Source organism: Hyaena hyaena, unplaced genomic scaffold, assembly GCF_003009895.1.
Source record: "Hyaena hyaena isolate Hyena2069 unplaced genomic scaffold, ASM300989v1 scaffold_155, whole genome shotgun sequence".
Classification (NCBI taxonomy): Eukaryota; Metazoa; Chordata; class Mammalia; order Carnivora; family Hyaenidae; genus Hyaena; species Hyaena hyaena.
In genome coordinates, this window is record NW_024080787.1 from 1,934,594 (window position 1) to 2,004,664 (window position 70,071).

Sequence of the window (70,071 nt, forward strand, 5' to 3'; positions counted from 1 at the left end):
GCCGACGTTTTACAATCACTGGAGTCTGCACGAAACGTCTCACTTGTGGCTTATCTTGGAAATCTGTAACACCTGCCCGGGTACCCTCGAGGCCACAATGGGCTGAAACTGACCATCACGGGGGGCGGACACAGCCAGGCTGCCTGTCGTCGGCCAACCCGCTCCACTGGCCATAGATGTGTGTGCCCAGTTCATATCTCCGAATCAGTTGGGAATCTGGAGGGGATCTTGTTTTTCACCAGGAAAAACTTCAGAAGTAAAAGCCCTGCTCCGGGAGGAGGGGGGGTGGGGGGCACCTGGTTAGATGAATGGAGACTGTAAAATGCTTTCTGTGGGCAGGCAGGCCTCTTCCTTCAGACAGCTTTAAAAAGGGGCCTGTTCTTCAAGATTCTCTCAGATGAAGGGGACGCTCCCAGGGCCACTAAGGGTCCCCAGGGTCTTCCGGGGTTCTCTGAGAACACATTGTGGCCGGCCGCAGAAAAGCATGCTGTCCCCAAGGCCAGCCCCCAATCCAGCTGCCAAGGCCCTGTAAGTGTCTGAGGGGCTTTATGACAGGACTCCACTCAGGACAGATGAGTGCTTTGAGGCTGGCTACTTCCAGTCAGTTCTGGGGAGGCTGCCTGGGCCGGACAAAAGGAGATCTTTTGAGGCGAGGCTATTTCCAATTCCTGCATTTGGAAGGGTCTCTGGTTGCTTAGCCACAGCTTACGTTTGGGCAAATGTGTTTCATATGAGCCTTAGAAGAACTCCAGACCCACTTTCAGGGTGGCTGAGGGCTTCTCAGCGGCACAACACGCGGTGCTGAGAACCCAATGGCCGCCATCCGCTCTGCTTTCCAGGGCCATTTCTCCTCTTCTGGGGGGTAAGAGCTGCACGGGTTGGTGGGGTCGTTTTCCCGTGGAATCCATGAGCAAGAAGAGGAGGGGGACTGAGAAAAGAAGCCTCTCTCTGGCGGCTGTGTGTTGGTTTGGTGGTTCTCTGACTACAGCCTCCAGAACCACAGCGAGTCCGGGGTCGAGCTGGGGGGCGGGCATGCGCTGGTTCTAGTGGAGGGGGGTCCCTGCACAGCAGCCGCCCTTCCAGCACCTCACCTCTCCGCGGTCGGCGGCTTGCTTTGGGAACAGGCAGTGTTTTCCAATGCAGGTCATCTGCTGGCAACACACATCGCTGATGTTGGTGGCTTACACCTTAGAGTTACAGTGTTCATTGTCTTTGGAAGGTAGAAATGTCCTGTGACCCTTTTACCTGCAGCGGTGGGCTGTGGGCCATGCTGGGGGTGCAGGGTGGTTGCCAGTCAGCATCTCCATTCCAGCAACACCTCAAAGCAGGACCCTCCGCTTGGCAAAAAGCCTCTCTCCCCACTTCCTGCCCAGCTCATTTTGCAGCCCACACCAGGCCAGCCCACGTGACCGGCACGGTTGGTTACCTTCCTCCCAGTCCAGCCTGGCACAGCCACTGCATCCCAGGCCAGGGACCATGGCCCCCTGGCAGAGGAGGAGGCTGGACGCAGGACCTGCTGAAATTCCCACTCTGCTGACCCCATCCTGGCTCTGTCTGCTCCCAGGCACCTTTCCCTGCTGGCCTGTGGGGCGCGCGGGGGGGGGGGGGCTACCCTCCTGAGCACCTTCCTCCCAGCTCCCTGCTGGCCCCACCCTCTGGGGCAGGAAGAGGGGAGGGGCAAGCATTCTGCCTGCAGCTCCCATCTGGGACCAGACCAAAGGCCGGCTTGGTCCCCCACAACCCCTATGGGGGACAGGGCTGTCGTCTTCTGGCATTGCTCCTGGGGGGGCTGCTGTTGGGCACCCCTACCTTCCAAAACACTGAGGGGCCTGTCAGAATGCAAACGGTCACACGGTGACCTACTGGGGCCTCACTCCTCGGTGCCTGGGCTACAGGAACCAACCCAAGCATGATTCCTTTTGTAAATCTGAGAAATGGCTGGGAAAGCAGCTTCGGGGGGGCCAGCAGGGATGGACAGGAGGGCCTGAGAACTCTCCCTGTGTAGGTGCCCGAGGGTCAGGGCTGCAGAGGACAAGCCTGGCATGGGATGCTCTGCCTGAGCCCGGGCTACACCTCCTTTTCCTGACATGGGAGGTGATGGAAGTTGGGGCCCTTGTACCCATGTGTGGCACCCAAAGAGGACAGCTCCTGGTTGGGCGCTGGGCAGCGAGGCCTCCCTGAGCAAACCTGGGCCGGTCACATCACCACGCCTGCCCCCAGAGCCCCCATCTTCCCTGAGCACAGGGCTAGGGCAAGCTCAGGACACTCTGCCATGTGGAAAATGTGCCGGAGGCAAGAAGCTTTGCTGTTGATTCTCTGCTGGGACTCAGCCAGGGTGGTTCTGGCCAGTTGCTCTGGGAGGCTGACCTTGGGGTGGGGGCCTGAGTAGGGACCAGCAGCTCTGCCCGCCCATGTGGGGCAGACAAGGTCGCTCTCTGCAGAGGGTGCCGGGCCAGTCTTCCTCATCCACAGTGAAAAAAGTGAAAGATTTTATTTTGGGGAGAAGGTGCCAAAGATACTCATCTGTGATATGGGGGTGGGTCCAGGGTCCAGGACTGCACAGCCAGTGCCCCCCAAGGCATCCTGGACAGGTAAGTCATCAGGGTCCGGAAAAGCTTGACCTCATTTAGACACAGTCCTTGAAGAAAGAAAAGAGAACTCAGGGTCTGGGAGTGGTCACAGTGAGGAGCTGGGGACAGGGCCGAGAGACCATTAGGTAGGGGGTAGGCACACAGCATTCCCAGACACTGATGGCCTCCCGGTCCAGGGCTGCTGCCCACCCCCCCACCCCCCAGAGTGGACCCCTGGTGAACTCCCTCCCCCAACTCCCTTACCCACTCAGCCCTCCCAGGGGCCTCCGGTGCATGGTCGGGTGAGGTGGGGGAGTCATGCCTCAAAACCATGCAGGGAGAGATTGTGTAATGTGGTAGATGTGTCAGAAGTATGAAAGGCATAGTGGGCACAACTAGCCAGAGCCACGATGGACAGGGAGAGGCTGAGAAGGGGTGAGGCAAGGAGGATGAGCCAGCCGCGTGCACGGTGCCAGCAGGCAGGTGTGTGTCGTCTGCGGTCCCAGGCTGCCCCATAAATTGCCAGATCGGGACATCATGGCCTCCCGGTGTGCTCTCTGCTCCACCAAGAGTATGGGCAGTCACCCCCCAGAAGGACGTCAAACAGGCGAGCGGGATTCCGGCCCTCCGCGGGAGAGGGCAGCCCGGGGCATTCTAGGGGCCACTGCTCCCAGTTCCTCGAGGACAGGCCAAAACGTAAATATCAACAATCAGGGTTTAAAAATATCCAACCCATAACCATGACGACTGGTGGGAAGAGTCAGCATGAAACACAAAAGGATGCACACAGTAAAATTTGGTTCCCATGAGAAAACTGGTCTCGTCAGAAATAATGGCCCCCAAAGAAAATGTATGTTGGCAGTAGCTGTACTGGGAACTGATTCTGATAGAATCATTTCAGCAAAATAAAAAAGGAAGGTGATTGTTTTTAAAAGCACTTTAGCTGTTGTATTAAAAACTGGTCAAAGAATCACACTGGCTTATTGGAAAATTCAACCTAGAGAGCTGTGTTCTCCACGAAGCACAGGACACACAAACGAAGGATCGTGTTGTGTGTATTTAGATGCATAGAGTTAAGAGGCGTTGGGGGGGGTTCAGTCCATTAAGCATCTGACTCTTGATTTCGGCTCAGGTCATGATCTCGCGGTCATGAGATCAAGCCCCGCGTCAGGTTCTGAGCTGGACGTGGAGCCTGCTTGGGATTCTCTCTCTCTGCCCCTCCTTCTCGCTCACTCTCTGTCTCTCAAACAAATAACCTTAAAAAAAAAAAAACACAACAGCCACTGGGTCAAAATCATCCCTCATGGAGGCCCTACACCCATGTCCAGGCCGCCGTACCCTCCTCAGGCTGGGCTCAGGGCCCAGTCTCTGCCAGCAGGGGGAGAGAAGGGACGAGGGGAGGGGCGCGGGGCTCACGGGCTGGCGGGCTGCGTGGTGGCCCGGGACTCGAGGCGCAGAGGCCGTGTGTGCCGGGCAGGCCCCAGGCCCTGCTGGGGGTCCCTCGGGGATGGCGTCAGCGGCGGCAGCAGAGGCAGGGGCGGCAGCGATGGGGGTCGAGCTGGCATCGTAGGCTGGGAGCCCAAGGCAGCTGAGCGCACACTCGTGCGGGGGTGCAGGGCTGGGAGGGGCGGGAGAGACGATGCTGTGTCCCAGCAGCAACCCCAGGGGAGACTGGCCTGACCAGGTCGTACCCACTAAGGAGACAAGACTGGAAGTGCTCTCCCACAGCTCGCTCCGTCCCAGGCACACTCTAGAGTTTCCCGGAGGTGACTCTGGATAAATGATGCCAGAGACGGATGCTGAAGTGCACACGAACCTGGAGTCTAGGATCAGGGGTGCTGTGCCTCAGCTCCGCACTGTAAGCCGGGGGAGTAGTGCCCACCCACCCACTGGGCCGGGGTCGGCATGAGATGAGAAGGGAGACGGTGCTTCCCAGGCTGTAAAGCATCTGCAGGTGCCTGGGACATGGTGATGGGAACCAGAAGAGTCCCCCCAGCCCAGCCCACGGGGCCCCTGGCAGAGAGGCCCAGGACAGTGAATGGGCTCCTTATCCCGCCCTTGCAACTAGGGGACAGACACCTGGTCTCGGCCCCCTTGGATGGTGCTCGGGCCAGGAAGCCCTGCTGATGGGTAAACCAGGAGCCCAGGACGGCTTGAAGCCATGGCCAGGAAGCTTGGGGAGGGGGGGAGGGGGACACCCAAGGGGACTTCCTGGGCCCTGGCATAGACAGAGCAGGTGAGAGATGGATGAGGCGGTTCAGGAGTGCCCCAGGCTGGGACTGGGGAGCCCCAGAGACCATGCCAGGACCCCAGCTGGGCCAGGGAGTTCGGAGGGCAGGTACTCACAGGGGTAGATGGCACCAAACAAGGCACTTGGGCGTTTACGATCATACAGGTTTCGAGTTGGGGGGTGCGGAACCTTCACAGCTTAGAGGAACAGAAAGGGGAAGATGGAGGAATGGGTGAGGGCTCTTACAGAGTTCCGCCTGAGCCCAGACTCCCCCGAAGTCCTGCAAAGGCCTTTCCACTGTTCCCCAGACCTGCCCACCTCCTCCACACACCTGCCCCTCAGGCTCCCCTTCGTGGAAGATCCCTCCTCCCACCCAGTTTTCAAGGCGTAGACGTTCTCCCTGGGGCCACACCACCGCCATCAGGCCCCCACCCCCACCTTCCCATCCCTCACCTTGTGTGTGTGAATTTTTTTTTTTTGAGATAAAATTCACACAACACAAAATTAAGTAACCTCTATCCCCAATGTGGAGCTCACATTCACAACCCCAAGATCAAGAGTCACATGCTCCACTGCCAGCCAGCCAGGCACCCCACAAAATTAACCATTTGAAGAGAACAATTCAGTGGACATTAACCATTCACAACGGTGTGTCACGACCACCTCTAGCTCATTCCAGAACATTTCATCCCCAGAAGGAAACCCTGTTCTCATGAAATGCTCGCTTCCCTTCCTCCCTCCCCCAACTGCTGGTAGGCACGAATCTGCTTCTTGTCTCTGCGATATTCCTGTTCTGGACGTCTCCCAGACCAGGGATTGGACAACATTTGGCCTCGAGGATCTGGCTCCATCCTTCACTTTTGAACCCAAGGCCTTCCCTTCTCCCTGTCCAGCCAAGAATCCCCATGGCTGGCCAACCAGACCAAAGGCTGCAGGAGAAGAGGAGGGGCCCTGAGGGCGGAGATGCAGGGGAAGGGAGGGAGGGCCCAGACCTGGCACCCAGGGGGAGTTACAGGCATCAAGCTCCTTCCCATGAGGGACACCAGATTGTTCCTTCTGCCTGGACACCTGTGTCCTCCCCTGGGTATCCTGACAATTCCCGCTTAGTTAGCTCACCAGGGACCCCTCCCTGGTCATTCTCTCCCCACTCCCATGTTTCATCTTACTCAGTGACTTTTTATTTATTTATATTCTACAGTCCTTTGTGGGGTTAAAGCTCTAAGGGGGCAGTAACTTTATTTTGACCAAATTGGGTCTCCCCAGTGGCATCTAAAATATACCTGGCACCGAGAAGGGCTCAGGAATGACCAGCTGAATGACCAGGGCCATGTGGCAGCCATGTGCTATGTGGACCTCCCTTTTAAGAAAGAACTCACTTTATAGCAGCGCTTTCAACAACAGCCAATCACGGAAAGAGCCCAAATGTCCATCAACGGACCAACGGATCAAGAAGATGTGGTTTATCTATACGATGGAATACTACATGGCAATGAGAAAGAATGAAATCCTGCCATTTGCAGCAACATGGATGGGACTGGAGGGTATTATGCTGAGTGAAATAAGTCAGTCAGAGAAAGACAGATATCATATGTCTTCACTCATATGTGGAACTTGAGAAGCTTAACAGAAAACCATGGGGGAGGGGAAGGGGAAAAATAGTTTCAAACAGAGAGGGAGGCAAACCTATGAGAGACTCTTAAACACAGAGAACAGACTGAGGGTTGATGCAGGGGGCGGGGGCGGAGGGAGAGGGGAAAATGGGAGATGAGCACTGAGGAGGGCACTTGTTGGGATGAGCACTGGGTGTTGTATGTAAGCAACGAACCATGGGAATCTACTCCCAAAACCAAGAGTACGCTGTACATACTGTATGTTAGCCAACTTGAAAATAAATTATATGAAAGAGAAAAGAAGGAAGGGAGGGAGGGAAAAAGAAAGAACTCACTGTTCAGCTGCAGAAGCACAGGGAGCCAAGAGCCTCTAGCTATTAGCACCTCAGTGGCTGTTAGCACCTCAGATCAAAGACAGGAGCACGGGGGGCCTGGCCCCTGGGGGTCTCTGCTTGCCTCCTCCCTTTCCTCCTTCCTCTTTGTTAACACCCCCCCCCCCCAAACCTCTTGCATTCCTAACTCAGGGTCTGTATCTACTGTTCCTTGAGCCTGAACTAAGAACTAACTCCAGTGTGTTTTGTGGGTTCTGTGTAAAGGCAAATGCCCCAATCGAGGGGCGCTCCCAGGTCCCTGCTCTGATCACCCACCTGGATCCCTCCACAGGTCTCAGGCAGGACCAGCCAACCAGCTGACCAGTGAGACTGTCACACTGCTTCCCTCCCAGGTGAGGGACATGGGCCCAGGGCCCAGGTTAGAAATCGAGACTCAGCGAGGCTTGGAAACCTGGCTCTGACCCAGCACTCTCCCTGAGGTCTTCCTGATGCCCTGAATTCTGTAGGTCAGAATTCAAACTCGCCACCTGACCCCGACACCTGCTCCTGCTGGGCCCTCCTCTGTGGCTTTCCCACCTCTGCAGAAGCCAGAAGCTGAGAAGCTGTGAAGCTCTCAACAGGAGGGGACCCTGAGCTCTGGCAGATGAGACAGTCTCTTCGAGGCAGGCGCACAGCATGGGCAGAGGCGGGGGACAGCTGAGCTCACTGAGAGATGAGCAAACAGTTCTGAGATGCTGAGGGAGGGGCAGATCAGCCAAGGAGCCTGGACTCTGAGGGCAATGCCCCTGAGATGTCCTCGTCCCAATCCCCTAAACCTGTGACTGTGTCACATGACTTGGCAGAGGGGGACTTGGCAGATGTGATGAGTTAAGGATCTCGAGACAGAGAGGATTCTGAATTATCCAGGTGATCCAATGGAATCGCAAGGTTCTGAAGAGGAAGGCTGGAGGGTCAGAGTCAGAGAAGGGGAGGTGAGGACGGAAGTGAGGTCGAAGAGACACACCTCGTGCTGGAGGAAGGGGCCACACACAAGGAATGGGGTGGAAATGGTCTCCCCTAGAGCCTCAGAAGGAACTGGCCCTGCTGACCCCTGGATGTTAGCCCTGTGATACTCAGTTCAGATTACTGACCTCCGGAACTAAGATAAAATAAATGTGGGTTGTTTTAAGTGACTCAGTTTGGGGTGATTCGTTATAGCAGCCATGGGAAATTCATACTGAGGGGTTCTGAGCCGGGGAGGGGCCTGGTCACTGTGCGTGTTTTAGGCAGTTCACCCAAAGCTGGTGAGGAGAGCTGAGGCTGGTGACACGCCCCTGCCCGCCTCCTCCTACGTCCTGAATCCTGCCTGAACTTAGCCTTCCTTCTCTGAAAGTCCAAGCCTCAGAACCACCAGCCTTGGCACGTCCAGCCCCCTCCTATGGGGACACGGCTCACTGAGGACCGGGTGTCCCTCTGTCCTGGCCTGAGCTTCTGACTCAGTGCAAACACCTGGAGGGCACAGCTGGCCAGAGGCCCCTCCGTGGCCCCTGACTGGCAAAGGGCTGGGTAAACAGCAGGGCACGCTGGACAGTGATATGAACAGATGAATGCATCTGAGGCCAGGCTGCACCTGGGAGGGGCTCACACTGGCTCATTTAGGTTTAGACACTGGGTCTGTTTTGGGTTAGAATGTTCTTTTGAGTAAATAAATGAGTGATAAGAGCAATCTGGTCAAAAGATCTGGCCACAGCAGGTTTCGAACCAGCTTCTAATAGTAGTTAGACTTTGTTGCCCCCAAACGGGACACAGCAGTTGAGGCATCCTGTGATTCAGTCCAGCTGCGCTGCGTGGGCCTCGAGAATGACTGAGCCACGGGGAGAGAAGCCCTGCCCGATGGGTGACAGCCCAGGGGAGGGAGGTGGAGAGGGGCCCTGTCTAGTGCCTGAGTGGAGATGAGCTCCCCCACCCCCACCGAGGGTGTGCTTCCGGCAAGCGGCCCTCACCTGCTCATTGGTGCAATGCCTCACTGGGTTGTGGCCAGCTGAAAGGAGACAGTGCAGGCCTGGCAAGAACTCAGGCCTCATTAAATATTAGCCACAACTGTTACCCTGCCCAGTGACCCCTGAAGCTTAGCCTGAGTACCCTCCCAACAACAGCCGCTGCTGGGGGGGTTGAGCCTTGTCCAGGGGGAGCCAGATCCGTGCCGGAGGAATGAAGGTCTCGGATGGTGTCCCGAACTCCTGGGCCAGGGGAGGGCCCTGCCCTGAATGGAGGTCCCCAAAGAGATACGTCCCCTAGAACCTAGGGATGTAACCTTATTAGGAGAAAGGGTCTTCACAGATGTAATTAAGGATCTCGGCATGAGCTCATCCCAGGTTAAGATGGGGGCTAAAGCCGATGACAAATGTTCTTCCAGGAGCCAGAAAAGGAGAAAACACAGGGATTAGACCACGTAAGGATGGAGGCAGACACTGGAGGGACGCGGCCATGAGCCAAGTTACGTGTGGAGCCGCCAGAAGGCAGGAAGGAGCCTCCCCCGGAGCCCTGGTTGTGAGCACAGCCCTGTGACACAGTGATCTAGGACTCCTGGGCGCCTGACTTGTGAGGACTCCTGTTGTCTAAGCCCCCAGTTTGAGGCCATTTGTTGCGTCTGTCCCAGGACACTAATGTGGGCTCTTCTTTGTCCAGAATCGCCAAGAAAACAGTCCCCTTTCCTTTTCTGCACATCTGGGGTTTAGTCCTCAAGTCAATGGGGACAAAGCGGGGTGAGGAAGAATACCACGGGGAGAATTTAACCCTCCAGCCACTTGGGACTCGAGGGTCCCCCTGCAATGGGGAAGTACATGGCTCCCACCCAGGGCAAAACTGAGAATTCCTCTTCCCAGAAGGAGAAAAGCCTCAAGAGTCACACAGAGAAGGTACCCCTGCTGGTACTGACGGCCCATGGGCTGGAGCCGAGGCCTGGGGTCCCTGGAAGGAGCCAGCTGGAGCGGGGGCTTTGCCGCTGCAGCAATCAGAGTGATGGATCCATGTGTCCTCACCTAACCCAACCCTCACCTGCCTGGGACATTAGGACACAGGCCTCCAGTTTCTGTCCTCATCTCTTCATCATGCTCAACTCCTTCCCAGTGTCTATCCCGCAGGTAGACTCACCTTCCTGACTCCCAATTGCGCCTGGCGTCTACCCACCACAGGGCCTTTGCACCTGCTATTCCCCCCACCGGGACCACTTTTTCCCACCCGACCCCTTCATCCAGCTTACCCCATTCCCTCATCAGATGCCTCTCCTTGGACTGGCCTCACAACTTTCCCATCCCCAGCCCAGCATCCTTCTTTGGGAAGGCCATCTGGCACCTCTCCGTAGGCCAGCATTCTTTGTCACCAGGCCCTCCCCTCTGGTCAGCTATTCATTGCTATTCCTAACAATGGATCCTCCCCTTCAGTTTATTTGCTTACCATCTGCTTCTCTCACTCATGTGGTGACCCCAGGGACTCCATCTTTCTTTGCTCCCCACTGCCTCCCCAGTGCCTGGTGCAGCACCTGGCGTATAGTAGGGCTCCGTTTTTGCAAGTAGCTGTGTGAAGACCTCCTGCCCCTTGAAGAGCCCCAAGTCAGGGATGGGGCCACCTCTGAGCCCCTCCGGCACCTCCTCATGCTGCCCAGCAAAGCCAGGACATCGAGGGCAGGGGCTCCCTGGAAGGCCTGATACCCCTCACCTGCCCGCTCTTTCTCCACGCCTGTTGAAGGCCGCACCCCCTCCTGGTTGCTCATTCGGCCCTTGTACAGGATCCCGTCCACTCCCAGAATGTCCACCTCGGTCTGTTGGATGGCCCGGGCCCCAGGTCAGGGAGTGTCCTCGCCTGCCTCTCCAGTACACACAGAGGCCCAGCAGACAGAGCACCGCCTCCCCCGGGGCCGCCCACGCCCAGGGCTTCTGCCGCACTCACTGTGTCATAGTCTAACACCTCAGGGTCCCCGTAGGGGTACAACGTTGACAAGTCATAGGTCTTGAGCTTGACGCTGGCAGCACCGCCAGGGCCATCGCCCCAGTCCTTCTGGGGACCCAGCACGTCCAAACTCCTGTCCTGGCCTTCGAGATCCTGGATCTGCTGTAGCCGCTGGTGTTCCCTGCGGTGGGACAGGCAGCACGGGAGCCACTGGGAGACCCCTGTGCCCCAGGGGAGCAGCAGGGCGGGCTCAAGCGCCTGGCCAGCACGAGGCAAGACTGGAATTACCTCCAGTTCGTTTGGGCACCACTATGGGCTGGGGAGTGGACATGGACAGACACAGTCGTGGGGAAAAATCGAGTCCTGTGCTCCCCCAGGCCCTGCCCACCCAGGGACCCTTGCCTCACCTGCCAGGGGAGGACTTTGAACCTTTGATCTCAAGAAGGAGTCAGGCACGGGAAGAAGGGGGTGTCAGGCATAGTTCCCCCCATGGCTCTCCCCACCTGGCCAGAAGTACCAGGGTGCAGGCCAGAGTGCAGGAAGCACCCACAAAGCGTGGGATGTCAGGACGTGGAGGGTGGCGCCGGGGCCCAGGGAGCCTACTAGGTGCAGCAGGAATCTGCAGGTTTGGACACCAGCTCTGGCACTTCTATAGCCGCGACCTTGGGCAGGTGGCTAAGTTACCTGGGCATTGGTTTCTTCAACTATGAAATGGGGTGATGACAGAATACGCCTCAAAGGGAAGGCTTGAGGATTCACTGAGGCCGGGTCTGCCCAAGCGCTCAGCACAGGGCCCGCCCGGCCACAGCAAGCCTCACTGAGGCCACGGCCGTACCTGATTTCCTCCTACTGGAAGCAGGCACCTCACCCCAGCTCATGAGAGTCATGACACGTAAGTGAGAACCCTTCCCCAGTCGTCTCGGCCCATGATAGATGCCCAATAAATCAGCCCATCCCTCTCTACCATGGGTCTCTCCCGGGCCAGGCACTGCCCCAGCCACCTCTCAAAACGGCTCCCTTGCAGATGGCTGACAATGGCCTGGGACAGCCTTTGGGTCCCAGGACCGATGTCTCTGCAGCGCTCCGGGCCCCTGAGGACCTCTGTGAGACAGACCCCCAGCCCGCTCACCTCATCTGTTGCCGCTGCAGGTACTCATAGCTGTTGGCACTGGCAGGGCGCAGCCGTGAGAGGAGGTGGGCTTTGCGGATGGTGATGAGTTGCCTGTTGGAGGACAAGAGTTAAGCGGGAGGAGCAAGTGGCCAGCAGATGGCCCTGGGCTCCCTGCTCCAAGAAGTCTTCCCTCAAACCCAACTTTCTTTTGTTTTTAAAGTGTATTTATTGATTTTGTGAGAGAGAGGGAGAGAGTGCACAAGCGAGGGAAGAGCAGAGAGAGAGAGGGAGAGAGAGAACCCCAAGCAGGCTCCACGCTGTCAGCGCAGAGCCTGACGTGGGGCTCAAACCTACAAACTGTGAGATGATGACCTGAGCTTAACCAACTGAGCTCCCCAGATGCCTCCTGTATTATTCGCTTTAAGGTGATTTATATGAATCTCACCTAAATAAATAAAAGTTTTTGATTCTAAAAATATATGCAACAAAGCCCCAAAGTTCAGCTTTTCCCCACTTTCCTTCTATCCTTTTACTTTTGGACTTGACCTTGACCCTGGGACACAGGGGACACCAGGCAGGGCTGGAAAAGGAGGGGATGCCTGTGCTCCTGCCCAGGACGGGGAGCAAAGGAGATGATCTGTACAGTACGGTGTATAGGGCCTGATGGGCATCTAAATCATGTACCTACAACCCCCCAGACAGGTAGGGGTAGGCGTGGATGGGAGGAAATCCAGAAGACAGAGGGTGGGCGCAGACGCCCCCTGGTGGCGGTACTCACGGGCCGGTCATCAGCTCTACGGGCCGGTCGCAGGAGATGCATTTCACCCGCTCAAACAGTTTCCTGGAAGACAGCCAGCCATCAGCGCTGCACCGTGGGGAAGGCCTGCCTGTACCTCGGTGTCAGGACCTCCCTCTACACCCTCCTCCAGCTGACCTGGCCCAGCTCAGCTCAAGTCGGCTCTGCTGGCCCCTGCTGACCCCTACCTGTGGCCACCGGGAGCAGAGGTCGGGGACAAAGTGTGTATAGCTTATGTGCCTGGCCCAAACATAATGAGCTCTTTAAAGCCAGGGTCCTTCTGGAAAGCTGCTCTTCGTAGGGGAAACTGGGAGGGATGAGGGGTCATCTGAAGATAGGAGATCCCCCTCCCCCAACACTGATTTCTTCTGCCTGGGACCCTGTCTAGATGGAGTAGGGGATACGGTGACATGGCTCCCAGATCCACACAGGCTCCGTGCGAGGCCCTGCATGTACCCTATGCTCTGTGAGCTTCAGGCTCCTCATTCTCGACAAAAGGACTTTGGAGCAGATGCAGTCCTGGAGCCCCTCTGCCAGCCAGGGCCTGAGATGCCCCCCTCGGAGGTGCCCTCAGCGCCATCCAACCCTCAGCCCCCAAGCTGGGAAGCCCCCTTCCTTCTCCCCGGGTCCACAGGTCTGGAATCCTTCCTCCCGGACTCCTCTGAGATACCCATCTCGTCTCCTCTCTCCCAGCCTCTGGGAGGCGCACCCCCACCCAGGAGGGGCTCACTTCCTAAAGCCGGCAGCACTGTCAGGGTCAAACCGGAGGCCTTCAATCAGCAGCTTCCTGACTATTTTCCAGACCTCATCCACATCCTTCTTCAGATCATCCAAATCACTGTGGACCAGCTGCACGTAGCCCCAGGGAAGAGAAGAGTATTTAGTCAACTAATGCACACCCCGCCTTGCTCCATCCAGAAAAGGATCTGCAGCAAAGCTACACACATTGTGTGACAAGATTAAACAGCAAAAGCGAGGGGGTCAAGGAAAGGGGACACGACCAAGCTTAGGCTACAGTTCTACCCCTAATGCACACTGCTGCCAGAATGGAAGTACAAAGTGAACTCCCTAGCAGCCAAGGCAATAAAACACCATCAGCTACTGCCTCCAAAAGGTAAAACCAACCCTACTGCTCAACTGAGGCCCTCAGGCCCAAGACACATTTCTCCCGGTGGTGCCCAGGCACTGGAGATTCACACATGCAACACATATTCACTGGGTATGAAGCCACTTTCAATGGCTTTTAGTCTATCTACAGAGTTGTGTGACCATGAGCACAACCAATTCTGGAACATCCTAATCACTCTCCAAAGAAACCCAGTACCCATTAGCGGTGGTCCCTCATTTCCTCCCAAACCCTCAGGTATAGGCAACCCCTGATCCAGTTCATGTCTATGGATTTGCCTGTTCAGGACATTTCATATAAATGGAGTCACATACTCTGTGGCCTTTGGTGTTTGGCTTTCACTCAGCACCATGTTTACAAGGTTCACCTGGTTATAGCATGAATCAGAGCTTCATTTCTTTCTTTTTATGGCTGAATAATATCCCATTGTACCCCCTGGGCGGAAAGACCACTATTTGTTTATCCATTCATCTGCTGGCTCTTATGAGTAATGCTGCTACGAACACCTGTGTATGAGTTTTGGTGTGGACCTGCTTTCATCTCGCTGGGCACACACACCGGATTGGAAATGCTGGGTTGTATAGCGACTCTATACCTAACTTTGTGAGAAAGTGCCAGACGGCTTTTCAGCGTGGGACTTTTGAATGTTTAGAGTGTTCCTTCCAGGGGTGGCTGGCTGGCTCAGTCAGTAGAGCATGTGACTTTTGATCTTGGGGTCATGAGTTTGAACCCGATGTTGGACGTACTTTTAATTTAAATTAATAATAATAATAATGTGTTCCTTCCAGTGCCCACATTTTGGTCTCTAAACACAAAAAGGAGCAAAGGCTCTGTAGAGAAATGACTGATTCAGGTCTGGGGAAGGGAATTTTGCAGATGCATCTGGAACGTCTTGTCATTTAAGGAGCCAAGATGGCTTTCTGAGACAGAGGGTCAAGTCGAAGGACTCAGAAGCCACCTTGCAGGCCAGATGAGACCGTGTGAGCAACAAAATAAATAGTAACTTAACTGAGTCAGCAAACTGAATATGTAAAAACCCATGATTCGCAGTGACATTCACAAAAAAGAACTCAATAAAATAAAAACAGAAACCGCCACTTGCCACCATGTATTGGAGGTAGCTGTGGCAGCGATATCATTCCTGAACACCAGTAATGAAAGGAAACAGCTCATCATCGTTCTGGGCTTTCCTGCAAGAGCCGATTTCAGGGTAATCGGTGCACATTAATTATGGAGAGCTCTTCTTTACAGATGTCCGGATGCTAAGCAGAGAAGCAATACGAAGATTAGAGAAGGCGCTGTTTTGCAACCGTTGAAGTAATTGGTTCAGGCAACAATTCTCCACTTATGAGGAAGGTACTAGAAGAATGGCCAATGAGGCAACGGCCATTTCCAGGCCGCCAAAGGGTCACCCCCAAACCTCTGGCTGCTCATAAGGTGGGAGTGTACCTTTATACCAGTGACATGCCGCTGAAGGGACCATGCCAGCGTGACCCGTCTGCCGGCCCAATGCAGCACCCCAAGAAGAATCTCCCCCAACTTCCTGTTTTGAAAACTTTTAAATCCACAGAAAAGTTGTAAGAAAAATACAAAGGACATTCATGCGTCCATTTAGATTAATCAACTTTTAACATGCTGCCCCATTTTCTTTATGTATACGTGTGTATCTCTTCATTTTCCGAACCATCTCAGAGTTAACTGCAGACATCACGCTGTATCACCCCTATGAGAAGTTAAATGGGCAAAAAAAGTTAAATTGGGGGACCACTATATAACCCAGCAATTCTACTCCTGGTTTTCTCCCCAAAAGAACCAAAAACAGGTGTTCACACAAAAACTTGTACAAGTGGGGCACCTGGGTAGCTCAGTCGGTGAAGCGTCTGACTCTCAATTTTGGCTCAGGTCATGATCTCACACTTAGTGAGTTCTAGCCCCACATTAGGCTCTGCACTGACAGTGTGGAACCTGCTTGGGATCCTTTCTCTCTCCCTCTCTCTGCCCCTTCCCTGCTCACATGCTCACGTGCTCGCTCTCTCTAAGTAAATAAACTTTTTAAAAAAAGATTTAAGGGGTGCCTGGGTGGCTCAGTCGGTTAAGCGTCTGACTTTGGCTCAGGTCATGATCTCGCTGTTCATGGGTTCAAGCCCCATGGTGGGCTCTGTGCTGACAGCTCAGAGTCTGGAGCCTGGTTCAGATTCTGTGTCTCCTTCTCTCTCTGACCCTCCTCTGCTCACACTGTCTATCTCTCTCAAAAATAAATAAAACATTAAAAAAATAAATACAATAAAATAAAAAAGATTTAAAACCTTGTACAGGTATGTTCACAGAAGTATTATTCATTCAAAGGTGGAGACAACCTGAATGTCCATCAACAGATGAATGAATAAGCAGAATGTGGTTGCTCCAGCTGATGGAATATTGTTCAGCCATGAAAAAGAATGGGGAATCTGATCCATGAATGAACCTTGACACCATGCTGCTAAGGGCAAGAAGTCAGTGAAAAAGGTCACAGGATGTTATGATTCCACTTAGAAATGTCCAGAAGAGACAAAGCCATAGGGACAGAAAGTAGCCCAGGGATTGGCAGAGGCTAGGGGCAGGGAGGGGTACAAAGCGTCTGCATAAATGGGCACTGGCTTCTTTGTAAGGGATGAAAATATCTTGCCGCCAGATAGAGGAGGTGTCTGCATGACACTGTACATGTACTAAATGCCACAGATTTAGTCCCACTTCAAAATGGTTAATTTTAGGTTGTATGAGTTTTGCCACAATTAAAAATACAGAAAGAAAAGGAAAAGCACTGAAAGCAAAAATTTACAAAAGCTTTCCCTTAGGAAGAAATCGAAATACACAGAAAAGTGAAAAGACCAGAATCGTTAACCCCCATACACCCACCATCTGGGGTTCATCATTCTTAACAGATTGCCACACCTGCCTTGTTCTTTTGACGGAGTGTCTTTTAAAAACTTACAGGGAGCATGACACTTGACTCACGAATACTGTCGTACTCGTGAGGACATTTTCTTATGTGATACCCAATGCACGAACAGTAATTCCTGACTTTGTTCTCACTCCCAGCCCATTTGTAGACTTGGCTCAACTGAACGAGGACACAAGCCAAGACTTCTCATGGACTGCGCTGGGCTGTTTTGTCTCTGGAGACACTTTTCATCTAGAATAGTCTCTCTGTCTCCACTTTTTTCCCACCCTATCATTGAACCACTGAAGAAAAATAGGTCAGTTGTTCTGTAGATGACTATAGTTCATCCGGCTGCAATTCTGTGTTGATTTGTGTGATTTTTCAGACAAATTCGTCTCCAGGGGCGCCTGGGTGGCTCAGTCGGTTAGTCCGACTTCGGCTCAGGTCATGATCTCACGGTCCATGAGTTTGAGCCCCGCGTCAGGCTCTGTACTGACAGGTCAGAGCCTGGGGCCTGCTTCAGATTCTGTCTCTCTCTCTCTCTCTCTCTCTTTCTCTCTTTCTCTGCCCCTGCCCTGCTTGCACTCCCTCCCTCCTCCCTCCCCCCCACTCTGTCTCTCTCTCAAAAATAAATAAATAAACATTTGGAAAGAAAAAAGACAAGTGCATCTCCATGAGAAACACGTGACCAGCGTCATAGGTGCCCAGTGCATAGCTGAACAAACAAATCCTTGCTTTGGAGACGAGAAATCAGAGGCTCGGCGAGATCATAGCACTCAGGGCACACTGCTACTCAGATGGGCTGCCTGCTTCTGAACCCACGCTCTCCTGGCCAGACCAGCCGCCCCGCTGCAGGAACCACACAGCCCTGTAATCGCTGGTCTGACTGTGCCTGTCTCTCTACTGGATGGTACAAATCAAGGCAGGGGCTGTGACTCGTCAGCAACATTCATCACAGGTGGTCAGTAAATGATGAATGGAGACACTTCATCTAGTGGTGAATAAATGATCAGTAAATGATCAGCAGACACCCCCACCCCCTGCCCCCTTGCTTGCCCAGGCAGGAGAGTTAACGGTGGTCAGCCTCCAAGATCCTCCCTGCCCACACCTCTTGGTACTCACAGCCTCTCACCCAGGGCAGGGCTGGTCTGTGTAACAAGGCTACTACAGAGATGATGCCATGTGGCTAAGTCACAGAAGATGATGGGGCTTCCGTTGTGCTCTCCCAGGCCACTCGCTCTGGGGACACTGGCTGCCACTCTGTGACAAGTCCGTGTGGTGAGGGAGTGAGGTGTCTTGCCGACAGCCATGTGAGGGTGTCATCTTGGAAGTGACACTTCAGAGGACTATAGCCCCAGACGGCATCTTGATTGCAACCTCATGGGAGTCCCTGAGTCGCTCAGTGAAGCTGCTCCCCAGCTCCTGACCCTCAGCAGCTGTAGAGCGTTTGTCATTTCATGCTGTCATGTTTTTCAGGCTCACTTGTTACTCAGCAGGAGATGACTGCTACGGGGTACTCACCTTGGTGCTCAGGTCCTTGCTCAACTTTTCCGCAGCCTTCTTCCAGTCATCCTCGTGGGTCACGACCCTGAAGAGCATGCCCTGAATCATCTCATTCAGCTCCACCACCACCGTCTCCAGGTCAGCTCGGTTTGCCTTGCCTGCCAGCATGCTCCTATCGGCTTTCTAGAGACAGAGGGGGCTCAGGGAGGCAGAGCTGCTGGGGTGGGAGAGGAAGGAAGCTGGAGGGGGGCGGGATCAGGACCCTCTGGTCCGTGCTTTCTAGTTTGGGACCCTGAATGCCTGGCCTTGGCTTAAATTCAACCTCAGGACCTAATTGGCTCAAACACAACTGTCAGGTCTAAGCCAAGGTTTTCCTGTGAAGGAGAAGCTGCTGCCTGATTTTTAGTTCACGTAACAGATTTTCACACATCCCGAGTCACTGAAAATAGGGGTTGATGGGAGAACTTTGGGGAAGCTTCCCCAGCCCTTCTATACGATAGGGGCAGAAGGACACTGGGAGGCCCTCTGCCTGGTCTGGTCCTGTCTAGATGACTCCATTCCCCCGGGTGGGAGAGCTGGGTGCAGGATGCAGGGGCGAGAGCGGAGAGGAGTCTCTGCTCACTCACCTCTTTCAACTCCTGCTCCATCACACTTTTGTCCACCTTGTGCATTTCGAGGTTTTTAATTTGGGAATGGACAATCTACAGACAGAAGCAAAAGGCATGTCCCTCAACCCTGGAGGCCCTGGGGACAGCATCTGTCTCCCACATCTACCCCTGCCGTGTGCTTGGAAGGGACGATGGAACCAGGTGGACACAGGTAGGGTGGGCACGCCGGAAGGCATGGAGCGCAGGGCTCCCGGTGTCCAGATCGGAAGGGAGGGAATGTGGGACTTGGGACGAGCTGTCCCCTCGGAGGTGGCATTGTAGGAACTTGGCTTCATGGGGAGGCCGACCAGACGGGAAAAAAACACCATCCGAGGCTGACAACTTTGGCTCCCTAGATGTTTAAGGCAAGTTCAGCTCTTCCGATCTGTAATGGGGTCCCTGTGAGAACTGGAATCTATTTATCAAGCAAGCACCTATAGGCCACACTGTGCCCCAGTGTCAGAGAAAAATGACCCTTTACTCCACAAAGAACTGGCTCCCTCCGTGAATTCTGCCCACTTTCCACTTACTGGACCCTCCCCATGACAGCAGCAGCAGCTAAAACGCTTGGGAAGGGCCTCAGAGCCTCACATCTCCTGGGCCTTGTCCCCAGAGGGTGGGGTCGCATTTCCTCCAAAGCTGGAAACAGGATTCTGCTTCTCCCTTCACATCTAGTTGCCCTCTCACCCTTTGGAACAAAGCCCCCAAACTTGTAGCTGGCACCTGCATTTCACAGCCTCCCTTACAGCTCATTGTGACCGAGGTATAATGGAAGTGGGAAGGACATGGATAGGAAAGATAAGAAATATTTAATGAATCATGTCCTCTTTGCTGCTGGCTTAAATGCAGAGTTAATGACTGGAGCGCCAGCAGCCATCTTGTACCTTGAGGTGAGCTTGGGAATGGAAGTCACACACCCTGGAGTTCTATACCAGCTCTGGACCAACCATCTCTGAGTTTCTTGAATGTGAAAGGGAAATACACTTACAATTTGTTTAAGTCAGTTATTGGGGGGGGTAGTTATGTTATCTGAAGTTGAACCTAATTCTAAAAATTTTTTTAATGTTTATTTATTCTTTGAGAGAGAGACAGAGCATAAGCAGGGGAGGGGCAGAGAGGAGACACAGAATCTGAAGCAGGCTCCAGGCTCTGAGCTGTCAGTACAGAGCCCGACAGGAGCTCGAACCCATGAACCATGAGATCATGACCTGAGCTGACGTTGGACGCTTAACCAACTGAGCCACCTGGGCACCCTGAACCCAATTCTAATAAATGCCAAGTTCCACCACATCCACCCTCCCCAAAGACGGGTCCCAGAGTCTGGAACGAGAAGTGGAGGTGTGGAAGGATGGTCCTGTTTCGGCCTCAAGTCAGGTTGCCTCCTCGAACCCCATGTCCGCAGGGAGCCCTGACCTTTGAGAATCATCAGGCCTCACGTTAATACTTAGGTCTCCACTTGGCTCTTTGTAACTAAAATCTGGAAATAAAGAGGAGTGATCAGCGGGGACCTTCTAACTTCTACTTCTAGGGATGCCTGGGCACTGGGTCGATTAATCCCCTCCCCCAAATTCATGCCTGCCCAGAACCTGTGAACGTGGCCTTGTTTGGGAATCGGGTCTGTGCAGATGCATTGGTTAAGATGAGGTGACACTAGATCAGGGCAGGCCCTAAATCCACTGACTGGGGTCCTTATAAAGAGGTGACGTGAAGACAGACACGTACAGGGAAGAGGCCACGTGACGACAGAGGCAGAGACTGGGGTGCTGTGGCCACGAGACGAGGGACTCCTGGAACCGACAGAACCTGGATGAGGCAAAGGTCCTCCCCTGGAGCCTTCAGGCTGAGCAAGGCCCTGCCAACAGCTCGCATTCTGGCTTTTGGCCTCCAGGACGGTGACAGAATACGCAGCTAGCGTTTCAAGCCACCCAGCTTGTGATCAGTTGTCACAGGGGCCACAGAAAACAAATGCGCCCAGTAACCGACACAGCACTGTCGGCTCCGGCGTCTTATCAGTCTCCCCCTGCACCAAGCCGGAACTCAGAATACGACGGTCCTTCTGGCAGTGGTTCTGGAATGCAGCCTCGGCTTACAAATGACACCCGTCCACTTGCAAAAGGCAAATCCTGTTTTCTACAAAGTCCATGAGAAAGAGTTCTGCCCCCACTTACGTTCTCGCTGGGTCCTCAGTGGAAAACTCTCGGAGGGACGCACAGTAAGGGGATGGAAACAGCTCCCTCCCGCCTGGGTGGTGGCGCGGCTGCATAAGTGGGCAGATGTGGATTGAGCTCTTGGACTTCAGACTTGGGCATTCTGGGCGCCTGGGTGGCTCAGTCGGTTAAGCGTCTGGCTTCGGCTCAGGTCGTGATCTCGTCGTTCATGAGTTCAAGCCCCACATGGGGCTCTGCACTGGTGGTGTGGAGGCTGCTTGGGATTCTTTCTCTCTCCCTCTCTCTCTCCCTCTCTCTCTCTCTCTCTGCCTCTCTCTCTCTCTCTCTGCCTCTTCCCCACTTGCACGCTTTCTCCCAAAATAAATAATAAACTTAAGGAAAAAAAAAAGACGGGCATTTTACCGAGCGAAAATTACACTCTGATTAGAAACGAAGAAATACAGCTACCGCCCTGCAAACTCAGAAGGACCTGGGCGTCTGACTGCTGCCTCACCAGCCACTAGCAGGGGACCCGGCCAGAGCGGAGGCTCCGCAGCACTGGCTGGGTGACTCGGTGAGCCAGTAAAGGGATCTCTTGTGCCACCTGCTGCATCGGTAACTTATCGCAGACGTAAGCGGTCGTGGCTGCTCCAGATGTTGCAACAGAACGGTGGCAGATGTGTCTGAACTCCCTGTTTCTCCTGGAAGGGCGCCACGCGCTGCTGCTTCCTTGTAGCACGTGTGCCTTTAAGGAATATTTAATGAATGGGGCACCTGGGTGGCTCAGTTGGTGAAGCTTCCGACTCTTGATTTCGGCTCAGGTCACGATCTCACGGTTCGTGAGTTCAAGCCCCACATCGGGCTCCGTGCTGAGTATGGAGCCTGGTTGGAATTGTCTCTCTCTCTCTCTCTCTCTCTCTCTCTCTCTGCCCCTCCCCTGTTCACGCTCTCTTTCTCTCTCTCTAAATAAGTAAGTAAATAAATAATAACGACTTAAAAAAAAGGAAACACTTAACAAACCATGTGTTGTATACGAAGTCTTCTCCAGGTCTTTCCAGGGTTAACTTTTACAAGCAACTAGCTCCTGTTGGCACAGGGGCAGGAAGGACAAAGGCTGCCTTGTTCCATTTGGCACCGTTTAGTCAGGCCTTGTCCTCTGGAGTTTCCCTCGACAAGTGACAGCTACTTGGAGGTGGACCCTGTGTACAGGGCGGAGCAGGGTGCTGGCCACACACCAGATGTGTGAACGGACGGGCCCCAGTGCCTATCGGAGAAGGCACCGGCACATCCGCAGGGCGCGGCGGCCCAGCCGCCCCAGAGGGCAGTGATGAGGGAGGGCCCAGCGCTGGCAGGAGACTTAGCCGTTCCTCCTCTCGGTCCTGGCAAAGGTCGGAGCCTACAGGCCTAGGTACCTGCCACCTCACTCAGGCTGGGACTGGCTCCCTTTTTAGCAGTTCTCTTCCCCAAGTCGCCCTGTGTGTGTCCTAGCCTAGTTCCTGCAGGGAGTGCGGGTGGCGTGCCCTTCCCTCACGCCTCCCACATCCTAGCGCACCCCACCAATAGCCCCCTGACTTGGAATCAGAAGCCCCATGGAAGCTGTCTCTGGCGGTTCTGTTTGGGGTTTTGTCTCTTCTACTCTGGGGGAAGGTCCTCTCTTGCTGCTGGGAATGACTTTGGGTCCTCGTCCGCAGACTGGGGGCACCTCGCAGATGAGGCACAGCCGGGACTGGTCCTGAGGCCCTTCAGGCCAGCTGAGTCAGACCATCCAGGCCCAGGGAGAGGGTGTCCAAGGGAGTCCCTACGAGGCGCTCTGTGTCTGTCTGCACAATTGTCACGTCAGCAAATCTGCCATTCCGGAAAGACCCGCCGGCGCTGAGCGTTCACAGATGAGCTGGGTTAAGGGAACCATTATGAAGCTAGCGGCTGGTGCAGGAAATGCCCTCACTCCTTCGCTGATTCCTTCAGCACACGCTGTGCTTGCTGTGCTCCAGACACCCTTCTGAGGCGGGTGGCCCCACGGTCAACAACACAGATGTCGCCCAGGCCCTCTTGTTTATATGTTTGGGGGTGGAGGTGGGGGTGGGTGGGATCCGTTTGTCTCAACTGAAGTGTAATTCATGCAAAGTAAAATGCCAGTGCAGGGTCCCTGGTCCCCCTCCTGAGGTGTATCTGTGAAACTTTGGGGGAGGGTCCAAATGTCCCAGCAAGGAACCCTCGCCCCTAGGTGCCCACCCAAACTGCCAGACCTGGGGCACCTGGGTGGCTCAATCAGTTGAGGATCTGACTTCAGCTCAGGTTATGATCTCACAGTCCATGAGTTCAAGCCCCATGTCAGGTTCTTTGCTGTCAGTGCAGAGCCTACTTCAGATCCTCTGTCCCCTCTCTCTTTGTGCCCCTCCCCATCTCTTGTGTGTGTTCATTCTCTCTCTCTCAAAAATAAAAAATAAAACATTTATAAAAACCAAACAGACCTTCAAGTCATCCAGGCGAATGTGGAGCTTTTCCACTTCCTTGTCCAGCACCAGGTGGTGATCCTTTATTATCTCTATTTGGTGGCCCCAAATTTTTTCAAGTTCCTCCTCCTAAAAGGGGGAGACACAGACATGAAGGCCTTGGCACTAAAGTCACCATGGCAGGGAACGGGCTTGAAAAGTGTACGAGGCCAGTGCCCTAGACCCTCGTTGGCGGGGGTGGGGGGGACCATATAGCCTCGACCCACTGGGACTCCTGAACCCCCCAGGTCTGTCTTCATGGCCCCATCACACCCCAAGGCCGCCTTTCAGCTACACAACAAATTCTGGTCCTGGGTCAGCGACTCTGCTGTCAGCCTGCCTCAAGCCACCATCCCCAGTCTCTTTCTGCCCCGGGGCACTGACCTTCACCCTGGACCTCTGGAGGTCCCCAATCTTTTCCTGCAGTATGTCCACTGTCATGCCGAGCTTCGAAGAGTCTCCCTGATTAGCTGGAAGCAAAGGAAGGGGTGGCCATTAGGGGCAGAGGTGGGGAAAGACGCTTCATCTAGAGCTCCACCTCCTTCTACCAGGACATGTCAGAGGCAGCACTGACCGACAGAAAGATACTGTGAGCCTGGGGGCCTTTCAGGTCACTTATAATTTTCTAGTAGCCACATTCTTTTTTTTTTTTTTTTTTAAGTTTATTTATTCACTGAGAGAGAGAAAGTGCAGGCACACAAGCAGGGGAGGGGCAGAGACAGAGGTAGAGAGAATCTGGCTGACTCAGTCAGGGGAACATGTGACCCTTGACCTCAGAGTTATGAATTTGAGCCCCGTGTTCGGTATAGAGATTTTTTTTTTTAAATCTTCAAATAGGTACAGCAACGGGCCTCACAGTGGGTCCCCTGGGCCAGCAGCATCAGAATCAGCTGCTGGGGGGCTCAGTCAGTTAAGCATCTGACTTGGGCTTGGGCCATGATCTCACTGCTGTTCCGTAAGGGGCTCTCTGCTCTCAGCACTTCATCCAAAGCCCCCTGTCTTTTTCTGCCCCTCCCCTGCTTCTTGTGCACACATGTGCTCTCTTTCTCCCTGTCACTCAAAAATAAACATTAAAAAAAAATCAGCTGCTGGGGCACCTGGGTGGCTCAGTCGGTTAAGCGTCCAGCTTCGGCTCAGGTCATGATCTCGCGGTTCGTGGGTTCGAGCCCCGCATCGGGCTCTATGCTGACAGCCAGCTCAGAGCCTGGAGCCTGCTTCAGATTCTGTGTCTCCCTCTCTCTCTGACCCTCCCCTGCTCACGCTGTCTCTATCTCTCTCAGGAATAAATAAAACATTAAAAAACATTAAAAAAAAAATCAGCTGCTGGAATGGGTCAGAAATGCAAATTCTTCGGTCCTGCTCAGACCCACTGAGTCAGAAGCCCCAGAGGCGGGGCCCAGCAGTCTGTGCTTTAACAGGCCTCCTGCCCAGGGGGGAAGGGGGGGGCTGAGGGAGCACAAGGTTGAGAACCACTGGATGAGGCCATCCTGCCCTCCGCTGCCCTCAGCGAGCGTCTGTCCGCCATGCTCATTAAACAGGAGCATAAAGCTACTGGTCCCACTGCCTCCCAGAGAGTTTCTGGGTCGTCAAGGTCACATTTGTTTGGCCAGCAGCTGCTCCTAATCTCAAACTGACCACTTCATCTGAGGTCTGTTCACTGGTCTTGGACCTCCTGGTTGATCCAGACTTAGCAAAACATCATATAGTAGTTAGTGCTGTGTTACGTGGGCTGTCGAAAGGGAGTTTTCCGGAGTAAACATGACATGTGATTTTCCTTCCTTCTTTGGTGCCAACTTTAGACCCTAACCACCCGTCTCCCCTACGATAAGACCTCACTGTGCCTTCATGGTAAAAGAATAGAATAATATAATATATAATAATAACTAATAAGAAGCAAATGCCGAAGCCAAAGGAACGAATGGCTAATGGTTAATACAGATTTAGCTGGGAGAGCTAAATGGAGGAGACGAGGGACTTCTCAAAGGCCGTACGTAAGGAGAGCCTGAGCCCCTGCTACCTTCCCCGGAGCCAGGCCGAGCCTACCTAGAAAACTCAGGCGCCGTTGAAGGGTGTTCGACAGCTGCAAAAACTCTTCTTTCAGGGAGTCGTGTCTAATGGGCATCTGGGCTATGTGGCTCATGGAGTACCTGACGGCCTCCTTCTTGTCTTCAGGGGTCACGGCATTCTGGGCAGCCAGCATGGCCTGGGACAGCTTCCTATCGGAAGAGACGCTGACAGCAGGGTATGAGGAAGAGAAGTCTTCGCCGTACACCTGCAAGTCTTCCGCCTCAGCGTCCTCAGCCAAGGACACGGAGGCCAAGGCCCCACGGGAAGAGCCTGCGCCCAGGGTATCTGCGAAGACCCCTAAGGGCCCAGATGCGGCCATGGATGTTGCTGCAGTGGCCAACTTGGTGGCCGGGGCATTTTTGATGGCTTTGGCAGCAGCTTCAGCTTTCTGGGCTGCGGATGAGGCGGCGGCTGCGTAGGATGCGGCGGCGGCAGCTGCAATGGCAGCGGTGGTCTTCAACCGCTGAAGGGCAGACAGGGGAGACTTCGGCGGTGCTGCCTTGGGGGCTTCAGCCCTGGGGGTCCTGGCCTGAGGAGCTGGCATGTTGTGGGATAAATATTCTTCATTTTCTAAGACAGCTGGCAGTGGATGTACCTGTGCCTGGCCGGACTGTGACTGCAGGGGATGGGGCCAAGCAGAGCCAAACTCGGTGGCTGGCGGGGGTGCCATGAAGCCCTGGGACTGTGCAGGCAGGAGGCCTGATGTGTCTGGGCGAAGCTGCAAGGAGCGTGAGGCCAAGAAAGGCCAATTGCTAGCTCTGGACAAGCCTCTGGGAAGAGGCCAGCCTCCTGGTGGTGTGGGCTGAAACCCCGGGGCAGGGGCAGCCCCAGGGGCAGCCCCAGGCCCGAGTGCAGGGGCAGCCCCAGGCCCGAGGGCAGGCCAAGGTCCAGGGTGAGGTCCAGATCTGAACACAGGCCAAGGTGCTAGTGTGAATCCACGTGTCAGACTGGGCTCCAGCATAGGCCCTAGTGTAGGCGTGGACTCAGGCTGTGGCCTCTGTGTAGGCCCAGGCCCAGGCTCAGGCCCAGGCCTAGGCTCAGGCGCAGACCCAGGCTTGGCCGCAGACCCAGGCTCAGGTGCAGGCCCAGGCTCAGGCCCAGGCCTAGGCTCAGGCGCAGACCCAGGCTTTGCCGCAGACCCAGGCTCAGGCCCAGGCCTAGGCTCAGGCGCAGACCCAGGCTTGGCCGCAGACCCAGGCTCGGGCCCAGGCCTAGGCTCAGGCGCAGACCCAGGCTTGGCCGCAGACTCAGGCTCGGGCCCAGGCCCAGGCTCAGGCACTGACCCAGGCTTGGCCACAGACTCAGGCTTGGGCCTAGGCCCAGGCTTGGGTGCAGGCCCAGGCTGGGGCCCAGGCCCAGTCTTGGATGCAGGCCCAGGCTTGGGTGCAGACCCAGGCTCGGGCACAGGCTGAGGCACAGACCCAGCCCCGGGCACTTGAGGCTGCCCCGGCCCCTGGGCCCCAGCGAGTAGAGCAGCTTGGGCAGATTCCTCGTCCTGTAGCTGCTCCAGGATCCCAGAATGCCAGGTGGTCTCCAGTAACCTGGGGTGCTTGATGGCCTCTGAGACCTGGACATGACCAGCAGCAGGGTACTCAGCGGTCTGGGAATGATCCGTCTCTGGGAGCTGACCGACAATCTGCAACAGCTCTGAATCCTTAAACTGTAGTGAACTGGTTCTCTGTGCTAAAGTTCCCTGTGGAGATGGGGGTGAGGCTGGCCAGGGATGCTCGGGCCAGCTCAGCGGTCACCCTCAGCTGCCACCCCTCCATGTCTCCCTTCACTCACGGGGGTGAACATGGCCTCATGGAGGCTGCTCCAGAGTACCATGTCCTCGGATCTGGGGATGGTGAGCATCTTGCCCTGGAGAGAAACCTGGGGGGCAGGGTTGGGAATGATGGGTGAGGCCCTCAGGTGGCTCCTTGGTCTACACCTACCTTTTCTGAGTGTGATCTCCTTCTTACCCCTCCCTGCCCCCAGTACCCCCACCCTCCGCCCCGGGCCTAGAGGGCAGGGGAGTCCGGAGGGAGGACAGCACTGGGGCTCTCACCACTTCCCGCTGCAGGGCCCTGGTCTTCTGGTTCTGTCCCCTCAGATCCTCCACGAAAGTATTCATTCTTTCCGGGTGCATCTGTCAAATGAGCCAAGTCTGTGGGCCTGCAAGTTCTGGTCCTGGCCCTGCTTCTCTCACAGCTCAAAGACAAGGACTTAGTTCTAGGTGACGGAATTGGAGAAGGAAAAACAGATTCCAAAGCAAGTGCTTCTCAGGGAGTGGGAAGGGGGTAGGAGAGGGTTGCCTGGGAAAACAAGTTTGGAAAATGTTGGGCTTAAAAGGATTCAATGGGTTTCTGTGCTGCAGGACTTCTCAGAGCCTGTAATGGGCAAAAGTATATTAAGAATCTCCAAGAGGTAGGTGGTGGAGGCATTTTTTCTTTTTCTCCGCCGATTTGTCAAGGGAACCTTTTTAGTGTTTCATGATGCCCTTTCTTCTCAGATGGAAGCTGCTCAGACTGAGTTCTCACAGGTGCCATGATGCTACACTAAACCATGCTATCCGGGGGCAAGTTGTGAAACCTCAGGCACGATACAGGCTGCTGAGGAGACCTGGCCCCCGAGCCCAGCTCTGACTCAACAGCTGTGACCTCATGCTTCAGGGATTCTGAGTCCTTCCACATCATGGTAAGGAGTTCGTATGTACCTGGATTGATGTCTTTGCGTCATCTCTCCAAGGGGAGGTAGGTTTATGCCCACCCTAGGTTTGTTCCACTTTTCAGCGTTGACAGAGCCTCACAGGATAGGAAAAGCTGTAATCTTTCTGTAAGTTGGTGGAATGTAAGCCTGGAGTTACCCAGACTTAGGGAGTACCTGCCTGAGAATGAAGCCACCCCAGAGGAAAGCATCACTGACAGAGAGATGTTGATGTGGTACGAGCACCTAGATCTGGTTGTCCCCGAAAGCAACTCAGGACATTTTAGTAAATGAGACACTAAACTCTTTCATTCTGCCTACGCCACAATTAACTAGGTTTCTGTCATTTACAAATGGTCTCCTAACACAGTAGGGTGCGGAGCATGGTGGGAGCCGCGGTGGGATGTGCTAAGTGGCTGGTCAATGTCAAAGCCCTTCTCCGGCTCTCATGGCTGTGTTCTCTGGCTAAGAGCAGGCTCCCTAGATTTACCCTGTCCCCCCAACCATCTGAGGTCCAAGCAACATGGCCGGGAGAGGGTCTACCTTTTCAAATATGACCTTCAGTTTGTCCACATCCTTTCTGAGAGTTTCAGTGGAGACCTTGAGTGCATAAATGTCAGTGAGCAAATCCTGCAGGGTCTTCATGGACTGAAAGGGAAGAAGAGGGGAAAATGTGAAGTTGGCTGTGGCTGGGGAGGAAGGTATATAAAGTGCAGAAGCTCTCCAGTGATGGCCATGGTCCAAGAAGTCCTCTTGCAAGGTGCAGGCTGGAACATACTCAGAGGCCAGCATATGACACCAAGGTCAAAAGTGCTGAGCCCCAGGCGGTCTGGGTGGGATGGAGGCAACTCTGCATTTCAGTGTATTCAGTAACCAGGAGTCCCTCATTAGGAAGCATCTCATGCTCTTTGGTGGGACATCAGCAAGGGAGTTATGATTGGATTTACATTTTAAAAGGGTCCCTCTGGGTGTTATGTTGAGCAAAATAAGTCAGACAGAGAAAGACAGATACCATACGCTTCCACTTATAGGAGGATTAGGAGAAACATAATCGAGGACCATGGTGGAGAAGAAGGGGAGGCAAACCATGAGACACTCTTGAATACTGAGAACAAACTGAGGGCTGATGGGAAGGGGAGGGGGAAAGGGGGTGATGGGCATGGAGGAGGGCACTTGTTGGAATGAGCACTGGGTGTTATATGGAATCCAACTAGACAAAAAACTATGAAAGGAAAAAAAAAGGGTCCCTCTGGCTACATGTGTAGATTGGCTCCTGGAGGGGAAGGGAGGAAGCCAGAGAACCAGTGAGGAACTTCCAGGCAAGAGCTGATGGGAACATTGAGTGCTGGACTCATAGCTCAGCTCCATCACTCAGTGGGGCTGTTATTGCATGTTTCCAGGTTCTAGGATCCTCAAGCATAAAATGAATATAAAAAATGTGATGATATGTCAATTAAGTGTCAGATTTCAACTCAGGTCATGATCTCATGGCTCGTGAGTTTGAGCCCTGCACTGGGCTCTGTGCTGACAGCTCAGAGCCTGGAGCCTGCTTCAGATTCTGTATCTCCCTCTCTCAATCCCTCTCCTGCTCACGCTGTCTCTCTCTCTCTCAAAAATAAAATAAGAATTTTAAAAAAAGTGATGATGAAAAAAAAAGTGATGATGTATTTAAAGGGCCCAATGCATAGTTAGGTATTCAGCTAACAAAAATAACAAACAGCAAAATGGCAGAAGTCATTCTTATCACTAATTATATTAAATGTAAATGGGTTAAACTTTCACTTAAAAGGCAGACATTAGGGGCTACTGGGTGGCTCAGTCAGTTGCAGGTCCAACTTGGCTCAGGTCATGATCCCTGGGTTCGAACCCTGCATCAGGCTCTGTGCTGGCAGTTCAGGGATGGAGCCTGCTTCTGATTCTGTATCTCCCTCTCTTCTTAACCTTCTCCTGCTAGCACTCTGTCTCTCTCTGTCTCTCAAAAACTAAAGTAAAACATTAAAAAAAAATTAAAGGCAGACATTAGAGCATCTGGGTGACTTAGCTGGTTAAATACTGGCTCTCGGTATCAGCTCAGGTCATCTCATGGTAGTGGGAAGAGGCCCAAGTCAGGGTCTGCACTGACAGAGAGAAGCCTGATTGGGATTCTCTCTCTCAAAATAGATGAATAAACTTAAAAAAAAAATAGGGGCACCTGGGTGGCTTGATTGGCTAAACATCAACTCTTGATTTCTACTCAGGTCATGATTTCATGGTTCATGAGTTCAAGTCCCACATCAGGTGAACTCAGCCCCGCCTGAGGTGAACACAAGCCCTGCTTCAGGTGACCCCCATTTTTCTCTCTCTCTCTTTCTCTCTCTCTCCCTCTCCCTCTCTGGCCCTTGTGGGTTTCTCTCTCTCCCTCTCTCTTTCTGCTCTTGCTCACTTGAGCCTTCTCTCTTTCAATAAAAAAAAAAGAAAGAAAAGAAAATTTGAATAGACCTAAGACAAATGAAGAGATTTGAAACACTGATTTAAAAAAAAGATCCAATGTTTAACTGACTGAACCATCCAGGTGCCTCAATTTTTTCCCCAAAATATAGAAGAATTCCAGACTTATTCTATGAGGCCAGTATTATGCAAAAACCTGAATAGGCATTTCTCCGAAGATGGTATACAAATGGCCACTAAGCTCAGGAGAAGGGAAGATGTTCAACATCATCAGTCATCAGGGGAAAAAAAATCAAAACCACAATGAGATACCTCTTATATCCACTAGGATGGTGAGAATCAAAAGTCAGATAATAGTAAGTGTTGGTGAGGATATACAAAAATTGGAACCTTCACATACTGTTGGTGGGAATGCAATATGGTACAGCCATTTAAGAAACAGTGTGGCAGTTCCTCATAAGATAGGAACCAGAGTTCCCAGATGACCCAGCAAGTCTACTCCTAGGTATGTATCTAAGAGAAATGAGAACATGTGTATGAATGTGTATAGCAGCATTATTCATAATAGCTCCAAGCAGAAGCAATCCAAATGTCAGTCAACTAGCAGACATAGCAAAATGTGATATATTCACAACATGGGATATCATTCAGCCATAAAAAGGACCATAGTACCAATTCCAGGAAGATGAACCTCAGAAACATGATGCTAACTAAAATACTCTGAACAGAAAAGACAACACATTGCATGATTCTGTTTATATGAACCATCTGGAATAGACAAATTTACAAGACAGAAAGCAGATTAGCAGTTGCTTAAGACTGGTGGGTGGTTTGCAGTGGAGCCTGAAGGGGTACAGTGGTGATGAAGGATACAGGGTTTCTTTTAGGTGGATGAAAACATTCTAAATTTGACTGTGGTGATGGTTGTACAAGTCTATGAATAGACGAGAACCATTGTACACTCTTAAATGGGTGAATTGTATGTTATGTGAATTTTTATTTTATTTTTTTAATGTTTTATTTATTTCTAGGAGAGAGAGACAGCGTGAGCAGGGGAGGGTCAGAGAGAGAGGGAGTCACAGACCGAAACAGGCTCCAGGCTCTGAGCTGGCAGTCAGCACAGAGCCCGACGCGGGGCTCGAACCCACGAACCGCGAGATCATGACCTAAGCGAAAGTCGGAAAGTCGGACGCTTAACCGACTAAGCCACCCAGGCGCCCCTCACACTTCCTGATTTCAACACTTTCTGCAAAGCTATAGTGATCAAGACAGTGTGGTACTGGCATAAGAAAAGATACACAGGTCAATGGAAGAGAAAGAACAGTCCAGAAATGCATTTACAATAAGAGTGTGTCAAAACAAATCAATAGGGGAAGAGCTGTCTCCAACAAATAGTACCAAACAGTTGGATGCCCACATACAAAAGAATTAAGTAGGACTCCTACCTCACACTCTATACCAAAATTAACTAAAAATGGCTCCTACATCTAAATATAAGAGAGAAACTATAAGCCATTTACTTCTATGTTGTAGAAGAAAATATAGGAGTAAATTTTCATGACCTTGGTCAGCCAATAGTTTCTTAGATATGCCACCAAAAAGCATAAGCAACAATCCATCAAAAAAATGTGACAAAAGAGATACATAAATTGTACTTCAGCAAAATTTAAAACTCTGCCTAGAAAAGGACACTGTGACATCATGGATCAATCTTGAAGACATCATGGTAAGTCCAAGAATGGGGCTCAAGGAGGAGCAGGAAGAAGAATGATGGCTAATGGTCAAGGGGTGTTTTGGGGGTGGGCTGTAGAAAATGTCCTAAAATTGATTGTAATTGTTGCAGAACACTGTGAGCATACTAAACTCCCTGAAATGTACACTTTATTTTTTAAAGATTTTTATTTTTAAGTGATCTCCACACTTACTTTTAAGTGATCCCAACGTGGGCCTCAACCTCGCAACCCCGAGATTAAGAGTCGCATGCTCTACCGACTGAGCCAGCCAGGCACCCCATGAACCACACATTCTAAATGGATGAATACTCTGGTATGCACATGAACATATGTATGAATATATCTCAATAAAGCTGTAAAAAGTAGCAATTTTGTTTTAGAAAAAACGGAGAGAAATTTCCATACAGTCTACTGGATGGTATTTGGGAGTTGTTAATTTCGTCGGGAGTCGTGATGGTATCATGGGAAGGGTTTTACAAGTCCTTATCTGCTGTAGATGGAAAACACTTTTCAGGGAAATCTCTGAAGTCCAGATCCCACACCAGTACAGGAATGCTTCCCTCTCCCCTGTCTCCCTAGAGGCAACCAGGGGCCTAAGTTATAAGTTACCTGAGCAGGAGTCACCCCCCACCTCCCACCACACACACACACACACACACACACACACACACAGGGAGTCCAGGGCAAACCCAGAAAAGGTAGCAAACCCCAGAGCTTTGGGAAATGGGAAAGCTAATACCATTTCCCTCCCAGGAAACAGGAATACAAAGTACCCTGAAGAGATGCTGGCCACACAGAAAGTTCATTACTGTTATTGCAGTAACCTTGACCCTATTCTCTAAAACCCCAGTATTTTCCACGCCTTTCAGCTTTGTTATGAATTTTTCAAACATTAATTTACATTTAAAATCACCTTAGGGGCACCTGGGTGGCTCAGTGGGTTAAGAATCCAACTCTTGGTTTTGGCTCAGGTCATGATCTCACAGGGCTGTGAGTTCGAGCCCTGCATGGGGCTCCGCGCTGAAGGTTGGGAGCCTGCTTGGGATTCTCTCTCTCCCTCTCTCTCTGCCCCTCCCCCACTGGCGCTGCCTCTGTCTCACTCAAAACAAATAAATCAACTTTACTTTTAAAAAGTAAATTTAAAGTCGTTTTAATTTGTGGGATCTACAGCAAGAGTTTTGGGGCTGGGGAAGTTCAACGGGAAGGGAGTTCTGAAATCAGAAAAAGCAACAAAAGGTTGTAAAAATCCCCACAGGGACCTCAAATTTATTTATGGAAACAGGTCAGCCAGAACAGTCTGTTGTTGTTGTTGTTGTTAGTTTTTAAGTCGGCTCCCCCTGCAGCACGGGGCTTGAACTCAGACCCCCAGATCCCGCGTCCTGCCCGCGTGACCCCCAGAATAAACCATACACAGCTGACGCGGTCTCCCGTTTGGTCCTGTAAGGCCAGCGGCCGAGGGTGATCATCACAACTGTGATAACCGAGGTCTCAAGGACACAGACAGGGACCTCCGGACGCAGCTTTCTGGGCTCCGGCTGGGCTCACTGGCTCATTCCCGCGGACACTTTCCCAAACTGACGCTCAGGGTGGGCGGCCGGGGAGAAGCGGGCGGGGCCTCGGTGCCTGCCGTGCTGGGGAAGCTCCGCAGGTGGGGCTGGCGCTCCGGCAGGCGCAGGAGGCCCTAGGTCCGAGCCGCCCGGGGGGCTGCGGGGGCGACACACAGGGCGAGCAAGGGGACCACGGTTTTCCGAACTCAGCGGACCTCAAGGTGAGAGGCGGGAGGTGGCGGGGGTGGGGGGTGGGGAGCGAATTGGCTCCCAGCGGGCATTTGGCAATGTCTGCAGGCAGTTCTGGTTGTCACCACTAGGGGGCGCTTCTGGCAGCTGGGGGGTGGAAGCCAAGGACGCTGCTTAGCACACCATAGCGCACAGGCTGACCCTCACCAGGGAGAATTATCCGTGAGGGTGACGGCTGGGGCAATCTCAGCCTGCAGTGCCCGAGCCCCAAATCTGGCGGTCCGCTAACCATGCCTGCAGAGCCCCTCAAACCTGCTTGCAAGAGGCCTTGGTGCCGGCCCTAGTTTTCTGGGCACCGTTCACTCTGTCCAGGGTGGGTGCCAGGTCTCACAGGCTTATCTTTCCCCATTTTGGGCCTTGGCACCTAGACAGGCGCTGGTAGAGGACAGCAGGAGACACAACCCGGCCAGCCCCAGAGAAAGGGGGCCCAGGGGCAGGTGAGCTGACCTGGGCAGCCACATGGTGTTTGGTCTGCCCGCCTGACTGGCCGGTGGGCGCAGACACTTAGGTAAGCAGCTTGCACTGTCCGAGAACCAGTTAGCACGGCAGGGGGTAGAGGGGTAGGGTGGGAACCCCAGCAACCTCAGCCAGGCCAGGCCAGGGGAACGTTCTCTAATCCTAGATGCACAAATAGTGCTCTGAAGCCATGTGGGAACCTATGCACCAGCGCCCTTCACATACTGGCTGGGTCACTCCCGGTTCTGTGCATTCTAGAAGTCTCCACCCACCAGGACAAGCCAGGGGCAGGCTGCTAGGACACTGTGTCCACCTCTCCAGCCTCCGAGGCCTCTGTAATCTGCACTGGGCACCTCTTCAACCTTCTTTGTCTCTAGCAACCATTCTTGTCTTAAAGGCTGTCTTTGATATGAGCAGTGTGGCCACTCTAGCTCTCTTCTGATAACCGCTCGCATGGAGTACCTTTTTCCATCCTTTTATTTTCAACCTATTGGTCTTGGAATCTAAAATATGTCTCTTGGGGCACCTGGGTGGCTCAGTCGGTTAAGCATCTGACTTCAGCTCAGGTCATGATCTTGTGGTTCATGGGTTCATGCCCCGTATCAGGCTCTATGCTGACAGCTCAGAGCCTGGAGCCTGCTTCAGATTCTGGGTCTCAGTCTCTCTGCCCCTCCCCTGCTTGACTCTATCGCTCTCTCTCTCAAAAATAAACAAACATTTTTAAAAAATTATTTAAAAATGTGTCTCTTGTATGGGGCGCCTGGGTGGCTTAGTCGGTTAAGTGTCCAACTTTCGCTTGGGTCCTGATCTCGCGGTTTGTGGGTTCGAGCCCCGCGTCGGGCTCTGTGCTGACTGCCAGCTCAGAGCCTGGAGCTGTTTCAGTCTGTGACTCCCTCTCTCTCTGACTCTCCCCTGCTCACGCTGTCTCTCTCTCTCTCTCTCTCTCTCTCTCTCCTAGAAATAAATAAAACATTAAAAAAAATGTGTCTCTTGTAGACAGGGTATAGTTAGATCATGCCTTTTTTCTTTTCATCGATTCTGCCAACCTCTGCTGTGTGTGTATGGTAAAATGCACAGGATACCAAAACAAAGAATTAATTTAGTGGAGCATTTGGTACATTCACAAGGTTGGCAACTGTCACCACGACCTAGTTCCAGAATATTTTCGTCACCCAGAGAGAAACCCCACAGCCATCAGCAGTCCCTCCCCATTGTCACCACCACCACCCAGCTCCTGGCAACCACGAATCTACTTTCTATCTCTACGGACCTGCCTTTTCTGGGTGTTTCATGGCTTCACTCCTAGGTGGAATTTAAGAAACAAAACAGATGGGGGCACCTGGGTACCTCAGTTGGTTAAGTGTCTGATTCCGGCTCAGGTAGTGATCTCGCGGCACATGAGTTTGAGCCCCAAATCAGGCTCTGTGCTGACAGCTCAGGGCCTGGATGCTCCTTCAAATTCTGTCTCCCTCTCTCTGCTCCTCCCCCACTGTCTGTCTCTTTCTCTCTCAAAAATAAACATTTAAAAAAAAAACTTTTTAAAGAAACAAAACAGATGAACGTACAGGAAGGGAAGGAGAAACAACAGAGAGGGAGGCAAACCATAAGAGACTATTAAAGACAGAGAACAAGGTGAGAGTTGCTGCAGGGGAGGTGGGTGGGAAGAGGGGCTAAATGGGGGATGGGCAGTAAGGAGGGCACTTGTTGGGATGAGCACTGGGTGTCATGTGTAAGTGAGGAATCAGTAAATTGTACCCCTGAAACAGTTACTACACTATATATTAACCAATTGGGATTAGAAAGAAAGAATGTGGGAAGGGAAGGGAGGGGAGGGAAGGGAAGGGAGAGGAAGGGAAGGGAAGGGAGAGGAAGGGAAGGGAAGGGAGAGGAAGGGAAGGGAAGGGAGAGGAAGGGAAGGGGAGAGGAAGGGAAGGGAAGGGAGAGGAAGGGAAGAGAAAAGAGAAGAAAAGAAAAGAAGAGAAAAGAAAAGACACAGAACCATGCAGTACATGGTCCTTTGCATCCGGCTGCTTTCCTTAGCATGGGTTTTAACGTTGGTCCACTTTGCTTTGCCTCTCAGCCCGCCTCGACCAGACTGCACCCTCCCCCTGCCCTCAGGGCTCCCGGTGCCTGACTTCACTGAGGTCCTGGTGACCCATTTTCCCTGCTCAGTTCAATTCTCCCGATAATACTGCTAGTGACCACTGTCCAGGTGCCCAGAAGACCTCAAGTTCTGTCTAAGCACTTCCCACGCATTATTTTGTCTGGTATCAATCTCAAGGCAATCCTGGGAGGAGGAAATCATGATCACCCCCCACCCGCTGGTCCAGTGGGGAAGCAGCAGCATGCTCAGCACCCCCACATTCCTATGCCTCTCACCCACCCCCCCGGCCCAGATTTGCACCAGCAAATGGGGAAATTTGCTAACGTTGTGTGGCCCCAGGTGAGTTAAACTCAGTGCTTCGGTGCCTCACCTAAGCTGGGGGTGAATATCGGACCTGTCTCCTGTGGGTGCTATGAAGATGAAAGGGGCTAACAGACATCAGCTCACGCAGAGCACGGTGAGTGCTCCTTCCAGTGGTCATCTCCCTGGGCAGGGAGCCAAACAGAGCCTCGAGGGTGAAGGGGACAGTGAGGAGATGAGGGAACGGTGGAATTTGGTGTGTTTCCAAACTCTCTTCATCACCCAAAAAGGAGACCTCAGAGCCACTAGGCTCTCCTCCCCCTTTCTGCCTTTCCCCACCCCTGCCAACCACTGTCAGCCTTCTGTCTCTACAGATCTGCCTGGTTCATACAAATGGAGTCACACCATGTGTGGCCCTTTGTGTCTGGCTTCTTTCCTTAACCCTCGACAAAGGGTGCAAGGTCGGAGCTTTGGTTCTGCCTGACTCCAAAGCCCCATCTCTCCCCGTTTTGGAGGAGAGCCCATCACGAGGGGCAGAAGGGAAGAGCGGGGAGAGCACGGAGGGCAGGAAGCTTCCGGAGGCCAGGTGGTTTACCTTTGCCATGGCTTCTTCATTGCCTTCCACCATCTTCCGGAGCTTTATGAGGTGCCACAGATCCTGGGCGGGCTGGCCCTGGCCCCGGCTGCCCTCCAACAGCTGGGAAGTGGAGGGCAGGTCCTGCAGCGTGGCCAGCTGGCTCTCCATCTTGTCGATGCGGCTCACCACGTGGTCAAAGATGTTGTCGAGCCTCTTCATGGGGTGGACGATGGGCTGGGCGTCTGCTTCCCGGGGCATGAACGCGGCCGGCGAGGTTTGGAGAAAGTCCTCGTCTCCCGAGAGGACCTTCTTGAGCTCGGCCATGTGGATATGCTCCAGGATGCCGTGGAGCAGGAGCTGCAGGGCCTTGAAGTTCACCACGCCACACTGCGGGACGGCCACGTTGACCAGCTCCGAGAACGTGAGCGAAAAGCTCATTCTGCAGGGAGGGTCGGCTGGGCTGGGGTTCTGGGCGTCCTTGGGGGCAAGTGGCGGCTTTCAGGGGATCCACAAACTGTGCAGACAGGTCCTCAGAGGCCCAGGGAGGCTGCAGGTCATGGCGGTCAGGGAGAAAATGGCCTCTGCGCCAGCCGGAGCTCAGAGGAGAGCTCCTGGTTGCTAGGACACCAAAGAATGTGGGCAAGTGCTTCCGGGGGCCTGGGGCAGGGCAGGGTGGGCGCTCAGTTACACGCTGATGAGTGAACAGAAGGACGGTCAGCCTTTCATGTCAAGCCCTTCAGTTATGTAAGACCCATGACCCCTTCTAAGAAGCATGCAGTGAAGGTGACGGGGAGGAAGCTCACTCCTTGGAAGTCTCTAGAACTAGGACAGGAAAACAGAGTTCTCAGAGTTAAGAGAGCCCGGGTTTTGAGAAAAGAGGATGTAGAGAGAAGAGTCAGAAGAGCTACGCTGGTCTTCAGACACGAGCCAAACGCCCCATAGATGTTCAAGCTTCTGGCGGGGGTGGGGGTGGGGAAGGGGGTGGGGAGGTGGGCCCGGGAGGGCAAGAGGCAGCTGGCTTTCCACAGGTCTGAGCCCTGCATGGCCCTGCCCACCCCGGCGCACCAGTGAGGACACCCTTGCCAAACCTTGCTCTGGTCCCCGCTAGAGCCAGGGCTCACGAGTGCCCCACGCCCCGAGGACTCGGCTGTGAGCAGCGGTACAGGACCCACAGGACTGGAAAGCCGTTTGGGCCCCTGTGTGGTCAGGCCCTGCCCCTGACGATTCTTCCACAAGAACTGCTCATCCTGCCTCCTGGGGAAGTCTGCAGGGGAGGCCCTCGGCTTAACCCCGGGAGCCCCCACTCCTGGCCCACCCTGGGCTCCTGGCATACAGCACACACTGCTTCTATGCAGTGCATGGCATGAGCCCCGCTCAGGGGTGCAGTTGGCTAAGGGCCAGTCTCCCCCAGCTTCCCCACAAAGAGTGGAGCGCCTGTCCACTCCGGGTTCAGGGACATGGGTGCATGTTCTCAACAGCTGTGGGACCTTGTGCAAATGACTCAACCTCTCTGAGCCTCTGCTTCCCTACCAGCTAAAATAGCAATAAAACCTTCCAAGGGAAGGATGGAGAGACAGAGGAACCCTTTTGCACTGCTGGTGGGAATGCAAACTGGTGCAGCCGCTCTGGAAAACAGGATGGAGGCTCCTCAAAAAAATTAGAAATAGAACTACCCTATGACCCAGCAATTGCACTACTAGGTATTTATCCAAGGGATACAGGTGTGCTGTGTCGAAGGGACACATGTACCCCAAATGTTTATAGCATCACTGTGGACAAGAGCCAAAGTATGGAAAGAACCCGAATGTCCATTGATGGATGAGTGGATAAAGAAGATGTGGTACATATATATACAATGGAGTACTACTCGGCCATCAAAAAGAATGAAATCTTGCCATTTGCAACTACATGGATGGAACTAGAGGGTATTATGCTAAGTGTAATTTATCATTCAGAGAAAGACAAATATCATATGACTTCATTCGTATGAAGGCTTTAAAATACAAAACAGATGAGGGGTGCTTGGGTGGCTCAGTTGGGTAAGCATCTAACTTTGGCTTAGGTCATTATCTCACGTTTCGTGAGTTCGAGCCCCGCATCAGGCTCTGTGCTCACAGCCAGCTCAGAGCCTGGATCCTGTTTCAGATTCTGTATCTCCCTCTCTCTCTAACCCTCCCCTGCTCACACTGTCTCTCTCTCTCTCTCTCTCAGAAATAAATAAAAAAATTTTAAAAATGCAAAACAGATGAACATAAGGGAAGGGAAGCAAAAATAATATAAAAACAGGGAGGGGGACAAAAACATAAGGGACTCTTAAATATAAAGAATAAACACAGGGTTACTGGAGGAGTCGTGGGAGGGGGGATGGGCTAAATGGGTAAGAGGCATTAAGGAATCTACTCCTGAAGTCATTTTTGCACTATATACCAACTAAATTGATGTAAATTAAAAAATAAATTAAATTTAAAAAAACCCAAAAAACCTTCCATGTGAGGTTGTCACGGTGTTTGTGTGTGTGTGTGTGTGTGTGTGTGTGTGTATGCAGAAATAACACATGTGAAGTACCAGGCCACTATGACTCAAAAGAATTCCTTTCCCCCAGAACTGACCTGATATCCCATTCTTGCCAATGATCATGGCTCAGTCAGGTGAGCATCCGACTTCAGCTCAGGTCATGATCTTACAATTCATGAGTTCAAGCCCCATGTCAGGCTCTCTGTTGTCAGCACCAAGACCACTTCAGATCCTCTGCCTCCCTCTCTCTCTGCCCCTCCCTCTCTCTCTCTTAAAAATAAAAAATTTAAAAAATAATAATAATAAAGCCACTGGGGCGCCTGGGTGGCTCAGTCAGTTAAGCGTCCAACTCTTGATTTCAGCTCAGGTCATGATCTTGGGGCTGTGAGATCAAGCTTCCACACCCAGTGCAGAACCTGCTTGACTCTCTCTCCTTCTGTTGCTCTCCTCCACCCCGCCCTCCCACCCCCCAGCTCTCATTCTCTCTCTTTCTCTCTCCCTCCCTTCCTTTCTTAAAAAAAAGAAAAAAAAAAAAAAGCCACTTGGCTCTCTAGGGAAAGGCCAGCTGGAGTCCGGGGCACATACTCACAGCCTGTGCTTGGCAATCAAGGCCCCAGTTCAGGACCTGGTACCAGAGCCAATAGCCAGGTTTGCTTCTGATAATGGCCTGTGTTGCGGGTGGCTGATGCGTCAGTGCAGTGGGTGCGGGGGCCACCCTAGGAGGGGACAGGACAATTCATTCTGCAGGACAGCGGGAGGGTGCTAACCCCAGTCCAGCTGCGACGACCTTCTCTGAACAACCTCCAGGCCAGCAACATCTGGCGACAGCGAAGCTCGGGATCCTCTGGACCAGGTTTCTGAGGACGGACTGTGTATGCCTTCGGCTACACGGAGGTATAGATGGAGGAGGAGAAAATCGGCCCCTGACGTCGGGACCTGGACTGGCGCCGAGGGACGCTCCTGAGAGTGCAAACAACTTCACGGAACACCACCAGCACCCAGAAGGACGGCTGTGCCCCCTGATGGGCCAAGACACAGCAAGGACAGTTGTAACCACATCTGAACTCAGACAAAAACAAGAACATTGTCCAAACCACACACATGACCAAACAGCCTCCCAATCCTGCTTCTTGACTGACTAGATCATCAGCTCTGCTTCATGATGAGATTGACTAAACCACCTCATCATTGGGGTGCCTGGGTGGCTCAGTCGGTTAAGCGGCCAACTTTGGCTCAGGTCATGATCTCACGGTTCGTGGGTTCGAGCCCCGCGTCGGGCTCTGTGCTGACAGCTCAGAGCCTGGAGCCTGTTTCAGAGTCTGTGACTCTGTCCCTCCCCTGCTCACATTCTGTCCCTCAAAAATAAATAAATGTTACTTGTTGGGAGGAGGAACTTGTTGGGATGAGCACTGGGTGTTATATGGAAACCAACTTGAAATAAACTATTTAAGAAGAAATAAATGTTAAATTTTTTAAAACATCCAATCATTTAAAAAAAGAATGGCGCACCTGAGAGGCTTAGTCAGTTGAGTGTCTAACTCTTGATTTAGGCTTAGGTCATGATCTTGCTGCTTGTGAGATGAAGCCGTGCTGACAGCACAGAGCCCGCTTGGAATTCTCTCTCTCTCTCTCTCTCTCTCTCTCTCAAAATAAATATGAAAAAAAAATTAAAATGACAAAAACCATCCAACCCTAGAGTTACCTCTGTTTCCTGATAGCACTCAATCCAAGACCTTCCCCCATCACCTAACATGGACCCAAGTCCTATAAGCCCTTCAGCTTAACCCTCCCAGAGAGGCCCATGAGTTCCCATCGTGCTGCAACACCTAACAATTCCAGTGCCGCCCTGAAGTCTGCCAGCCACACAGGGCCTCTGGAGTCCCCTGCTCTTGTCCATACTTTTTAAAAATATTTTATTTATTTCTGAGAGAGAGAGAGAGAGAGACAGACAGACAGACAGCGTGAGCAGGGGAAGGTCAGACAAAGAGGGAGACACAGAATCTGAAACAGGCTCCAGGCTCTGAGCTGTCAGCACAGAGCCCGACGCGGGGCTCAAACCGACGAACAGTGAGATCATGACCTGAGCTGAAGTCGGACGCTTAACCGACTGAGCCACCCAGGTGTCCCATCTCCCGCTCTTGTCTCCATGTGCGCCCCATTGTTGCGCAAGGCTCCCCACCCAGCTAGTCTCCCCAGCAGACTGGCCACATTCCACCCCGTTCTCAGTCTGCAGGACTTCAGTTCCCTGCCAGCCTGCAAGCCAATCATATCCTCCTGAAGGAACCGGGGGCACCTCACGCCCTTACTATAAAGGGCAGCCCACAGCTCATGCTGGTCCACTGTGTTCCCAACTGCAGCCCCGAGTGGCCCCACGTGATGGGCAGCGTCCTCCTTCCCCCCGGCACTGAGTGCATGTGGCTCCTGTCACCCCCACCCCGGCCAGCACTGGGAGGCGTACTATTGAGGGCACGGGTCCCCCCCACACCAAAGGGGTGAACGGGAAGCAATCAAGACACGGATTGTGTGGGTTCTCTCTCGTGGCATCAAGTCAAAAAGCCCAACTTTGCTCAACACAGTGGCTTCGTGGCTGGTTCTGCAAACTTAGGAAAACCTTTCAGTGGGCAGGGCGTCGTGGGTTTTGGAACTGCAGGCGAGGGGCTGAGGAGCTGTGTGATTACAGAACCACGAGCAAGGCTTTCCTCAGCAGGCAAGGGAAAATCCGAGGAACTGGGTAGGTTAGCACAGAAACCAGACTGAACGGGTCAGCACGGGGCCAGATGAGGGGCTCCCCACCGGCCTTCCAAAGAAATGTGAGTGACAGAATTGGAGGTGATTCTTGGTCACTGTGGGGGAGGGGGGGACGGGTAAGTGGGCGTGATGCTTCTTTATCCCTTGCAGGGGACGCCCGGCATCTGGAACTGCCCGTGTACCGGATGGGGAAGCCTCCACTTTAGGAATCCTGATTGGAGGCAGACTGCGGCTCACGGGTTCCCCAGCTCTCTCTGAAGCGAGGCCACGTGGTTGGCTTTGACAGCTCCTGGCGGCCCCGGGGGTGTTCCTCCTGGGTGTAACAACAGGAGGCTAGTAACTCAGCCCTGGTTGCAACAGTTCAGAGAGGTGGAAGCTCACCTGCAAGAGCTCAGTCTGCTCTCAGGCCTTCAAGAGAAGGCTGCAAGCCGACTACAGAGAAACCGATATCCCAGCACCCGGCGCTGGGCCTGGCACCGACCCTTCATTCTTTTCTTCCACCAGTATTTATTGGGCACTCCGCCACATGCTGCTCTTAATTACGGAGGAGACTACCGTGAGCAGGGGTGGGGGTGGGGGCGGTGTCTGATCTCGCAGAGCTTGCTGGCTGGTGGGGGACACATTTATTTTACAGCAAAGAAATAAACTAAAGTCAGGTAGAATAGGGGTTAGAAACATAATAAAACGGGACAAAATGAGAGTGTGGGAGGGCCACTAACTTAATCTGGCTGGTGGGGCAGCCAGCCTCCAACACGGCCCCCCACGTTCTCTGCCGGCAAAGACCGCCTTGTGTGGCCCCTCCCGCACTGAGCAACAACCTTGTGTATCTGCCGGAATATTTACTGGATACAACGTATGCGTGTTTACTACCAGGCTGCTCTATGGACACACAGGCATCCACTCGCTTCACATTACAGAACAGAACCGTAAGATTTGAGAAAGCTGTGTAAGTTGCAGGTGATTTGATTTTCACAACCACTGAATCAAAACGGTTGTGATAAAACGGAGGGGAAAAAAGCCAATGTGTTAGGCTTGAGAGGATTCAAAAACTTTAAAAATCATGTCATTTTAGGTCTGGAAATAAAACGCTTGTTACCAAATCGAAAGACCTAAAGACCAGACTGCCTGGGTGGAGGAGGGCACGATGCCACTCCACAGGGGGTTCCTTACTCCCTGGAGGATTTGCTTTCCCCAGGAAGTGACCCTGCCCTTGGGTCACCAGTCAGCACCAGTGATTTGGTACTGCTGAGTTCTGATGGCAGAACCCTAGATCAGACAAGTTCAGGACAAACTTGTCACTGGACATTCTTTGAGTGGCTGGTAGGAGCCAGAAGCCAATTAACATGATTGGAAATAACCATTAGCATTTTTTCCCTCCCAGATAAATTGACCTCAGTGAGTAAATCAGTTTTGTAAAATACCGTTCATACGTTTTGCCCAGATGAGCCATTTTTCATGCTGCATAAACGCCTAAGAAGGATGATCAGGTGATCTTTCCTCCTGAGGTCCAGGAAGAACTGGGTTCGAGGGGAAGTACTGCTGGTGAAGGCTCAGGGTCTGTGGTCAGTCAGCGTGTACCAGTTCTGGCTGCCTGGTATCTGGACATTCTCCTAACTTGGGGTGAGGGTAGAGGGTAGGAGCCATCTCATGACAAGGTGCAGGCAACCTGCCCGCTGCTCAGAGACTGTGCGGTCTGATCTCCACCACCCCACCCACCTCTGTCTCATTTGTGGTCAGGTGTGGAAAATTAGCAACTGCTGCTCCTGGTTCTGAAATTCAGGATCAACATTTTAAAGTGCAAATCGGCTCTGGCCTGGCCTGGTGGAAGCTGTGGGGGTGGCAGGTGGGGTCGGGGGACTCAGCCACTTGCCTGATCTAATGATTGATCTAAGTCCACGTACCTCCCTGGGCCTCAGCTTTCTTGTGTCTAGAATGGGATTAATGGCTCTACTCTCACTAGGGTGAAGAGCAGATGGATAGGGAAGGAAGCTTTCAGGATGGCCCCAGTGGAGTTGAGGGGCCAGCGGCTGCGTGCACTGTGTTTCCCAGGGTTGGCTTCCTGACCAGCCCCAGCTTGCTGGTTCCCATGTGAGCTCTGTTCCCCAGGCAGGGACATAATTCTGTGAGCACTCAGACCTCAGTTGAGCCCTTTTCTGCTCGGGTAACCAGAGGCAGGTTCTATTGCCCTGACTGGTCCAAAGCGCTCATCTGTGAGGCTGGGAAACCATGAGAAACTGCACATGGAACTCAGTGAAGGTCAGGTGGATGTGCATCTGGAGAGGACACGGCTGATCTGAGCCTGAAAGAGGCCCACCCAGCCAGGAGTGGAGGCTGCCGGTGCCCACATTTCTTCTGGGGGGGGGGTGCATAAAATATAGGTTTACATTTGCACCGGGACCTGGACAGAGCACTGCTCCTTAATGAGACCTCAGACCAGAGATTTCCAGCATCTCTCGGGAAAGGTCCAGGGATCTGGGGAGAAGGTCCTCTCCCAGTCACTCCCAGCACATCCATCACTGAGCCCTTTTGATTTTTCTTCCTAAATAACTCCCAGTGCCACTCACCGTTCCTTATCACCAGCAGCCCTGAAATCCTTTGCCTAGGACAAAGACCAAATCATGTGACATGGTCTGTAGGCTGCATGGCTGGGCCCACCTTTCACGTCTTTGGCCTTGACTCCAGCAGCACTTTCTACTCTAACTCCCCCAGGCCTCCTTCCCTCCTCCAGCCTGGCCACCACCATTCTGCTCTCCACCTCTGTGGTTTTTTACTATTCTTGGGACCTCCTATAAGTGGAATCGTGCACTATTTGTCTTTCTGTGTCTGGTTTATTGCACGTAGCATGGTGTCCTCAAGGTTCATCCATGGTGTAGCACGTGTCAGAGTTTCCTTCCTTTTTAAGGCTGAAGAATATTCCATTGCATGTATATTCACACTTTGCGTGTCCCTTCATCCGCTGACAGACGATGGACGCTTGGGTTGTGTTCATATTTTGGCTCCTGTGAACATGGCGGTACAAATGTCTTCCAGTCCCTGCTGTCCATTCTCTAACCCACAGCGGAACTGCTGAGTCATACGGCAATTCTACTGTAAGCAGAATTCAGTGTCTGAGGACCTGACACGCTGTTTTCCGTGGTGGCTGCGCCATTCCAACCAGGTTCCGGTTTCTCCAGAACTTGCTGTTTTCTGTTTTTCTGTAAACAGCCGCCCTGGTGGGGTGAGTTGCTAATTCCTGGTTATCACTTGTGTTTCCCTGATCACTGGTGATGCTGAGGATCTTTTCACGTGCTAATTGGCCATTCATATATCCTTGCAGAAATGTTTATTCCAGTCCTTTGCCCATTTACAATTTTGTTGTTGAGTTGTAGTTCTTTACATAGTCTGGATATAAACCCCTTATCAGACATACAATTTTCCAATTAACTTTCTTTTAGTCCTTTTTGGGGAATGTGATCAAAAAGACCTGACCTCCAATCGATCAGTCAGCAGGACCCGAGCACTTAGAGGCTCCTCAGCCCCTCCCCTGTCCTTGGCATGTGGCTGAAACGTTTTTCCTGTCCCTGTTTATGAGGGAAAGGAAAGTCCCACTCATCATTCAGACCTCAGCTCAGCCATCACTTTCCAAGGGAAGCCTTCCCCACCTCCTTGACTGGAATAAACGTTCCATACTCTGGGGTCTTGGTACTTCCCATGTCTTTCCTTCACATGCTTGTCATGGTCATTTGTGTGGCTATCTGGTTAGTGCCATTCTCCCTCACCACTCTGAGCACCTGGAGGCAGATGTGAGTTCTAGTGGGAGATGGCTACTAGCAAGTACACAGTAGATATTTAATAAATGCTTGCTGACTGAATAAAACAGAGTCATTTGTAGAAAGCCCTTTTCCTAGGAAGGACCACAACGGACACATTTGCTTCTTTTGGCTGAACCTCCAGACGGGTATTGAAGGGAAGGGGTGATTTCTACCTTCCGTCACAAGCAGAGCGAGCTCCTCCTGTTGCTCCCACAGGGTGGATTAAATAACATCAAAGAGGCGATCAGAAACGACACTGTATGATCCTTAATAATGTGTTCAGGGAACCACCGAGGTCAGACAATGAATTTTCGGTTCCTTTACTTGAAACAAAAATACTACACATACAATCACCCTCGTTTCCAAAGATAAGTTAGCTGTTGTTCTTATCTGGGTTCTCTTGTAGGCGATGAGTCATATTTCTCTTGCTCTTTTCAAAATTTGTTTCCTTCATCTCAACTGTTAACTATGATGTATCAGCTCTCTGCATTGCTCTTACCTAGAGTTTGCTGAGGTGCTGGGATATGTAGATTAATGTGGGTTTGTTCTCCCCCCTCCCCTTCAATTACATTTGGGAGTTTTCAGGCATTATTTCTTTAAATATTTCTTCCATTGGGGGGGCCTGGGTGGCTCAGTCGGTTAAGTGCCCAACTTCGGCTCAGGTCATGATCTCACGGTCCGTGGGTTCGAGCCCCACATTGGGCTCTGTGCTGACAGCTCAGAGCCTGGAACCTGCTTCGGATCCTGTGTCTCCCTCTCTCTCTGACCCTCCCCTACTTGTGCTCTGTCTCTCAAAAATGAATAAAAATTAAAAAGTTTTTTTTAATAAATACTTTTTCTGCTCCTTTCTCCTGCTCTTCTCTTCTTTCCTTTGGTTACTCCCATTACCCATGTGTTGGTGCACTTAACGGTGTCCCACATTTCTTGAGCCTCTGTTCATGTTTCCTTTTTTCTAGTTTCTCTGGTTTTCAGATTATACAATTTCTACCAATCCAGCTTCAAGTTTATTTGTTCTTTCTTTTGCAAGCTCAAGCACTCTTGTTTTATAGCTGAGGAAATGCAGATCAGAAAACATAAATAATTTACTGACAGCCTCACACAGCTAATGAGTAGGAGAGCCAGGACTTGAGTCTAAGATCTTGGGTCTCACTCCACCTATCACTTACATATTCAATCATTCATTCACCCAACAAATATTTAGTGAATGTTGACCATGGCCAGAAACTATCCTACAGGACAGAGAACCCCCCAGCAGACAAGATTCTTGGCCTCATAAGAGCAGCAAACATGTCAACAAACGGGCAATGAGGTGATGTGGGCAGGTGTTCAGGGAGGCCCGTCTGGGGAGGGACATCTGAGCTGAAGAGAGGATGTCCCTGGAGTTCCCTCGGGACAGAGACCTTTCTTCCTTTTTTTCTGTCTCTCTCACACCAGAACACAGAGCGCAGCACACGGGAGGGGCTCAGTAAATGTTTGCTGAAGGGATGATAGCTCCAAAGGAACAGTCCACTTTCACAGGCCATGTGAACAATGGAAATGTTACAAAATAGATACTAACACTGAAATCATTCATGTTTCCATTTAGAATTATTTAGCAATTAGGGACACCTGGGTGTCAGTTGGATATCAGTTGGACATTCAACTTCAGCTCAGGTCATGATCTTGCAGTTCGCGGGTTCGAGCCCCACGCCGGGCTCTGTGCTGACAGCTCAGAGCCTGGAGCCTGCTGTGGATTCTGTGTCTCCATCTCTCTCTGCCCTTCCCCTGCTCATGCTGTTTCTTTCTCTCTCTAAAAAATAAACATTTTTAAAAAATTAGAATCACTTAGCATTTAAGTTGGAGGGTCGGGCAATGCCAGGGTTGGTGAGGATATGATGTGCAGAACTCTCACTCTCTGGTGGAGTGTAAATTGGGAGAAGCACTTGGGGAAAGTCTGTGGCAGGGTCTGAAAGCTGAACACAGGTAGACCCTATGACCCAGCCATTCTACCCCTCCGTGGGCAGCCAAAAGTAATATACCATGCACTACAATGTCTGTGACAACAATATCACAATCGCTAAGAAATCCCATCCGGGAATTACCCAGATGCCTAGGAACAGCACAACAAACCGTGCTATAGTCACACAATGGACTATCCTTTGGCAATGAGAATGAACACTGGCAGCCTTGTGCACCAGTAGGGATGACCTTCACTGATAGAAATTGAGCAAAAGCCTTATACAAAGGAGCTCACGTTATATGAATCCATTTCTATAAAAAGCACAAAAATGGAGAAAACCAGTGTTTTCTGTTAGAAGTCGGGAACGTGGTGACCCTGGGGTGACCTCACACTCAGGGAGGGGGAGCCGCCTGCTGGGAGATACGCACGCCGATGTGTTCAGTTTGTGAAAATGCATCATGACGTGCACTTCTGATGAGAGTGCTTTTCTGTATCAAAGGTCTGAGAAGCTGCCACCATTTAGACAAATCACTGACCTCACGAGGTGGATTCCACAGGGCTAGCAGGCTCCCTTCCCATCCTGTCCTGGGTGTAAAGACAGGTTTTTGCAAATGTGACCGTTTTCTGGCCCACACCATCTCTGGAGAGCAGCCTGGGTGGTGAAGAGACCACCGGTCTAGAGTCACAAGATCTAGGGTCTCCCAGGCATTTGCTTTGCAACTCTCTGCTTGGGTTTAGGTAAATGTGTGCAGGCTCTTTGTCAGGTGAAGGAGAGGTATGTGTGCAGGGTGCTTAGCACAGTACTTGGAGCAAAGTAAGTGCTCGGTAACGGTTCGTTGAGTCTTCCAAAATGATCACATGATTTTGTTTGAGGCTTTTGAGCCAATAATGGGAATGAGGGTGAAGGAGGTGGCAGAGGGTTATGGAGAGGAAGGAGGAACCCTTGGTGATGCCTGGGTTTGGCTCCACTGAAGAGAACTGCACTGAAAATGCCCTTCGGTCCTCTGGAGTGCTGGCTGCATTATGGAAACTGCGCACTGCATGCTCCAACTGGCTCCGACCTGCAGCAAAGACACAAATGCAGGCAAACGAATCTATTCTTAGCAGTTGGGCTGGTGACTTCCTTGCGGATGGACAGTGAGTGGTAGCAGGGGCCACAGAGGAGGCTGCTGGGGATGGTCACTCTGTGTCTTGACCCGGTGTCTGCTGCACCAAGAGTGAGGTTCGTGAAAATGCATCAGGCTCAACACGTAAGACATGGCACTTTTCCTCTGGGACTCAGTGTGAGCGTGTGGTCTGGCTTAAACTCTGGTCTAAGAGAACTATGAGGGGTGACATTACCTCTAGGACTCTGTAACGCAGGCTCCAAGTCCGGGAAGGAAAGGCAGAGGAAAGGCCACATCCCCTGTACTACCACCATTTGGCCAGCAGATGGCACTGGTTGTAGACAGGATGGAGGCGCTCCCACTTCTTCCACCTTTGGGCTGATTTCTGTAAAACCTGGGAACTGGGCGGGGAGGAGGGCAGAGGTAGCCTGGTTGAAAGCCAACAGGTGTCCGTCTGGAGGCAAGGGCCAGCAGAAGGGCCACTGAAGCTATGCGCTCTGGCTGACCCAGTTAGGGTATAATCTAGACTAAAAATAAAGTGCTGCTGGCTTTGCAGTACAGGTGTGAGCACAGGTGTGAGGCTCAGAGGCTGGAGGGGGAGCAGCAGGTGATGTGGAAGCAGTCTCATGTGTGCGTCTGTGAGAAAGGCAGGTGTCGGTGGAAAGAAACAATCCTGGGGAAAGGTGAGATCAGCCTTTACACTGCAAGTCCACAGGTGACCGCTCCCGACACCTCCGGGGATGGTCGTGGGCTTCTGGTCTCAGATGCGCCCCATGAGGATTCGACAGCAAATAACACGGATAACATCGCTCTGTCTCTACAGAGAGGTGTGTCTTATGATGTGTCTGATTCTTCCCGAGATGCTTTGGGCATAGCATAGCAATGCTTTGTTTGTTTGTTTGTTTGTTTTGGTAACTGCTTTAAGATATAATCCACATTCACCCAGTGAAGTGTACAATTCAACGGCTTTCGGTATATTCACCATGATGCAATAACCATCATGACAATCGATCTTAGAACATTTTCATCACCCCCAAAAAGAAACTCCACACCCATCAGCAGTCACCCCCTGCCATTTCCCCTGCACTCCCCCGGCCCTGGGCAACCAATGATCTTCCCATCTCTACAGATCTGCCTGTTCTGAACGTTTCATATGAATGGAGTCATACATACGTGTGGTCTTATGTGTCTGGCTTCTTTCACTTAAGCATGATGTTCTCAGGGTTCGTCCACGGTGTAGCCTGTGTTAGCATGTCATTCCTTTTTTTTTTTTAAGTTTATTTATGTATTTTGAGGGAGAGAGAGACTGTGTGTGTGTGTGTGTGTGTGTGTGTGTGTGCACACGAGCAAAAGTGTGAAAGGGGGAGGGGCAGAGAGAGAGGGAGACAGAATCCCAAGCAGGCTCTGCACTGACAGTGGGCCTCGAACCCACGAACTGTGATATGACCTGAGCCAAAACCAAGTCGTACACTTAGCCAACTGAACCACCCCGGCACCCCCACTCTACATTCTTTTTTATGGCTAATGCTCCATTGTATGGATAAGCCACAGTGTATTTATTTGTTGGTGGGTTGTTTCCACTTTTCTGGCTAGAGGGAATGCGAACATTCGTGCTACAGCATATGAACAAATGCTATGGACATTTGTGTACAGGTTTGTGTGTGGCCATATGTTTTCATTTTTCCTGGCCATATTCCTAGGAGTAGAGTTGCTACTGACTCTGTTTAATCTTTTGAGGAATATTTGCCTTTAGTTTTTGTTTCTTTTAAAAAAATACTTATTTTTGACAGAGAGAAAGAGAGAGAGAGAGAGACAGAGTGTGAACCAGGGAGGGTCAGAAAGAGGGGGAGACACAGAATTTGAAACAGCTTCCATGCTCTGAGCTGTCAGCACAGAGCCAGACACAGGGCTTGAACTCATGAACTGTGAGATCATGACCAGAGCCAAAGTCGGATGCTTAACTGACTGAGCCACCCAGGCGCCCCACCTTTAGTATTTTTAAAAAAATTTTTTAATTTTTATTTTTTTAAAAAATTTTAAATGTTTTATTTATTTCTGAGAGAGAGAGAGAGAGAGAGAGAGAGAGAGAGAGACAGCGTGAGTAGGGGCGGGTCAGAGAGAGAGGGAGACACAGAATCTGAAACAGGCTCCAGGCTCTGAGCTGGCTGTCAGCACAGAGCCTGACGTGGGGCTCAAACCCACGAACCACGAGATCATAACCTGAGCTGAAGTCGGACACTTAACCGACTAAGCCACCCAGGTGTCCCTAGTATTTTTTTTTAAATCTCTGCGCCCAATGTGGGGCTCAAACTCGTGACCCTGAGATCAAGACTCACACACTCTACCCACTGTGCCAGCCTGGCATCCCTACCTTTAGTTTTAAGTACAAATACAATTCAACCATCTTTTTTATTCCTTGATTCCTTTAACAGAAGGTTAGAAATGTCATTTCTATTTCTGTAAGTGGGGGAACTGGGGCCCATGGCACTCTAAGGGAAGCAAATAACAATAGCTACCATTTGTGTCGAGTGCGGGCCGGTGCCAAGCACTGTGTGAAGCGACCTAGCTGCAGTAAGCCATTCCAGCCTTATGAGAGTCCTAGGAGGCTGCTTTATATTTATCTCCATTTCCTGGTTAGAAAATTAAGTGTTCTGAACAAGGCCATATGGTGGTGTGGTCCAAGACCTGACCCCAGTTCGATCTTAACTCAATTTTAGGCTCTCACTGGCTCCCTATGCTATTGGGCGGACTCCAGAGGGTCAGTGAATCTCTCCTGAGCTTCCAGCATCGTAAGGTTTACCTGACATCTTCTGCTTGACCTGTGCCACACAGGATACTCTGGACCACCCTTTGCTCTCCTTTCTTCTTAGTCTCCCTGGGTCTTCCACTGGCTCTTCCCTTCCTAATGGCTCTTCCTACCCACAATTTCCACCCCTTCCACATTGCCAGAATGATTTGTCGAAAACACAGATCTGGTCAAATCACTCAAGATACAATTCTTCACATTCTCCATTACTACTGAAGCAGATCAAGTTCTATACGTCATACACTGGTCTATAAGACCCTCCTAATCTTTCCCCACCCACTGCTCTCCCTCTTCATACCCTACAATCCAGCCATAAAAAACTGCTTGCATCTCCCCAGAAGCACCTCCATATGTCATTTCCCTGGAACTTTGCATAAGCAGCTCTCACTGCCGGGAGTGCTTTTCTCCACTTCTTTTACCTGGGGGATTCTTACACATCCTTCATGCCTTATCTTAAATGTCTATCTCCTCTCTAAAGCTTTCCTCATCTGATGGTTCCCTCCCTGACCTCTCAAAACACCTTGTTTTGATGTCTTCAACACAGACTTTTATATTCGTCTCCCTAGCTGGACCGTGTGCACTCTGAGCATAGAGACTGGGCTTTATTTCATTCTGTATATTTCCAGGCATAGACCAAAAGCTTGCATGGTTGAACGAGCAAATGAATAAATGTTCTATATCTGCGATGTCCAGTATGGCAGCTACAAGCTACATGTGGCTAAGGAGCCCTTGAAATGTAGCTGATCTCAAATGAGATCTGTTTGAAATCTAAAAACACACTGGATTTCCTATATTTAGGGTGGGGAAAAACATAAAATATCTCATGGGTAATTTTTATATTGATTAAATACTGAAAAATAGTATTTTGCATGCATATTGGCTTAAATGAAATATATTAGTAAAAGTAACATCACCTGTTTCTTTCTGCCTTTTTTAAAAAGTTGATTTATTTATTTTGAGAGAGAGTCAGAGACAGAGTGAGCGGGGGAGGGACAGAGAGACAGGGAAACAGAGAAGCCCAAGCAGGCTCTGTTCCCACTGCCAGCGCACAGGCCTCTGTGGGGCTCAAACCCATGAAACTGTGAGATCATGACCTGAGCTGAAACCAAGAGTCAGATGCTTAACTGACGGAGCCACCCAGGCGCCCCACTTTCTACTTCTTTTTTTTTTAACGTGGTTAGACGTTTTAAAATTACATATGTGCTTGTTTCTCAGCTTCTTTCAGTGTAAACCATTTTCTGCACGGCAATCAGAATAATTCCTTAAAATGTCAACTGAATCATAAACAGTTGAGTCTCATTATTAGTGATAGTTGTATTCTATAAAGTCACTGTAAACACTAAATTAGCGAATATTGAACTACCGCTCCTATGGGAAATACAGGGTAGGGTTTCTGCCAGCATCCGGTCATATTTGCATTAACTGATCAGCATATAACCATGTTTTGTGGGTGTTTCTATTTAAAGACATCTTATTTACTATATGCTGCTGATTCGGTGACACTGAACTAACAGCCAGCAGCACTGTAACTTATAACGGAAACAGTTTTTCTAATTCAGGTGTTTTCTCCTAAAGGCACATCACAGCCTTTCTGTGCTTAGCAACACTGGACAGTGCTTGGGGGCTATACTCAAGGACCATTTTAAACAGCACAATCACCCCAAAAAAGCACAAAAAGGCAAAAGACGTGGCACTAACCATACACAAAGGCACGTGCTCACAGTACGAGAGTTAAAGCAGAGGGCTGCTTTATCTGACCTCAGCTTGGACACTGCACCGGGCATCTAAAGCCTTTCCCACTCTGTACACGTCCGCCGAACAGCACCGTCTCAGGAAGCATCGGCTGACTAAACGAAAGAAGGGAGGTGCACCTTGCTCGGATGCATGCGCTGGTGCTCGGAAGCTGGGCGGGAGCGTCAATTGGGTCCTTCCACTATCTTCCTGCTCCTCTTTGGCTGGACACATCCACCGGCCCTCCCACGTGTCCGGCCTTCGCCGAAGCTCCTCCGCTCACCCTCACTTCACCAGCGACCGTCACGTGCGCCCGAGGCCCCGCCCCGCGCTGACCTCATGGCTCCGCCCCCCACCGTGACGCCCTGCTCTAAAGCCTACCCGCCTCCTTCTGACAGACGCGCGACGGCGAGCTGCGGAGGTAGCTGTTCCTGCTGCTGCAGACGCAGCGGGTGCCACGGGGTCGGTGAGTCGCCTCGACCGCTGGAAACAGCGTCCCAGGGAGCCCCCTGGGAGCAGGGCTGGACGCGCGCAGCACCGGGGGGGGAGGGGGAATGACCTCGGACCGCGGAGCCCCCAGCCCCCGCCTGCGGCGCCTGCGCGGTGCATGTCGGGCACTGTGGTCACCCCGACCAGGGGAGCGCGTCTCAGGCACACAGACGGACTACATCTCCCAGCGACCTTTGGGCGGGCGGGGGGCGGCGTGCGCGCAAGGCCCCGCGGGGCTGAGGGTCTTGTCCTCCCAGCGACTGGACCCAGGCCTGTTTTCGGCGTTCGCTCGGCCTCGGGCGCCCGGCCTCCCGAGGTAAAGGGTCCCCGGGGACGGCGCAGAGGGAACTGATGCGATCAAGAGCGGCCCTCGGGGTTTTGACGTCGCACCGTCGCTGGGTTGGTCGGCCCCCCGCGGGGCTGCGGTTCCAGCTTTGCCAGGCCCGGGCGGGCGCCGGGGCTCGGTGCCCTGGGGGTTGCCAGCCCGCTTCTCGGGGTCCCGCTCATCATCTCTCCCACATCCCCTGTAGGGAAGGTTGGAGAAATACCGTCTCCGGCTTTCCGCGGCGGCTGTCTCCTCGAGGAAAGGGGGTCGGGAGCAGGGTCCTTGTGACAGAAGCCCCTGCTGAGCTCCTCGGTGACCTTGGCAGGCCCGAGGGGCCCGCGCGCCTCCCCCTCCCGTCCTCGCTTGCCGACGTCTGTAAATCTCCGCGTCCGCTCCGGGCCCGCAAGCGTCTGGGCCGGCAGGGAGTCATTGACCTGGCCTGGCTTTCAGTGTGGCTTCGTGCCGTCGAGGACCTCGGTGTAGTTGAACTCACAGCTTTTTCGAGCCCTGCTCTGGGCACCTGTTCGTGGGTGTGCGTTTCTGTTTTCTTCTGAATGTTCCCAGGAGGCTTCTCAACAGGTGTCAGGTAAGGAGCTAGCGGCTCAGAGTTTCTCCAGTGTGGGTCTGAGATCGTCTGCCTCAGAATCACCAGGGCCTTTGTTAGAAGGGCTGATTCCTGGGGGCCGCTCCCCCCCCCCCGTTTCTGATTCAGCAGTTATGGGATGTGGCTAGGACTGTTTAATAAGCTCCCCAGATAATTCTCAGTCACGTTTGGGGTTGAGAAGCTTTTTCCTAAAGAGAAGAGGATGGAGGTCCTGGGGCACAGCATTTATACCAGGTTTGTACTATCCTGGACCCTGCCTCGGGGCTGGCTGTGTCTGGGCAAGTGTGACCGCTCTCCTTGGCACATTGTTTCTTTCCTCTGGGCTGAGTTAGGAGTTGGGAGGAAGGAAGTATGCCAGCTCTGTCTTGCCCTCAATCCCCGCATTTAATCATGAAGAATTTGAAACATACCTAAAAGTTGAGGGAACTTTACACCGAATGTCCATAGACCACCACATAACGTTTAGAACATTTTATTGGATTTTATCATAGATCTAACCAACAGGCCGTCTTGTTTGTTTACGTGCGTCAAAGTAAGTGGGGACATCAGTCTGTCTCCCTCCCAAATAGTTCAGCATGTATATAACAGAGGCTTAGAATTCTTGCATGTTGTTTTTTAAGTAACTGAAGCCCTGGATTTTGAAGGTTTATCTCTCTGTCTTCCATCCCTAAGGAGCTAAAGGAGTTTGGAGGTTTTTCCATAGGATGGGCCTTTGGAACCAGGAAAGAACTTTACACATGCTCTTACAAAGACTTGAAAACAGTGGGCCATGGCTCTAAAATCACTAAGAGCAGAAACATGGGATGTGGGATGTACAGTAATATGTCAGGGAACACAGTTGTTTTGAGGGGGCACGAATGAAATGTATCCTAATAGATTGCCCCAGCAAGTCCTGCTGGCAGCGGATGATATGTTGTCAGCCTGAATACTGTGTCTCTGCTCTTTACAGTGTAAGCTTGCCTGGTGGGAGCCTGCTAGTTCGGTGCGTTTTCTAAAGTTCCAGGGGAGCAGGGCCGCGTAGCCCAGTTGACAAGCTTTGAGTCCCCTGGGCTGAGGTGCTTTGTTTTGTAGCCACGAACACCACCCCCTAATCCTTTTTAGTTGTCTGAGGCGGGGGGGGGGGGGGGGGGGGGGTGACAAAGAGACAGGTCCTGTGGAAATTTGTTTCCAGTTTCAGAAACACTATTCAGAGGGCATGCACATCTTTTTATTCGTGGAGGACAAAGGGGAATGTGGCGGTTAGAGTCATGGCACCTTGTATTGATGTCTGTGTCCTTACATGAAGGAAAGCGGTCACGCTGGTGAGAAGACAGCATGCAGGGGGAGCTCAGCACATAATGTGGGCCCTCAGTGGGGAGGAGAGAGGAGAGCCAGGCTCACAGGGGAGGAGGGAGGCGAAAGCTTTATTATGCCTACCCAAAGGGACTTGGAAATGGAGTGTACAGAGTGGGAGCGTGCCAGTTTCTAGAACCCCACAGGCGGCTTCCGGCTCCCCATCCCTGCAGTCGGGTTTCTCCCAGGCACCTCTCCCCAGGAGGTGGTAGAGGCTGCATTGCAACTGAGTGCTGCAGAGGAGAGGGCCGCTTGGCCTGGGCCTGTGGCAAAGCCTCTCCCCCAAGAGGGCAGCCCACCCAGAGAGATGCGGGTCTGGTCGCTCTTGAGCCTGCAGATCAAGCGCCTCTCCTGCTCTGTGAGTCATCGGGTTCTGGTGACAATGGTGGGATTCTGGGGCAAATGCTGTCTAGACTAGGCAGACCCTGCTGGAGGCATTTCTGTCACTTCCAAGCTGTGTGACTAGGCATTTGCCCTCCCAGAGCCTCCCTTTCCACATCTGTGATAGATGAAAAGCAACACCCCGGTGAGATAGACCTGTATCTGCTCATGCTGAAAGATTAGTGTCCCCTAATGTTAGACAAAGTAAAACCAGTACAAAACCATGCAGTGCAGGGTAAGGAAGTCCAGTGACATTCTGATTGCTTCCATAAAAGTGGTTGCGATGTTTTTGGTAATGTCAGATCAGTTTTCCAGAGAGCATTTCTCATCATCATTTTGGTGCTCCTAATCCGGGGGTACTGTGAGCCCCTTCGTGTCCTCTTCATGGTCTGGACCCTGAGAGCCCCAGCACCATTGATTCTTACCACATGGAGTTGTCATGGAGGTCTAGTAAAAACTGGGGATGTGTTGGATACATAATGTGCCCAGTAAGTGTTTGTTCAGTCTGAATTCAGATCTATTCCAGTGTCTGTTTTCCCTTGAAGGAGAAATAGAGACCAGAGAAGGCAGAAGGAGGTAGAGTGGGCTGGAGTGATGTCTTGGGGTGGGGTTAGGGGGAGAATTCGAACCATTTGTTCTTCCAGAAGGAAGTGAAACTCCTCACAGTTCTAATCACTCTTAAGAGCAAAGTTCTCACAGGCTGGGAAGGCAGCAGCGAATGCAGCCGTGTTCACGGGAGTGCTCCTTATACCTGCTTTGGGCCCACCCGGCAGCACCCACACCTATGTTCCATCCTTGCAGCATCAGGGAGGCCGCACAGGTCTCCGTCCCAACTGAGGAGTGATTTACTGAAGATCACGAGATACCGGCACAGCAGACTGGAGGGAGCGAGGCTGAGGGGAACCCGGGCTGTCCCGGCCTCATCATGAATAGTGCTCCAGGGCATTGACTGTGACTCTAGAAAGGGGGTCTTCTGGATTTTTGGCCATAAACAAAGTCCCTTTCATCAGGAAGTCAGGGACTCCATCTCTGCCGTGGCTGTGTTCTGCCCCAGTGGCTGTGGGTGGTGGGCGTTTGGGCCAGGAATAGCATAGGAAGCCTGGTTAGGCCAACCCCAATCCTCACCAACTCGCTTATTCAGCATACCCATGCCAGGGGCTTGGCAGGTCTGCAGGGACATGAGTGGGAGAGCTCCCCACTCGTTGCTCTGGTTGGGAGGTGAGTAAAATGTGAAGGGAGTCACAGGGAAGGCAAGGGGTCAGGGGAGGCGTGTGGAGGTTGAGAAGGGGTCTGTGTAAGGTCCTTTGGTAGGGGTGCAGTTTGGTTTGGTTGGAGAAGAGCAGATTGCAGTCTGGGTGGCTACAGGAGAGAGATGTGGAACATGGGGTCAGGTCTAGACTTCTCCCCTTAGGCCTTGACCAGTAGATGAGAAAGTGGATCTCAGACCTTTCTGAACCATGGCATTGGCAGGACTTGCCAGAGCAGGGCCAGAGAAGAGTCTGGAACACCTCTCAGACATCCATCTTGGCGACTGGGGCTACTGCTAATGACATAGGGCCTTCGGGTTGGGGAGGAGCCCCTGCCCAGAGTCAGCCCGGCTGCATTACTCATCCACCCTGTCAGCCAGTATTTGACGTGCTTCCCAGAGCAGTGGAGACACTGGCCCCAGACCCCTGTCCGTGCCCTCTGGGAGCTGCCGGTCCTGCTGGCGAGGCTGAGCCCTTGACCACAGTGTTCTTGTGCTCTCTGCTCGTTGTGACTCAGGTGTCTCAGGCCTGGAATCCCTGCCCTCCATTCTGCACCTGGAGCACCTGCCTGGGTTCTCCTTTGGGTTTTGCTCAGTACCTTTTGCAAATTCTTCCTAAGTGTGAGCTGGCTTGCTCGCTGGATCTGCAGCTGCCTGAGGGCAGGGACCACAAAGTGAGTGACCATCATAGAGCGGCCCATGAAATGTTAGCTGAATTAAGGAGTCAAGAATCTGAGTCTTCAAACAGGTGGTCCTTGAAAGAAGGAAAAGACAAACAGAGTGACAGCCGTGCTGAGTAACAGCGACCCTTCCCAGGCCTGGGAGAGTGTGCACTGCTCCAGGCTGAAAGGCCCCCTCTCACCCCTCCTGCGGTCCTGGACTCTGGGGCATTCTGTGCTGTCTGAGGCTCAGGCCTCATGCATCGCTGCCTGACAAACTGTAATCTTCACCTATTTCTGTGTTCTACCTCCCCCCAGATGTGAGGTCTGTTAAGACAGAGGTCTTTCCCCGTCTTCAGGGCCTAGGTAGTACCTGGCTCATAGGTGTGCTGGGTACTTATGTGTTGAATAAAATCGCATACTGTGTCTGCATTTCAGCTGTCCTATCTTTGTAAGGGCTGGTAAGGTCCTGACGTATAGGGACCATGGTCTGCGTGTGCTCTGGCGCTCCGTGAAGTAGAGGTAACACAGCATCGCATACAGAGTTGAATTCCCAAGGGAACACGCAGTGGCTAGGTTCTCCATTCAGCTGGTAGAGTAGATACCTCATGGTCCACCGGCACTGGAAAGGCCTTGAGTGGTCTGTGAGCTCAGAGGCTTGCAGGAAGTGGGCTCCTGCGGAGGCCGCACACGTGCTCCCACCTTCTGGTCCTCCCGAGCCCTGCCCTCACCGAGGGGAAAGCAGGAGGACTGGTCAGCTCACTTCACTTGTTTCTCTTTCGTCTCTGGGTGCAGTGAAATCCGTGTCAGCTCACATGGTGGAATTCCTGTGTGTGCAGCCCTTTTGGGAGTGTGAGATCCCGCTTGAGCATACTTTCAAGTACGTGTGAGAAGAGAGACCGGGCTGAGACCCGTGCAGCGAATGCACACCAGGCACGAGGCAGGACCCTTCTCTGAGCAGCTGGGCCGTTCGCAGTCCGAGAGCCGGGGGGGGGCGGGTAGATAGGTGCTCCCTTTCCTTGCCCACCGCTGTCTCCAACGCTGCCCCCTGCCTCTGGTGGGTGCCTAGAAAATGTCTGAAGAGTAATCAGTGTCAGCTGAGACTTTGGACTGTGTGATCTCTAATGATATTTCTGGCCTGAAAGGTGGTCTGTAGATGCGTGACTCAGAGAGAGGTATGCATGTGGCCATAAATAAGGCAACCCCAGATGCAGCATGAGCTCCCATTTTCCCAAGGAGAAGATCGAAAACCATTCTTCTGTCCCAAGTGGCATGAGTAAACTCTTTGGATCAGATGTTTGTTGAAAGTGATAGGAATTTAGTTAATCTTCCATATACTATTTCGTGTAACGTAATTACAAAAATATTTTTTTACTGTGTTTTATTTATTTCTGAGAGAGAGAGAGAGAGAGAGAGAGCGCGAGCACGCGCAGGGGAGGGTCAGAGAGAGAGGGAGACACAGAATCTGAAGCAGGCTCCAGACCCCGAGCTAGCTGTCAGTACAGAGCCCAACGCGGGGCTCGAACCCACGAACCGTGAGATCATGCATGACCTGAGCCGAAGTCGGGACGCCCAACCGACTCAGCCACCCAGGCGCCCCATTGTGTAATGTAATTTAAAATACAAAGTAGAGGGCGCCTGGGTGGCTGAGTCGGGTGAGCGTTCCGACTTCGGCTCAGGTCATGCATGATCTCACGGTTCGTGGGTTCGAGCCCCGCGTTGGGCTCTGTACTGACAGCTAGCTCGGGGTCTGGAGCCTGCTTCAGATTCTGTGTCTCCCTCTCTCTCTGACCCTCCCCTGCGCGTGCTCGCGCTCTCTCTCTCTCTCTCTCTCTCTCAGAAATAAATAAAACTTAAAAAAAAATTTTTTTAATAAAAATAAAAAATAAAATATGGATTAGATGTATTCCTCACTCACGTGTCCCAGAGCACTTTTGTTCCCACTCTTCCCTTTCACCTTTGTGGACACCATGTTGTCACGGACTCTGGCCTCACTTGATTGGCACGCTTCCACTGGAGAGCGTGTCCCTGGACTGTTCTGGTTTCTCAAGATTTTTCCATTGGTCCTGCAACATAGCCACATACTGTGTGCTGTTTAGAAGGTTGTCTCTGACAACATCCAACCATTGCAGTGGTCTTTAGAAGAATTACTCATCTGCAACATATCATCTGGTTTTTCACTTTTTTCATTTGTGTCATCCAGGTGACCTCTAGAAGCATGTCACACCAGTGCTGGTGAGGTTGCTGCAACCCCTGTTATGCACCTAGCTGTGCTTTGTTTAAAATAATTCAGAGAGGGGCGCCTGGGTGGCTCAGTCGATTGAGTGTCTAGCTTCGGCTCCAGTCATGATCTCATGGTTTGTGGGTTAGAGCCCCACGTCGGGCTCTATGCTGACAGCTAGCTCAGAACCTGGAGCCTATCTTCGGATTCTGTGTCTCTCTCTTTCTTTCTTTTTTTTTTTTTAATTTATTTCTAGGAGAGAGAGAGAGACAGCGTGAGCAGGGGAGGGTCAGAGAGAGAGGGAGTCACAGACTGAAAAAGGCTCCAGGCTCTGAGCTGGCAGTCAGCACAGAGCCCGACGTGAGGCCCGAACCCACGAACCGCGAGATCATGACCTAAGCGAAAGTCGGACGCTTAACCGACTAAGCCACCCAGGCACCCCTGTGTCTCCCTCTTTCTGACCCTCCCCTGCTCACGCTGTCTCTCTCTCTCTCTCAAAAATAAATAAAACATTTAAAAATAAAATAATTCAGAGAATGCCCTGGAACAGGAAGGATTTAAATGATGTAGAGATACTTCCTCACTGCTCTAGGCGGGGAGACCTGGACAGGACCTGGAGGCAGGTTAAGCTCCCCTCCTGGGCCAGCAACGACACTCTAGTCATTTGTGTCTGAAATAAGATTCTTCCAGCTGGGTGGCTATGACTGTCGTGGCCATGTGGGTTGATTGCACGTAGGGCCTCGTGCTTTTACGTGGATCGGAATGGTATGTCTTGATCTGAGATAACTGATTAAAATGGAGTCAGTCCAAAGACTGCTTTATGTCAGCTCAGTGGAGGCAGAGGTAAGGATTTTTTTTTTTCAGGGCTTCATGGTTGCCTAAGTGATGGTTCTTTAGATTCCTCGTGCTTCTAAAATTAGCTGGCCCTTTAGTTCATAAGCCCTGCCTGTGGGACAGGTGCAGATGACTCGTTTATTTAATGGTGGCTGCAGCTGCAGCTGTTTTCCACCCTCATTCCATCCTTATTCTCTCCTGTTTGTGCTTCCTCCCCTGTGTGCTTCCTCCCCCTCCTCCTGTGTCAAGCTCCCAAGGTCCGTCTGCCTGGGGGGCACCATTGAACGTGGAGGAGATGCTGGACCACAGCTTGGAGGCCTGGCCTACACTCCCAGCACCTGCCCCAGCTGGTGGCCTCGGGCGAGCCCAGTAACCTCACTTGGTTTTGCCAAACCGTCTGTTAGGCTCCTCTTATCTGCCCTCCTCTGCCACGTGACCTGCTGGCCGCCAGGCAGGGTCTCCTAGTGAGAACTCCCTTGGATAGCCTTTATGTTCCAGCCTGCAGGGCTGGGGCCTCAGTTTTCCTGGAGGACGCAAGGTGCTCTCGTCCAGAGGACTGGCTCCTGCCGCCAGACTCTCCCGAGACCAGCGTGAAGACGGCAACACAACCTCTGAGGGGACAACTCGCAAATCGTCAGTCCTCGGATTTGCTTCCTGGAGCGTTGCTTTTCCTGTAGGCAAAATTCAGTACAGTTGGGGGTACCTTTCTGGATTGAGGAGGAATACCTCTTCATTGTAACGATTACAGTGAGCCTTTTGGGGAAGGAACCAATCAAAGGAGCTGCACATCTTAGAAAAACCAGAATCTATACATAAAACTTTATGTGTATTTGTATATAAACAAATGATCCAGAATCTTAATACCCAGAAAAAATAATTCTTCACATTTGGTGTGTAATTTGTATATAAATATATACCTTTAAAGTAGAATCACAGGGCACCTGGGTGACTCAGTCTGTTAAGCATCCGACTTTGGCTCAGGTCATGATCTCACCGGTCATGAGCTTGGGCCCTGCACCGTCAGTGGAATTCTCTGTCAGCCTCTCCCCCTCCTCCTCTGTTCCTCGTGGGATTCTCTCTGTGCCCCTTGCCCACTCGTACCCTCTCTCAAAAAAAAAAACAAAAAACAAAACTGGAGTAGACTCCACACTACGCGTACTGGCTTTACAAGGCAGTATCAAGACAGTCTTTCCACCTCTGAAAAGAATGCGTGTCATGCTTTGGGTGAGAGCAGTTGGGCTGTATGGGTATTCCAGTCGGGTAGCCAGTCCCTTTGGTGGAACACAAGATGTTGATACATACAAACACTTGGCATGTGACTCTTTGCTCACGTGGTCACTTACCTCTAGGACAAGTGCCTTGAAATGGAATTAGTCAAATAAAATGAAGAGGTAGCAAAGTTGTCCTCCAGACAAGTCCTGCTGACCCACTCTGCTGCGGCCCGCGTGCTGCCACTCAGGTCCTCAGAGTGGTTTGCCCAGGCTTTGAGGAAGTCAGCGTGACGTAAAGTGTACAGTTATTACCGTTGTCATCGTCACAGCTCCTGGAGATCTTACTACTTTTTAGTTTAGAACCATTCTTTGAGTCCTGTTTGCCTTTTGATTTTGCTTCTAAGAGTGGAAGCAAATCAGCCTCCTTTATGCTTCACCACACATCTGCGGGGCAGAGGCTGCTGCTGTCGTGTTACAAATGAGGAAACTGGGGGACCAGGCGGCTGGTGTGGGGTCTGGTGCCCGGGCACCCGTAGGTGAGGATTCTGTCCTTTAAGTTCAACCTGGGACTTCAGGGCTCAGACCTCCTCATGAAAGGGCACAGGTGATGGCTCGTGGGGCTGTCAGCTTGGGCTGGTGTACTAGCTACTCGGAGTGGTGATCTTGATCAGGGAGGAGTGTGCAGGCTGGGTGGGATGGGAGAGGCAGATGGGAAAATCAGATCTGCTTTCTGGTCCTTTCCGTGTCTTTAGCTTGTTTTGAATATTTAGAATTCCCACGGCATCAGATAAGCCCATGTTCACGTGTAAAAATACGTGGTTTGCAGCCACCAGCAACCAGCAGTGCTATCTGAGGGAAGGATTGTCTCTCATCCCGCCTCCATCGGTAAGAACAATGGAAATGGGCCACAAGCAGGATTTCCCAGGCCCTCTGGGGCTAGAACTTGGCAGCCCAAGGACCTGCTCAGTGAACCTGTGCAGAGGCAGTGTGAGCTAGAGAAAGCCAAGTCCACGGGAAGTCCATGATGAGAGCTTTTCACTTAGGGACCACTTGTCGACATATCTTCAGCCTAACTACCACTGTACATTTTTTATAAAGCATTTTTTTTAATGTTTTTTTTTTTTTTTTATTCATTTCTAGGAGAGAGAGAGACAGACAGCGTGAACAGGGGAGGGTCAGAGAGAGGGAGTCACAGACTGAAACAGGCTCCAGGTTCTGAGCTGGCAGTCAGCACAGAGCCCGACGCGGGGCTCGAACCCACGAACCGTGAGATCATGACCTAAGCGAAAGTCGGACGCTTAACCGACTAAGCCACCCAGGCGCCCCTATAAAGCATTTTTAATGTTTGCTTATTTTTGAGAGAGAGACAGCATGAGTGGGGGAGGGGCAAAGAGAGGGAGACACAGAATCTGAAGCAGGCTCCAGGCTCTTTGCCGTCAGCACAGAGCCCGATGTGGGGCTTGAACCCACAAACTGTGAGATCATGACCTGAGCTGAAGTTGGATGCTTAACCAACTGAGCCCCCCAGATGCCCCAGCACTGTACATTTTTAATAATACTTGTATTCCCTCCTCATGAATAATCAACTGGAAATTTACCAGTCATAAGCAATTTCTGATGGTAGTATGTTTGAGAATTGCTAGAAAACTAACACTTCTGTTTCTCTTTGATTATTGGAATTCGGTCTGGCTGCATTTCCTAGGAAACCCAAAATAACCAACTTAAAACATGTTTGCTTCTTTCTCACACGGAAGATACAGGAAGTGGTAATCTCAGTGCAGGCATGGTGTCTCTGTGGTTTTTCGGGGCCTGGGTTACCTTCACTTGTCCTTGGTGTGGCTTCCATGCCCAGGGTCACCTCGTGATGGGGCATGGCTGTGGGAGCTGCTCATGCACAATCCAGGCCATGGGGAGGAGGGCGGGGGGGTGCAGGGCCCGTCTCCTGGGCAGGGTGGCGCCCCTTTTAGTTCCTTCTTCACTGCACTGACTCACTGGCCAGAGCGTTAGCCGGGTGGTCACAGCTGACTGTAGGAAAGGCTAGGATTGTCTTAGCTAAGACTCTGTTCTGAATAAAAATGGAGTGCGGTGGTCCAGGTAAGGAAACTGAGGCTCAGAGTGATTCAGTAACTTGTCCAAGGTTGTACAGTCTGTCATGGTGGGCAGGATGCCATTGAACCCTTTGTGCTCAAAACTTTATCGCTGGTTGAGAAAGAAAGTTGACATCTTTGTTCCTGAAAACTGAGTGGGTAGGGATCGGGGCGGGGGGTGGGGGGGTGGACCACTCTGGAGAGTGGGCCGGAAAAGAAGCTGCCACGGTGCTGTTGTGGAGGTACCCTGGGCTTCCTGGCCCTTGATCCTGCCTCTGTGCTCTGGCAGAGCACTCCCTGCGGCCGTGCAGCTGGAACATGGGCTCCAGGCTGGCGCCAGGCCACCCGCAGCAGGTGCAGCCTCTGTCCTTCGTCTGTCACTCACTGTCTAGCCGCTGTCCCCACCCCCTCCTTGGCCTGCTGGTTTCATTAACTCCACCTCCTCCTGGCTTGCTCAGAGAGCCGTTCCCTGACCCCTGGAACCTGCCCCAGTTTTTATGTGCTTTCAAAGTCCCCTGGACTACACTGCACACTTTGTAATTATGTTTGGTGTTTTGGTGTGATTATTTAATGTTTGCCTTACCCCGGGCGATTGTGAGCTTCTGGAAGGCAGGGACGTGCTCTCACTTCCTGCCATGCTACACAATTACGGTTGTGAACAGACAGTTGGTTATTCCCAGAAGAAGCCCTGTCCCACCCTCCAAGGACCTCTGTGCAGTGGCCACCATACAAACCGTTCTTAAGCCCAGCCTGGTGACCTGGGAGAACAGAACAGTGTATGGTGTTGCCCAGGGAGTCTGTGGCCGTCCCTGGCAAGTAAGTCCCCCAGTCAACGACACCTCACATTGGCCTGGCCCTTCCGTGGCTTATCCACATCCATGTCTCAGTTCTCACACAGCCTCCAGGGAGGGTGGGTACGGTTTGGATGATGCACTCGTGTGGGCCAGGCCTGCTGAGAGGGGATTCAGCAGGAGTGGAGAGGGCTCTCTTTCCCCGCTTTCTGGGTGGCTCTCAGACACCCAAGAGGGCGTTTGGCTTGTTTACCCTGGGCCTGCTATGGGCTCTCAGGTAGGTGCCCAGAGTGTCCAGGCCGAGTGCCCTTCCCAGAGGCGTGACTGCCTGTGAAGCTGGGCCCCTTGGGAGCAGCCATCTGGTACCCCGTACCTAGCATCTCTTCAGGAGTCCCACAGAGCAGGTGGCCTCAGCTTGGCTCTGTGATGGAGGAACTCCGCTGGGCTGAGCTACTCAGGTGGGGTTTGGTTCCGAGTCACTCCAGGATCCTGTGGGGAGCACATACCAGGACCCCCACAGTTGTAGGGGCAGGAGCTGAGTGGCTCCGTTTTCCTTCCTGTTGGAAGTTGCTCAGTGAATGATGATGATAGCAGGTGCTGTTGTTCAGTGTTCTGGGCTAGGTCCTGAGTTCCTGCACATGCTGTTTGCCTTAAACCTTGCTCCAGCCCCCCACGGGGCTGTTTACAAACGCTGGGATCAGAGATGCAGTGAACTCACACAGCTGGAAAGGGGTGAGCTGGCTCTGAGCTGGTCACTACTTCCTGGAAAGCCTGCGTGCTGCGGCACGCGTGTCCCTGGGCGGGCCAGGCTTAACAGCACTGACCACTCCGGGTCTCTCTGGCCATGGAACCCCTTGTAGCCTGCGGGGCTCCCCTAGCACAGGGGTACTCGAACAGTGATTTGTGCTGTCTCCTGGAGGCTTTCGGGGGCCTGACAGTCACAACTCCAGCGACGCTAGGTGTGGCCTTGTCCTTCAGCGTGCTGGCTTCACTTTTGCGGTACCACAGCAGTGAGGGCACAACACTGCTCATTATAGTGGCAGTTGTGTTCACCATACCCACATCTCCCACGAAAGAAAGCAGTAAAAATGATTAACTTTATTAAATAATCCTGATCCCCGAGTACACATCCTTTTAACATTCTACATGATGAAATGCGAGTCAAATCAGTGCACACACGAAATATGATAGATGCCCCAGGGAGAAGCACATGTACAGTCTGTTGACTTGTGAGCTGAACTAGCTTTTTCACGGAGCACCATGTTTCTTTAAAAGAACGACTGACGTACAAACCATGGTTAACCAGACTTGGGGATTTAGTGGGCATTTTCTTGAAAGTGAACAGTGAGCCCGGTACTTCAAGGAAAACAACTGCCCTCTGTTTTTAGAATTGTTGCCAGTGATAAATTTGTTCTGCTGCTTATGGCCAATGATAAAATGAACTTTTAAGGGGAAGTTGGAATTTTGGAAAATTTGTATCTGCCACTGTGAGCTTTACAGCTTCCCAATAGTTACAGACTCTTCTGATGAGATTGGAGGTGATATGACGGTGTGATTTGCGATTGGAGGTGATACCGATGGTGTGATTTGTGTGTGGGGAACGTTACGTATCATAAGGTGCGTCAGCGCTGTTAGATCTACGTAATCTCAGTGTTTTCCAGTTGAGCCACGTGTGCCCTTAGAAGCCATGCATGTGTAAAAGAGCCATTCCAAATGCATAGTAAACGGGTGAATTGTAACAGAAGCGTAGGAAAAATTCACTAAGGTTTCAGATTCTATATTGCAGCTAACCTTTAAGAAGCTACCACTTGGGGCGCCTGGGTGGCTTAGTCGGTTAAGCGTCCGACTTTCGCTTGGGTCATGATCTCGCGGTTCGTGGGTTCGAGCCCCGCGTCGGGCTCTGTGCTGGCTGCCAGCTCAGAGCCTGGAGCCTGTTTCAGTCTGTGACTCCCTCTCTCTCTGACCCTCCCCTCCTCACGCTCTCTCTCTCTCTCTCCTAGAAATAAATAAAACATTAAAAAAAAAAAAAAAAAAAAAGAAGCTACCACTTGTCAGGTTTAGCTGTGTACGGGAGAATGTCCACAATTACGGATCTGCAAAGACTATTTGAACGCCCATTCCATTTCCAGATACTTACCTGTGGGACGTACTTCAACCACAACAACATAGCACAGTCGACTGGATGGAGGAGCAGACAGGAGAACCCAGCAGGTTTCTTGTAAGCCAGAAATTAAAAAGGATTCCAAAAATGTCAAACAATGCCAGTTGTCTGATGACAGTTGTTTGGGAAGGTAGTTACTTTAACTATTTATGTTGATGTGTATAATGCTCTTACTGTTTTTTAATGCATTAATAAATACTTTTAAAAAGTCCCCTTTTTCATTTCTACTATGGTAAGTATTGGTAGATATAACCCACAAAAACAACCTGTTTAGAGTCCTCAGTAATGGAGTGTGAAGGAGCCCGTAGACTCAGAACATTAGACAACTGCCCTCGCAGGCGCCTGGGAGACTGATGCCATAAAGTCCTCCTTCTAGGTGCTGTCCTCCACCTGCGTCTCTGCGCCCCTGCGCCCCTCCTGGGTCCTCCAAGAGCACCTTCTCGTGCACAGATGGGTCTTCGCACCAAGCAGTCTGTCCCTACCCTGGGTCGCCTGGGGGCAGGGCTGGGTAGCCCCTGGCAGTGTTCCGTGTGCGGGACAGTTCAGGTCTGCAGGAGTGCGTCCTGCCGGCCTGGGCCCAGTCCGCCCAGCTCCCCTGGGAAGCCCGCCTGGGCTGCCTTAGGCTGCTGCCGGATGGCCGAGCTTTGGATCAGCAGCAGCTTCTGCAGGGAAGGTTGAATAGTTGGGAGCAGAACAGAGCTCAGAGGCATTTCCCAAGACCTCTAGGTCTTGTGATGTGCGAGGACAGAGGAAAGCAGCTGAAATCCATGCGCCAGAAGGTGGATGCCTCCTCTGTGTCATGAGGGACCAAAGCTGCCCATCGCTGCTCTGTCCTAAAATTGTGTTCTTTTCAAGATTTTAGTTATGCAAATACACATACCTCTTTGTTTAATGTGTGTGTGTACACACGCATGTAATGAAAGAAAGCCTCACCTCTCTTGACTGTGGCTGCCAAACTTCAACCCCAGAGACGATGACCTTGGTCTGGGTGTTTCTTCTCTGTCTCTTTGATTTTATAACAGTGCACACACACAGACAGATAGCTACACCTGGGTGGGTTTTGCTTTTGGGGGATGTAATTATAATTCCCATGCCATCCAATCCACCCTTATAAAGTGCAGTCTGGAGTGCCTGGATGGCTCAGTAGGTTGAGCGCCCATCTCTTGACTTCAGCTCAGATCATAATCCCAGGATTGTGGGGTCGCATCCCAAGCACGGAACCTGCGTAAGATGTGCACTCTCGCTCTCCCCTCCTCTCCCCTCCCCTCCTCCAGCCCTCTCCTCTCCCCCAATTGCGAGGTCCCTCTAAAATAAAGTGTACAATTCAGTGGCTAAAGCCACGTATGTTTGGAGAGCTGTGCCGCCTTCACCATGGTCTGATTCCACAGCTTTATCGTTCCCCCCAGCAGTCGTGTGTTTTGACCCTAAAGGGCTCTGGTCCCCTGCCAGGTGAGTCTGGCAGGTACTAGGCACGTGTCGTCATCACTGTTCATGCAGCTTGGTCCTGAGGCAGGGTTTCTAGTCCCAGGAAGACCAAGA

The 70,071-nt window shown here is 52.1% G+C and overlaps 2 protein-coding genes across 5 annotated transcripts in view; one reads left to right on the top strand and one right to left on the bottom strand.

Moving 5' to 3' along the window:
* Positions 1–2,503: 2,503 nt before the first annotated feature.
* Positions 2,504–37,994, bottom strand: CUNH16orf96 (chromosome unknown C16orf96 homolog). Its single transcript, XM_039239230.1, has 18 exons — positions 37,575–37,994; positions 28,707–28,811; positions 27,526–27,606; positions 27,264–27,350; positions 26,905–27,171; positions 25,455–26,604; positions 23,796–23,881; positions 23,391–23,501; positions 18,752–18,826; positions 18,144–18,308; positions 13,307–13,425; positions 12,559–12,621; positions 11,799–11,891; positions 10,670–10,850; positions 10,439–10,541; positions 4,917–4,997; positions 3,987–4,188; positions 2,504–2,638 (listed from the first exon to the last, which is right to left on the bottom strand). Exons 1-18 carry the CDS (start codon positions 37,992–37,994, stop codon positions 2,623–2,625), a joined length of 3,405 nt encoding a protein of 1,134 aa, XP_039095161.1. The 3' UTR covers positions 2,504–2,622.
* A 16,578-nt stretch (positions 37,995–54,572) lies between these two features.
* The window catches only part of CDIP1 (cell death inducing p53 target 1), a 25,308-nt gene continuing 9,809 nt past the window's right edge, over positions 54,573–70,071 (top strand). For 2 of the 4 annotated variants that reach the window (XM_039239248.1, XM_039239251.1), the window contains exon 1: positions 54,573–54,657. The gene's annotated coding sequence lies outside the window, so the exon portion shown is untranslated. Of the gene's footprint in view, positions 54,658–68,506; positions 68,590–70,071 lie in introns of those variants that run through there. The other 2 variants (XM_039239249.1, XM_039239250.1) reach the window with 2 other exon arrangements.

Coding starts and splice junctions, on each gene's coding strand:
- CUNH16orf96 (XM_039239230.1), bottom strand. CDS start 37,994: ATGAGCTTTTCGCTCACGTTCTCGGAGCTGGTCAACGTGGCCGTCCCG. Junction 18,309..18,751: donor TGGAGCAGGAGTTGAAAGAG/GTGAGTGAGCAG, acceptor CTCTGTCTCTAG/AAAGCCGATAGGAGCATGCT. Junction 12,622..13,306: donor AGTGCTGCCGGCTTTAGGAA/GTGAGCCCCTCC, acceptor GCTGTCTTCCAG/GAAACTGTTTGAGCGGGTGA.